General features: G+C 42.6%; 3 protein-coding genes and 2 long non-coding RNA genes across 7 annotated transcripts; 2 read left to right on the top strand and 3 right to left on the bottom strand.

Moving 5' to 3' along the window:
• Positions 1-9,150: 9,150 nt before the first annotated feature.
• On the bottom strand, positions 9,151-14,117 carry LOC106579153 (uncharacterized). The gene is made up of 2 exons (XR_014381665.1): positions 13,572-14,117; positions 9,151-13,317 (listed from the first exon to the last, which is right to left on the bottom strand). It is a non-coding gene; the product is annotated as an uncharacterized LOC106579153 (long non-coding RNA).
• Positions 14,118-14,414: 297 nt separating this feature from the next.
• On the top strand, positions 14,415-26,302 carry LOC145862317 (uncharacterized). Of its 2 annotated transcripts, XM_082965876.1 has the most exons (4): positions 14,415-14,622; positions 22,726-22,847; positions 23,051-23,149; positions 26,060-26,302. In XM_082965876.1, the coding sequence occupies exons 1-4, from the start codon at positions 14,556-14,558 to the stop codon at positions 26,300-26,302; spliced, it is 531 nt and encodes a 176-aa protein (XP_082822002.1). In that variant the 5' UTR covers positions 14,415-14,555. The 2 variants fall into 2 exon arrangements, with proteins under 2 accessions (XP_082822002.1, XP_082822003.1); XM_082965877.1 differs by lacking the exons at positions 14,415-14,622; positions 22,726-22,847; positions 23,051-23,149 and adding an exon at positions 24,212-24,391.
• A 2,298-nt stretch (positions 26,303-28,600) lies between these two features.
• LOC145862319 (uncharacterized) lies at positions 28,601-35,765 on the bottom strand. Its single transcript, XR_014381664.1, has 2 exons — positions 35,627-35,765; positions 28,601-35,397 (listed from the first exon to the last, which is right to left on the bottom strand). It is a non-coding gene; the product is annotated as an uncharacterized LOC145862319 (long non-coding RNA).
• Positions 29,533-33,122, top strand: LOC145862318 (uncharacterized). Of its 2 annotated transcripts, XM_082965878.1 has the most exons (3): positions 29,533-29,667; positions 29,871-29,969; positions 32,880-33,122. In XM_082965878.1, the coding sequence occupies exons 1-3, from the start codon at positions 29,533-29,535 to the stop codon at positions 33,120-33,122; spliced, it is 477 nt and encodes a 158-aa protein (XP_082822004.1). The 2 variants fall into 2 exon arrangements, with proteins under 2 accessions (XP_082822004.1, XP_082822005.1); XM_082965879.1 differs by lacking the exons at positions 29,533-29,667; positions 29,871-29,969 and adding an exon at positions 31,032-31,211.
• An 11,595-nt stretch (positions 35,766-47,360) lies between the features above and the next one.
• LOC106579349 (beclin-1-like) lies at positions 47,361-59,965 on the bottom strand. The gene is made up of 3 exons (XM_014159193.3): positions 59,954-59,965; positions 59,586-59,728; positions 47,361-47,706 (listed from the first exon to the last, which is right to left on the bottom strand). The coding sequence occupies exons 1-3, from the start codon at positions 59,963-59,965 to the stop codon at positions 47,538-47,540; spliced, it is 324 nt and encodes a 107-aa protein (XP_014014668.1). The 3' UTR covers positions 47,361-47,537.
• Between the last annotated feature and the right edge of the window lie 4,081 nt (positions 59,966-64,046).

Genomic DNA, 64,046 nt, shown 5'->3' with positions numbered 1-64,046 from the left:
ACTACTTCAGTGTCAGTTTCCTGGCCTCTCTCCTCCTGTTTGAGAATACCAACAGGTGTAGTTTCCCTGGGGAAAGGTCCCTGTCGGAGTTGCCATGGAAGCCAAGAAGGGGGGTGATGTGTGTGCTCAAACACACATCCATGTGGAGGTCTGGGAGAGAAAGTGTGTGCATGTGCCTGAACTCAATTTTGTACACTAGTTGTCTCACCCATACATTTCTAATGACTGGTCATTTTTGACCGGGAACACCACAGGTGTACTAAAGTTAAAACGTAATAACCTACATTTATTTTGTGTGGAGAAAGTCATGGAACCTTTTGAAGATCAGATTAAATGAACTACATTTTTCAGAGAACATGTAAATCGGTTCAACTCAACTGGAACAGGAGGGTTAACAGGATTTTTGAATTACTACCTCATCTCTGTACCCCAAACACACAGATAATTGTAAGGTCCTTCAGTTGAGCAGTGACTTTCAAACCACAAAGACCAGGGAGGTTTTCCAATGCCTTGCAAAGGGCACCTATTGGTAGGTGGTTAAATAAAAATACATTGAATCAGTTTAAGCATGGTGAATTGAATAATTACACTTGGATGGTTGTTACGCACGCCTCTTGGAGGGAACGCAACACCCTGCTACACTCAACTCCATGTGGAGTGAAAGAGGCATGTGACTAGGCGCGGGTAAGGATAACAGGCAGAATATATTACTGTTAACAGGGAATTGATTTCTACCGTCACACGGTCATTTGGGGAAAAGGGGCTGGACGGAACCAAAGAAAAGAAAGTAATAAGTTAGAGCCCCCTCTACCTACCTACCCACAACTTACCTAACTAGCACCAACTGGCACACTAACCAAAATATAGGGGATAGTCTTACCTAGTGTGCATAGACATAGTACATACTACGGGTATATGTACGCCCGCAGGCCTCTTACCTAAGCACTCCCAAGGTGCCTTCCCCTTCCCCCCTGGGAAGAAATTAAACAATAATTACAACCGAAAAGTTATTTTCACTTAATAAAAACACAGTCCTATGGCATACACAAACGTCAACAGGACCGGCTACAAAATACTTTACAAATTATACAGACCAACAATGAAACACAACATACCAAGAAGCTCGCTCTGAACAACACCCAACACAGGACATATCCAGACGCTCTCGCTGAGCAACACAGGACATATCCAGACGCTCTCGCTGAGCAACACAGGACATGCCAATAAGCTCCCAGTTCCTAAAAAAAAAAAAAAAAAAGGAACTCTGGCTTTTAAAGCTGCAGAAGGTGTCTGTAATTGCAGACAGCTGTATCTGGCGAGAAAGCGGGGTCAGAACTCCAATCATCAATGGGGCCGACCAATCAGCTGCTTAGGGGAATCCAGGAAGCCATTTCCTGAAAAACACATACAAACCCACAACAACACAGAAACTGGGGAACGTGACAATGGCGTATCAATATATCCAGTCACTACAAAGATACAGGCATCCTTCCTAACTGATTTGCTGGAGAGGAAGGAAACTGCTCAAGGATTTCACTGAGGTCAATGGTGACTTTAAAACAGTTTAACGGCTGTGATAGAAAACTGAGGATGAAAAGGAAGTCTGTACCGAATGAAAAATATTACAAAACATGTATCCTGTTTGCAATAAGCACTAAAGTAATACTGCAAAAAATGTGTCAAAGAAATATACTTTATGTCCTGAATATAAAGCATTATGTTTGGAGCAAATCCAACAAAGTACCACTCCATATTTTAAAGCCTGGTGGTGGCTGCATCATGTTATGGGTATGCCTGTCATCAGCAAGAATGTTTATGATGAATATAAATAGAATAGCGTTAAGCACAGGCAAAATCCTAGAGGAAAACCTGGTTCAGACACTGGTAGAAATACACCTTTCAGCAGGACAGTAACCTAAAACACAAGGCCAAACATACACTTGAGTTGCTTACGAAGACGACATTGAATGTTCCAAAGTGGCCTAGTTAGCTTTTCAAGACGATTTAAGTCAAAACTATGGCAAGACTTGAAAATGGCTTTATAGCAATGATCAACCACAACTTGACAGAGCTTGACGAATTTTTGTAAGAATAATGTGCAAATATTGTTCAGTTGTGGTGTGCAAAGCATTTAGAGACTTACTAGAAAGACTCACAGCTGTAAATCGCTGCCAAAGGTGATTTTAACATGTATTGACTTAGGAGGTTGAATGCTTAGGTAATCAATATAAACTCAGCAACAACAAAAAACGTCCTCTCACTGTCAACCGTGTTTATTTTCAGTAAACTTAACATGTGTAAATATTTGTATGAACATAAGATTCAACAACTGAGACATAAACTGAACAAGTTCCACAGACATGTGACTAACAGAAATGGAATAATGTGTCCCTGAACAAAGGGGGGTCAAAATCAAAAGTAACAGTCAGTATCTGGTGTGGCCACCAGCTGCATTAAGTACTGCAGTGCATCTCGTCCTCATGGACTGCACCAGATTTGCCAGTTCCTGCTGTGAGATGTTACCCCACTTTTCCACCAAGGCACCTGCAAGTTCCCGGACATTTCTGGGGGGAATGGCCCTAGCCCTCACCGTCCGATCCAACAGGTCCCAGACATGCTCAATGGGATTGAGATCCGGGCTCTTCGCTGGCCATGGCAGAACACTGACATTCCTGTCTTGCAGGAAATCACGCACAAAACGAGCAGTATGGCATGCTGGAGGGTCATGTCAGGATGAGCCTGCAGGAAGGGTACAGCATTAGGGAGGAGGTTGTCTTCCATGTAACGCACAGCGTTGAGATTGCCTGTAATGACAACAAGCTCAGTCCGATGATGCTGTGACACACTGCCCCAGACCTTATGACGGACCCTCCACCTCCAAATCAATCCCGCTCCAGAGTACAGGCCTCAGTGTAACGCTCATTCCTTCGACGATAAACGCGAATCCGACCATCACCCCTGGTGAGACAAAACCGCGACTCGTCAGTGAAGAGCACTTTTTACCAGTCCTGTCTGGTCCAGCGACGGGGGATTTGTGCCCATAGGCGATGTTGTTGCCAGTGATGTCTGGTGAGGACCTGCCTTACAATAGGCCTACAAGCCCTCAGTCCAGCCTCTCTCAGCCTATTGCGGACAGTCTGAGCACTGATGGAGGGATTGTGCCTTCCTGGTGTATCTCAGGCAGTTGTTGTCGCCATCCTGTACCTGTGTGATGTTCGGATGCACCAGGTGTGATGTTCGGATGTACCGATCCTGTGCAGGTGTTGTTACACGTGGTCTGCCACTGCGAGGACGATCAGCTGTCCGTCCTGTCTCCCTGTAGCGCTCTTAGGCGTCTCACAGTACGGACATTGCAATTTATTGCCCCGGCCACATCTGCAGTCCTCATGCCTCCTTGCAGCATGCCTACGGCATGTTCACGCAGATGAGCAGGGACCCTGGGCAACTTTTGGTTTTTCAGAGTCAGTAGAAAGGCCTCTTTAGTGTCCTAAGTTTTCATAACTGTGACCTTAATTGCATACTGTCTGTAAGCTGTTAGTGTCTTAACGACCATTCCACAGGTGCATGTTCATTAATTGTTTATGGTTCATTAAACAAGCATGGGAAACAGTGTTTAAACCCTTAACAATGAAGATCTGTGAAGTTATTTGAATTTTTACAAATTATCTTTGAAAGACAGGGTCCTGAAAAAGTACATTTTTTTCCTGAGTTTATATATATTGTACCAGGCTCAAGGAGGTGGGGTTTCCACGTCACCAAGTTCAATAACCAAACACACACACGAAGCACAACTAGAATACAAATGGGGAATTTATTAGGGAGATTTGCACACTGTGGGAAAGGGGGGAATTCAGCAACCAGTTCACAGTCCACAATCCGTTCTCGTTGTCCATTTCGTGTTCCAGGGGTAATCCTAAACCTCGGGTCCTCAGTCAAACCAGTTTGGTACAGGGGGGGTAATCAGACAGTCCATGTCACAACGTGTAATCACACAGATAATTCTCTCTCTTCTCACACTCTCCATAACACACGTTTCCTTCTGTCCGCTCCCTATTTGTGCAGTCCGCGTCCTCTTTTATCACAAAGCACTCCATGCCTTAATGATCCATAGGATTTCCTTGTTGGGGTAGGAAGTTCATGTAAGGCTCTGGGAAGGAGCAAGCAGGCTGCAAGATATCGCCCTTCAATCACCACTCCCCTCACTTCTTCCTGAAACAATATTGATTACCTATTTTATTTATTAAAAAAAAAAAAAAATTGTAAATATACTTTTACATAAGGCGTTCTGTGTGGGTCCATTATCATTGGCACGTTCATATGTGTAAAGAACCTGAAAAACCAAATCACACAGTAATATGGGCAATAAAAACTGCCACAAGCCTCCTTGTCTACATTTAAATCCACACCAAGATTTCAGTAGACACTCAGTGCACCCTGCGAGTAGGGAGACGAAAACAGACAAGACAAATGTTCCAATGCTGTTCAAACGCATTGTGAAATTAAACAATTTTTACCTTATCAGCACAGTAAAAAACTCTTAAAACATGCACAATGTACATTATTCTGTGGCTAGAGTGGAGTTGAACCACAAAGACACAAACCAATTGAAGAGAAATAGGCAGAAAATCAGATTCGTGACTCCCCAGTTTTGCTTCTGGAGCAAAGTAAGAAGCATGTGATACATAACAACCCATTCCAGTGCTGCATCTCAGTAGTTCAACATGTCCTTCTCTCCTTCCCTTCATGTGTACTGATCTTTAAGAATTGAACAGGTCAATTGGAAACAACAGCTTTCACCTATCCAGTGTCATAAGATATGTGCATATGAAGGAAAAGAGACAACCAAAAGCCACTTAGCCTCTATAAGGACACAATCCTGGGATTTGCTACAAAAATCATCAGATAGCTCCCTTCATAACACCTACTAGACTAGGTGGACTTGGATGTGTACAATTGAATAGTTTATCTTGTCCTTTCAAACGGTCAATATGGAAATCAAACAAGGAAACAAGACTTATTGGATTTGAACACACACCCTTCTAAAACATCATAGGGAAGCAAGGAGAGCATTGTAGAAGAAGAACTTTTGAGAGTCACACATTGTGACGAAAGGGTGGTATTAGAAGGGTCAAGGGGCACACCCAGGGTGTGTCCTCATCTATCGGTTGTAAATCTGAGACGACACCCACGCCAGGCCCCACTTGAGGTTGGTCAACATGAATTTGAGCGCCTTGGTCCACTGCTCCTCTGAGTTGAACTGGGTCTTGATGGAGTAGGAGCCGCCGCTGCCTCCTGTGTCCTCAATCTTGCCCTTCTCGACATCCAACCTGACCCATAACAGAAAAAGGTGCATTAAAACTCAAACCCCCAAGTGTTTATTTCTTGAGGGGTATGAAAGAAACTGGTGAGACATCTACAGCTGCTAACACCACATTTAAAAAAAAATAAGGCCAGGACGCTAAGACAAAATCATCTGCAGATTTCTCATGCTAGTGACTAGTTGGAGGCAAAGGATTAAGCTGTCAAAAGCTGACCAACTCCAGTTATTTCTGTAAGTACAATAGAGTACCACAATATGTGTCATAATACCCATAAAACATAGCGGTCAAACAAGGAAATGGTTCCAACTGTTTTTTCACCATCGGTTTTTCCCAGTAGGAAATTTTGGAAACACTTAAAATTAGGGATGTGTTTCATGTAGGCTTACCCTTGTGTGACGTTTCGATAACCGTGTAAATATCTGTAGGACAAGGTGACTTATCAATATATTTGCCGGGATTTAGCCCCCAAAAATGAAATGCTAATTAGCTGCTAATGTGGCTATCATAAAGAACTACAAATGCCATGATGATCTGGACGAGACTGCCGAGGCAAAGGTAAGAATCTCTGAATTAACTATGTTAGCTAAATTTAGTAATGAATAAATTGGCAAATTGGCTTTAAATTGACAATTCAGAGAGTTCAGTAATATGTTTCACCTCAAAGAAAAGTGGCATGTTTAAATATGAGATGAGGGCAAGCAGTTCAACACAGGTAGGTAACATTCACCATTTTGGGCAGTATATTATGATCTATTATGACATCACATCCACATAAGTGTGTGAGATTCTAGAAGTCTCATTATTTGTGAACCAATTATGATGTCACAACTGATCAATAAATTCCAAATGTTCTGTTTGAACATTCTGGTGTCTGATTGCTGAAAATAGAACACTAGTATCCAAGACAATCTAGCAGATTCCTCCTGAGATATAGTTAACACAGTAGATCACCATAAAATATAGAAAGTGCTACTAGACAAGAACTTAGTTGCAGAACCAGGTTAGAAAAATATAACTGTCAATCTCCTTGATGATGAGGAGATTCTTGCAGCCGCTACAGGAAGATAATGCTTTAACAGGGAACCTTGGAGCTGCCAGTAGCAACTCCATTCAGCCTGCCCTGCCATCTCAACCCAAGGCCACTGAGAAGCTTCCAGCGTTCAAACAAAACAGTTTAAACACCTCCAGAATCCCAGTACTGGAGTTGACTGAAGAAAGAAAGGGTGCTCTGCAGCGACTTGCCAGTTTGAAGGCTGTGGAAAAGAAACCACATCCTCCCTCCAGAATCCCAGTACTGCAGAAGAAGAGGTCCATCTGCAATGGGAAGAGTCAAGGACTGCATGTAGCTCCAACATCTCAGCAGTCAGGGAAGGCTACTGTTCCTCCCATCCGGAAGCCACTGCAACCCATCCGTACCAAGAGGGATCAAACCTGCGTGGTGAAAGACATCTACCGCCATAGTGCCAAGCCATTGAAGGCAGTCCATGGAGCCAATATGGTCGCCAAGATGCCACTGCCTCCAATTAGAGCCAGAGTCACTGTGCCAAACAATGATGCCAAGAAGAAGCCATTCCAGCCAGTCAGACCAGAGGGCAGCCCTCGTCCTGCTTACAGAAGGCAGGTTGTGAAGAAACACGTTCAGTTCAAGACTCAGACCCTAACTGTACAGGATCTACCGCCGTGCCCCGATGAGATGGTATGGGACGTCTTTAACTCAGAGGCTGAGCAGGTGATGGCATATATGAAGGCCAAGCTGATCAGTGTCACCCAAGAATTGAAACTGATTAAGAGTGGGGCCAAGATGGATGCTCAGGCATTGGAGGAGAAAAACGCAAAAGTGCGGTTGAGAAAAAAGGTGGAGAAGTTCATCCAGGAGATCTGCCTGATGAAGGTGGATTCTGACCTATGGGAGATGATAAGAGATAATGAAGAAGAGGAAGAAGAGGAAGAAAGGATTAAAGAGGTGAGGAGAAATGGAGAAGAAAGCAGTGTGGCAAGTAAGCCGAAGCAGACAGCCACGAGATACACTGTGAGCAAGCCAAAGGATGTCAAGAAGGGTTTGAACATGGAAGAGAAAAAGGAGGACAGACAGGTAAAGTAGCTTGACATTCCAAAGCCATGCTACCTGCTGATCTAGTGTAGTGTTGGTGATCACGTGTGTTTGTTCAAGAGGAGGCTGATGGGAGGAGTTATAGGAGGATAGGATCGTTGTAATGGCTGGAATGAAATGAATTGATCGGAATCAAACGTGGTTTCCATGTGATTGATGTGTGTGATACCGTTCCTTTTGTTCTATTCCAGCCATTACAATGAGCCCATTACAATGAGCTCCTCCCACCAGCCTCATCTGGTTTGTACATATTGTATATCTTGTCTTTGTTTCCCAGCTGCCCATTATTTGTCCCATCTGATAACATCCATTCATTCAGGTGGTGTTGAAACGTCGATTTGGGATGAGTGCAGCCAACTCCAAGCTGAAGCAGTGTGAGCACTGCGGCCGGTGCTTTGATCCTAGTCGCCTGGAGAAACACAGCGAGATCTGTGCCAAGCTCTCCTCCAAGAGCTCTAGACGAGGGGTCTATGACTCCACCAAGCACCGTCTCAAAGGCACTGTACTGGCTGGCTACGTGAAGCGATCCGTGGTGTGATGCACCAAGGGACCTGAGTCTGTCGCTCTTTTGTATTTTGGATTGAACAGACAGACATACAGTGACTGCTAAACCACCAGCTGCCCAAATGAGGACTTCTACCTTGGAATCTGTGAGGGTTCCAATAAGAGGCAGTACTACTAGGAGGCAGTATTGTATCCAGAAACGTCTAAACCAACAGTGTTCAGCAGTTCCTCAAATCTACAGAAACACCTGTATAAAACACCTCAATAAAATCAAATCCAAATACTCATCTAAATCATTCTGTCAGATGTGTTACTAGTGCAGGAAAGTAGAATAAATGACATATTAAGAAACAAGGGAACGTATTTGTCAAATCTGAATATGAAAAGGAGTGATTTTTTTATGATTTGGAAAAATGAATAAAGATATACTAATTAATTGAGTTGTATAACTTACCAAATTTACACAATTAACTGAAGTTGGTCAGCTTTTGACAGCTTAATCCTTGGTCTCTCGGCGTAATCCATAGATTATTACAATTATCATTTAATGATGTCTGCTGGACTAGTTGACTGACCTGTAGGACAGGCAGAATCCCGTGTCTCCCTTCTCCACCTCCTCCTTGAACTGCTGCACACAGTCCAGGAAGGCCACCATGGCATGGTCAAACTTGTTGTCCCAGAAGAAGCGCAGGCCCCCTGTACAGTACAGTGGTAGCTCCTACACACATAAGAAGAAAGGAAGAGTGGAATGTACCATATACAACATGGCCTATTCACTGGGGTTGGCTTGGGCCAGTCTGATGAGCATTGGAAAATAGTTCACTCTTTTTTTCACAGCTCAATAAAAAAGGTTTGTTTGTCTCCATATACACTGCAAAAATTTAAATCTAAGTAAAATTAATACATCTTAAATCAAGGCAATATATGCTTGTTTTTTTCTGACAAGATATTTCTTATCAGCCAGTTTTTATGTTGGAGCATTTCACCTGTTTCAAGCTTTTTTGTCCTTAATTATCTTAAGATAATATAACTTGTTACTGAGATTGTGTTACTGGTTCTGAGTAACTTAATGCCCGAAGCTAGAAATACCAGAATTATAAAGCTGTTTGATCAACACTGACAAGTACAAAACTGCTTTGTCAAAGTCAGAATTTCTTATTTCAAGCATCTTATCCTTTTCATCTCTTCACATATTAAGAACAGATAATGACAAAATGGAATTCACTGTTTTATTGTCAATCTTACACACAGCACAGCAATTATGTAGACAAAATACAGTACAGAACAAAGACAGTACACTTTTCATATCTGGGGAACACACCAAGTCATTTGAACTGTTGTCCAATTCTATTACTTCCCCAAGATGGTATTTTACTTGAACATAAGTTTGGCTCTTGTTGCTACTTGTGTAATGAGAGGTAAAATCAACCAGCTTTTCAGCATCCACTAACTCAGTGGCCTGTGCAAATTGTGGGACCTCAACTTGATAAGCCATGACATTTCTATCAAAGCGTCTAGTTTGAAATGGTTGATATTCCAAACAATATAGCCTAGAGTCAACAAGAAATATGTTTTTGACCAGTACAAATTCTAGCATATTACCATTCAGTACTTTTGCAAAGATCATGGACTTCTGAGTTATGTATTTATTACAAGCCATTTGACTGATACAGCATGGTTTACTTCATTGAAACCTAGGAAGTCCCTCAATTTCCCACGTAACTATTGTAGATCTTTAACCTCTGATACAGGTCCCATCTCCCTTTCATTTGAAAAAACTGGGTGCATTGAACTGTCAACATTTTGGCAACTTTCATATATTTGGTTCTGATTGATCAAAGACTTACAAATATTTTTTAAATCGAGCTTCGAAGCCCATTGTTTAAAGAATTAATGTTTAGACTCGAACCGCATACACATATGTCTAACCATTGGACCCAATGACTTTATCTGTGATGGCAAATGTATCATATAATGCTGTTTAGGTGTAACATTGCGGTCTGGAAAAAGCTCTTTCCAATGCTTCAAATGATTTTCAATGAGTAACTTTGTAAATGACATCGCCGAAGTCGAGGATCGGTAAGATGGTCAGTTTTACAAGGGTATGTTTGGCAGCATGAGTGAAAGATGCTTTGTTGCGAAATAGGAAGCCAATTCTAGATTTAACTTTGGATTGGAGATGTTTGATGTGAGTCTGGAAGGAGAGTTTACAGTCTAACCAGACACCTAGGTATTTGTAGTTGTCCTAAGTCAGAACCGTCCAGAGTAGTGATGCTGGATGGGCGGGCAGGTGCAGGCAGCAATCAGTTGAAGAGCATGCATTTAGTTCTACTTGTATTTAAGAGCAGTTGGAGGCCACAGAAGGAGAGTTGTATGGCATTGAAGCTTGACTGGAGGGTTGTTAACACTGTGTCCAAAGAAGGGCCAGAAGTATACAGAATGGTGTCGTCTGCGTAGAGGTGGATCAGAGACTCACCAGCAGCAAGAGCGAGATCATTGATATATACAGAGAAAAGAGTCGGCCCAAGAATTGAACCCTGTGGCACCCCCATAGAGCCTGCCAGAGGCCCGGACAACAGGCCCTCCGATTTGCACACTGAACTATATCAGAGTAGTTGGTGAACCAGGCGAGGCAACCATTTAAGAAACCAAGGCTGTTGAGTCTGCCGATGAAGATGTGATGACTGACAGAGTCGAAAGCCTTGGCCAGGTCAATGAATACAGCTGCACAGTATTGTTTCTTATCGATGGCGATTAAGATATCGTTTAGGACCTTGAGCGTGGCTGAGGTGCACCCATGACCAGCTCTGAAACCAGATTGCATAGTGGAGAAGGTGCGGTGGCATTCGAAATGGTCGGTAATCTGTTTGTTGACTTGGCTTTCGAAGACTTTAGAGAGGCAGGGTAGGATAGATAAAAGTCTGTAGCAGTTTGGGTCAAGAGTGTATCCCCCTTTGAAGAGGGGGATGACCGCAGCTGCTTTCCAATCTTTGGGAATCTAAGATGACACGAAAGAGAGGTTGAACAGGCTAGTAATAGGGGTTGCAACAATTTCGGCAGATCATTTTAGAAAGGGTCCAAATTGTCTAGCCCGGCTGATTTGTAGGGGTCCAGACTTTGCAGCTCTTTCAGAACATCAGCTGACTGGATTTGGGAGAAGGAGAAATGGGGAAGGCTTGGGCAAGTTGCTGTGGGGGGTGCAGGACTGTTGACCGGTGTAGGGGTAGCCAGGTGGAAAGCATGGCCAACCGTAGAAAAATGCTTATTGAAATTCTCAATTATAGTGGATTTATCGGTGGTGACAGAGTTTCCTATCCTCAGTGCAGTGGGCAGCTGGGAGGAGGTGCTCTTATTCTCCATGGACTTTACTGTGTCCCAGAGCTTTTTTGAGTTTGTGTTGCAGAAAGCAAATTTCTGCTTGAAAAAGCTAGCCTTGGCTTTTCTAACTGCCTGTGTATATTGGTTTCTAACTTCCCTGAAAAGTTGCATATCACGGGGGCTGTTCGATGCTAATGCAGAACACCACAGGATGTTTTGTGTTGGTTAAGGGCAGTCAGGTTTGGAGAGAACCAAGGGCTATATTTGTTCCTGGTTCTACATTTCTTGAATGGGGCATGCTTATTTAAGATGGTGAGGAAGGCATTTAAAAAAAATAACCAGGCATCCTCTACTGAAGGGATGAGGTCAATATCCTTCCAGGATACCCGGGCCAGGTCGATTAGAAAGGCCTGCTCGCTGAAGTGTTTCAGGAAGCGTTTGACAGTGATGAGTGGAGGTCGTCTGACCGCTGACCCATTACGGTTGCAGGCAATGAGGCAATGATCGCTGAGATCTTGGTTGAAAACAGCAGAGATGTATTTAGAGGGCAAGTTGGTTAGGATGATATCTATGAGGTTGCCCGTGTTTACAGCTTTGGGGTGGTACCTGGTAGGTTCATTGATAATTTGTGTGAGATTGAGGGCATCAAGCTTAGATTGTAGGATGGCTGGGGTGTTAAGCATGTCCAAGTTTAGGTCACCTAGCAGCACGAGCTCTGACGATAGATGGGGGGGCAATCAGTTCACATATGTATACATCCATGTCTTCCTTGATTCTATTCAATATTACATCTACACCAGATTGACAGAGGTCTGCTGATCTAGCCATGGCAAGTAGCCTGATAGCTGCCAGTTTAGACCTGTATTTTGGATTTATATTTCCTAGGGTGTAGTACACCATTAACAACTTGTTTTTTGATGCAAAGGATCCTAGTGGGTTACAGATCTCTATTTCATCCGTGTACAGAACAATCTGCAATGCATTTGGTTTCTCTGAAAATAAGGGATGTGATTTTAGAAGAGCACCATCAACAATGTCATGAAAACAACTTGCCCTGCACATCTGGGGTCCCTTTTCAACCATAGACAAAATCCTTGGGTGTGATAAGAACTGCTCTAGACTTTTGACTAATGGTACATAATAAAATAATTTGTCTTTGATGAAAATGTCTTTTGATCCTCCACATTTCATCCTGCATATGGTTCCAGCAATTAGAATTTCCTCTGCATCCAAACTGCTAAACTGCTTCTTAGTAACACTGTCCTGTCTAAATGTTGCAACGCCAGCAAAAGGGTCAATGAAATTGTCATATATATCCATTGCATCTTTTTCAAGTTGACCTGATGTGCTTCCTGAATGCTTCTTTAGCACTGCCTCCATCTGCTTCCTGAGGTTGTCCAATAGTGGTGATTGATACTGCTGTACCCCAGCAACAATGTCATTCACACCTTTCTGAAAATGAGATAGTGAGAGAGGTGGGGATGTCATCAATCATGGAGGTTGGAACACACCATCATGTATACCTATGATATTCAGATTTTCTTATGACATATTCATTAACATAAGGACATAAGGGCTCAACAATAGTAAGGAACACAACCTAGCACTGAGAATGAACTCAACCATCACTCAACCACTACAAAATGCTCTGCATAATGTAACAAACCAAATGCTCTGTTCAGAAAAAGCATCTTACCTGTGAGAGATGATGCTTGGCTCTGGTATTTATCACAAAAGCAGTGGCATGTGTTGTCAGATTTAAAAAAAAATGTTGACATTGAATGTAGTATCCTGAGGCTGGACATTACAAGTTCATGACAAGTATAATGTTTGTGACAGGAGAAGTGGTTGCGAAGACTGACTATGAATGCTATTAGTAAATCTAAGTACTTAAAAAAATATGGTAAATTTCAGTAGATTGCCACCAACCGAGTAACTTACTTGTTGCACTGTGACAGCTCCATGTTGGTCAATGCCCCTTTGCCCTTCATCCGAGTCAGATGGATGGAGTTGCTGATCAGTGATGCTGGAGTTAACTACAAGACTATCGGGTTGAATGTTGTCCTGTGTACCACACATCAAAGAAACAGATGATTTGAAATTGTATTTAGTGTCACCAATAGTCCTATTTAAGTGTTTTGTTCCTATTTATCATCGATTATTTTCACATTAACCCAGCTTTAGCCATAAGAGTCATAAATGGCTAAAATGATCGAATAGCCTAATGGACAGTATGACTTTGGCCCGTGTATCGTCTGTTCATTAAATCATTTTTTTAAATCCAGAGAACAAAAAAAAAATGCTAGATAGCTACTTACTTGTTCCGGTGGTGCTTGGCTTTCCTATGATGGCTGTTCATCTCGTCGGGTGCAATCAAGTAGGTGTTGAAGGTAGTTTCTCTTTACATGATGGAAGGAATTGTACACTCTATATTCCTCAGAGCATCCGTCAATACCACAGAGCAAACAGAAATCTGGGCTGCGACTGTAAAATCTATTGATATGACTCAATAACAGTTTTAATGAAAAAGTAATAAAAACGCAGCAGATGACGCACCGTCAAAGCATCTTGAACCGCAAACGCAAGTAAAACGTTCCCACTGCTTTCGATGAAAAGGGCTGAAAGAAGTGAAAATGATGTTCAGTATTTATAATAAAACCAAGTTATTTGACTGGAGTAGAGAACAACACCACTGGGACTTTTAACTATACATGTATCACTCCGCTTTACAGGTGTTCTAATAACCGTTCATTACATTAACGATTCGTTCTCTATCTTAAATTGTAACAAACTTCGCACCGCAAATATGAACATATTTCCACAAATAACATTTGAGTTAAATGATGAATGGTCGTCAGGAGAGGACGGTAACGTGTAGACCTACAGAAAGTAGCAGTAGCAAGCTAGTGTGGAGGAAAATGTATATGTGGTGCTTGGCAACAGTCCAGTCCCAGACCAGTTGGGGAACTATGTGTGTTGGCGGAGCCAAATAAATGATGAAATAAATAAACAAATCATAATCTATTGTTGCTTATTACTGTTAACTAAGAAATTGCGCTTGTAGAACTGTTGTATAAAAGCAATATCACACTCGAGGTCGTGCTGCTATACGGAATATTATTATCTTCTGCCTGCAGCCTCGTACCTATGACCGACTCACAGCCGTGCTGATATTCAGCACTCCCTCTCGTGTGATATTGCTTAACTGACGTACGTTCATCACATTATCTAGCTAAATAAGGGAGGCCTAAAAAACTAAAAAGTCAAATACGGTCCAAATCTTTGAGTCATCTAACAACACCATGAATGAAGATGGAATGGATGACACATATCCAGGCATGGACCATATATCAACCGCAGAATTAAAAGGTAATGTTCATATGTTTACACCCGTCTACCTTTCTCCTTAGCAAGCTAACGTTAGCTAACGTTCATTTGAATTGGAAAGTTGGCAAACCAAGTTAGCATGCTACTTTTAACAAGGTAACGTTGACTTTTAGCAGTTAATAACTGCACGAACGGCCATTCGTTGAAAAAACTTGAACTTTGGTTAGATGGAGAGTGCTTTATTGCCAGAAATAGTGTTAATGAGGTGTAAATGTGCCCTAATGACTGACACCATCGATTATTTAGCTTCGCCGTCTTTGGCGCCCTTTCTATTGACAATAGAAAATAAATAGAAATGGCGCCGAAGACGGCGAAGCTAAATTATCGATGGTGTCAGTCATTGTCTACAATCTTAACTAGGCAAGCAAAGATTAACTAATGTTAAGGCTGCATGTGTTCGAATCTGATATAGGAACAAAGAGTCAATTATATTTTATATTAATGTCAATATTTATTCAGCAGTTAATAAATGGCAAATGCAATTTCCGTATATACGGGTTCACTGTAACACCCCGCAGGGCAAACAGAGAACTGAAAATGACATCATAAGTTCTTCATTAAATACTCTGACAGAGATAGTTCCAGCTCACTGCTGGCCTGTCAGAGGGAGGATGAGCGTGGTTTAAACTTACTCATCCTATCGTTGGCTTGCAGGCTGGTCCCAGCCTCTAGACGCATCTTTGTTGCCAACCATAGTTGTCTTCTAGCTTATCTTCATGTGTGTACCCGAGAGTCAGACACCCAAGGACAGTGCCTGTTTTTATGCTACAGTTAGGACAGTTTCTGCTTCCATTCTACCAGCCCCTCCAGTACACCTGTCCTTGAGCGACCCCACAACCAGGCATTGTGTGTGTGTGTGTGTGTCACGAGTCTACTCAGCCTACACTCCTACTACCAGCAACCCTCCAGTTAGTCATGTCTATTATATGTTGCTCAATCTATGTTAATACAATATAAACCTCTTAGTGCATTACAGTCCGTTCATACTTAGGCCTACATCTACTGTAAATGGTAATACATCATATCTAATAAGTGAAATAAAATCCAACAATACTTATTAGCTTAAAGGTATAGGTTAAACTTTAACACCCCATTATGCAGGGCCAAATCTCACAATCCCCCTTTTGACACCAACTAGGTGTCATTTAACAAAATAATTGAAAAATAAAAACAGAATTAGTAGAAAACATAAAAATAATTAGTAAAAATGTCATACAATTTTGAGATTCCCCCTTTTGACACCTGCAAGGTGTCACAACCAAAACATTGTACATTTTCGATTTAATGATTAGATGATTAGTTAAAAACCCTCACATCCTTCCGGCTACACCTAACTTGTACTAGGTTGACTACCAGTCACCCAGGAACTTCAAACCCTCACATAAGGAAAGACAAATAGTACACAGGATATATTCAGAACATATTATTCAAAACATATAAAAAGAAGACCTTGCGGCAGGGGCTACACCTAACATGTGTGGGACAGACTCTTTGTCCCAGAACTTAAAACCTTCACATCCACCTGTCACTACATTCAACACATATAAGAACATTTTGGATATGCTTTATTCAACCACTTCCTCAACAGCAAACCAAGGATCCTTGCCCAGAGCTGGATTCAGTGTCCTCTGGGGTCACTTCCATCAAAGGCATCATTCCGGTTGCCCATCTGTTCCGTTATCAATCTCTCCAGAATCCTGGAAATGAGACCTCTCGCACAAGGGACCAAACAACAACCACACAACACAAACACACTCATACAGGTGAAAGCTGCCCATAATACAGTTCCTACAACACTTTTCCATTTCCCAAACATGGGCTGTGTTATAAGGAATGTACGTACAGCAATGAACCTAATCATTCTACCTACACCATCCTCCTTTGCCAGTAACATATCGAGAGTCAGTCTATTTTACCAGGTCATGAGGGAGGTGGCGGATAATTGGTCAGAGAACCTCTTTACTGCATCCCCAGTTTCATTCATGAATCTCTGTTGATTATAAAAGATGTCATTAATCCCATCCACATTTTTATTTATTGTCAACCACCAAAATAATGTAGTGCTAAAGCCTTCACATATTTGATTCATAGCTTTGTATTCATCTGGAACTTCCCTGAGGATGCCAATAGCATCCATCTAGACAAAGCTACTCCCATCCTGGTCAAAACTCCTCCTGTGCCTACTTTAGCCTCCTATAACTGGCCTCTGATGACTAACTCGAACTGGTTGGACCAATAACCCCGGGCGCAAGTTCCTAACCACCCTTTGTGGTAATTTCTGTCGTATGCGTCCTTTACTGGTACTAGCCCACCCTACATCAGTTATAGGTGCTATGAGGTTACACATTTTCTCCTGTGCTTTCAAACCTAAGTCAGTCACATTAACGATTACTTTCAGCCATTAAAATCATCTTAGTTCTCGGTGCCATTCTTGTATCTATAACACTGGTACTCATCAGGAGTTAAGGTGAACCGAGGTGGGTTGGTTGAGTACTTCTACCTGGCCACCCCCAGTCCCTGTACAGTTGTCTGCTTTCCCAGGAAATTGTTTAATGTTTACCTTAAATCCTACATCTTGATCTTCTTTGACTCCTTATTCTGTAAGTCACTCATCAATGTATTATATAGTTTATCTTCTACTTCTTCTCAATGACAACGGTATCGTATGATTAGTACCAGAAGGTGGTGGATCTGAATGTATCAGAAAGATTAGACTATGATGCAGCTTAGAGTCTCTACTCTTCCCAAAAACCGCCAACCCTCTCCTGCCCTTAGTCTCTCTTCTAGGTACCACCCCATACTCACACCTCTAGGAGCACACACAGTGATGAACGGTCGGGATAGGAAATCTTCGTTAAGGAGGTAACCCCCGGACCCTGTTGGTATCGGTTCTTCTCCTAACTCTGTGTGTGTTCAGCAGTGTTCATATGTGTACATACCTCCTTGCAGTGGGTAACGTGGACCCAAGTGACTCTCTCAGCTTTTCTAATGGCAAAGGCAGTGGTTTAACAGAACCTGGTATGGACCTTCCCCACGGGGCTGCTTCCCGTCTTTTCTCCTCAGGGACTGGATCCACACCCAGTCTCCTGATTGTACTAAGTGAATCACCTTCTCCTGTAATTCACCTGTTGGACACAAAATCTTGGACATATGGGTTTGGTTAACAAACAGTCTTCTCATGTGCTCTGCTAGTATTTCTTCAACTTCTATGTCTACCTGTTCTGGTATCTCTAACTCTGGCATTCTATAGGCTCTACCTGATTAGCTAAACTGTCATCCATCATTTAAAAAGATAGATCCCAGTAAACCAACTCTAGGGATAATATCTTAACCTAATATTCTCGCTACCATAATCATGTCCACCAAGTAAGTTGGGAACGCTTCTACCCATTTGCTATACTTATCTGTTATTGTTAAACACCCCTTCTTCCCCTCAATTCGGAATAGTTCAATAAGTCAATTTCCAAATGTTGGAATGGATATTCTACAACAAACAATTTGTTTAAGTAATTATCCTAACCTGTTCTATCGCCTCTAACGATTGCTCTACCATACTCCCCCTATTTATACATGGCTCAAGCCATGTATAAATATTGCTGCATATCTAAACAAATTATCCTTATGTCAGTCCTTCTCTTGTAGGATTGCCCCCTTTCATTTTCCACATGTCCAATTCTCCCTGGGGCCTTCATCCTCGGCTATTCTGTAACAATTCTCTGTCAAGTGTTTTATCTTCTTTAAGATTTATCTGTGCTGTTTTGTATGGTTTTAAATGTCTATGTGCTTGTCTGTGTAAATAGTAACTTTTCTCTCCTTTCTTATTTCACCGGTTCTAGTCAATGCTACTATTTCGGCCTACTGTGCAGAATAGTGTCTGGGCAATGGTTCAGTGTCTAACACCTGAAACCAACTAAGCTTTCATTGCCCTTTTAGTTAGGGTAACAATTACTTTCAACAAAATGATCATATCTCCTCCTAGCGAATTTACCAAACATAAACTTAAAATCAAAACTAAAATACATGCCTGCCAATGGAGCCGATAGTCTCTCCATGAATTAATATCCTAAAGCTAAGTGAACCAAATTCTCTTCCTATCTACTCCTGCTGGCCCCCCTCCTTTCTTCCTGCTACTCCCCAACCCTCAAGGTTTCAGCAGTGCAGGGGAGGATCTCTCTGTCTGCCCTTCTATCTGTCTCCAGCTTTTTCTCATAATATGGTTGTTTCCAAATATTGACTAAATGTCTCATTGTCTCCTTGGTTGCACTCCTGAACTTTAGAAAAATCAACCTGTCTAGATATTGCATATCTACTTAAATTTATCTCGATACCCTCAATAATCCTGGATCACCTACAGATGTCATGTATCCCTGTTCTGTTGACATAAGTCTACCATTATTAAACTTATTCACAACAAAATATAGTAATACTAGTATATCAATTCCACAGCCTTGTTGTGTTAAATCTCTTCCACTGCTTACAACCACAGCTGACTTCCTAAGGGAAAATAAACATCTGAACTACCATAAAGGAAAATGAATGTACCCTTATTGTTCTAGGAAAATAGACTTAAGAAAGCCTACCCTTATTCTAAGGCTTTGCCCTTTTAGTCTTCTCATTGGTTGAAATTATCAATTGTCTCTAAGAACTTTAACTCCATCATAATTATCAGTTCTACAAATTCCCTTAAAATCAATATCACCGATGACCTTAAATTCACCATCCAAATGGCTTTTCAATGTGGCTGATCAGACCACACAGGAAAAGTCACCAGAGGGGTTAAAAGTCCCACCCCCTTTTCAGAACCGTGTTTCTTACTATATTAGACAAATGAAGCTAGTACCTTTATCTACATTTTGTATCTCAATTTCCCAGAACATTCCCTATTAAAATAATTTCACGTGCTTAATCAAAACTCAGAAAACAAAACTTCAAAATGCCATGTGTGTATACCCCTTTAAGATATCCTGTCCCTAGGAACTTTTCCCCAAAGAGCTCCTTTTTCCATAAAATAACCACTTGGTCAGCATTTCCTCATACTACACCGATTCAGAAACCCAAAAGTTAACTACAAACAAAACCTAAAAATGCTTATACTTCCATTGTACTCCCCCCAATTATTAGTTTTAAACTTAATTGAACATGCGCTACCCTTGGATAAAATACTGTACTTCAATCTATGAAACCCCATATTTTAACATACTATTTGACTAATTTGACCCAAGATTGCTTAAAACCTTAAAACCCTTTCAGTTTGTCTGCAAACTGGCCCATTCTGTTTGCTAGGAATACCCTGCCATTATACACAACTGTGTTTAATGTGCACCATCCCTGTAAAAATTAAATTAACTCCACCTGTAATTCACTTTAATGACTTAATATTTTTCCATTCAATGTTCAATTCACTGGTGTTACTAAACAATCAATACCATGAATCAATAACCAGAATTTATCACAAAACTTTTACGATTCCATTATTCAGACCAGAACCGCTTCCAGCCACATACTCGTAGGAAAAAATATTACCTCTTTTCAAACAGCGTTCTGCCTTTCCTCTATCGCAAGATTAAAACCAATGTTACAACTGTATCTCTCGTTTGGCTTCACACTTATGAAATGTCTATGACCTTAAATGTACCATGTAAATTGCCAAATTTATAAAATACTTAATACAACTTAATACAACTCCCTTCAAACCTATCCGCTCATTATAATTCATTAGATTTCGGTAACTGTCTCTTCAATTTAAACTAAACAAGCTATCAAAACGTTCGGTTTATATCTTAAACAACCACTAACAACCGTATCTTTCCAGGCAAAACATACCAACAGTTGAATAACAATCAGCACCTAAAATTTGTATCCACTGATGCATAGGCTGAGAAGCGAACCCGAGTCTCTCACATTGCAGGCGAGACTTCTATCACTGAACCACCAATGCGATATTGAACTGATGGACAGTCCTCGCAAATAACCCTATTTATCAATGTCTGTAGTCGTACAATTAGGCACGTACTCCTGTGACCGTTGACTCTGCCTCTCTCTCTTTCTACTTTCTTACCATTAGTCCCAACTTTTCCACATCCAAACTTCCATCAAATTCATACTTCCTTCTCCAAATTGGACCGAAATAAATATTTATTTTATAACATTTAACTCCATGTATCGCTCATCTCCCGTTAATTCCTGCACCTCCTTTGAGGATTTACTACCCATGTTTGTTGAATTATCATTGTAGTTATTCTGCTCCTTTAATTGAGCCTTCTCCATTGCTTCTTTTAAGTTGCCTTTACGCGCTTCCCCCTCCTGCTTCCACTCGGAACAGGTTTTTGTCTGTTTTTCGTTTTAGCGTTTCCAATATTCTACCGGGCTCCCCGTCGACTGGGAGTCCGTTACTCAATTTGGGCCATATCTTGAGCTCTAGTAATTTGTTTTGTAATACTAAATTAATGGTCTAGTTTTTGTTGTTGTTGTAATAATCCCTTATGTGACTGTATACACTTTCACTCACTCATACAAGCTCTCATTTGCCCAGTGAACTTATCTTATGTCCAATACACATTGTTTCAAACATTAAACCCGGAATATTGCCGTTCAATTCGATCACGATTGAACTTATCTTATTTCCAATATTCCATCGCGCACAGAGGTTGTGCTGCCGTCTACCCTCACACACACATATTCATTTAACTGTTATTCTCCTTTTACAGTTATTGCATATCTCATACATACATAGAGTCAGTCTTTTAATAACAATTCAATCGCTCACACTTAATCATTCATTCTTATTGGCCAATTGAAAATGCATTCGCCATTGTTCCTTTATATTTTCTATATAATTTTCATATATAATAATATATAATAATTATATTGTAGGTTGGTTCTACAATTTTTAGCGACTTACACCAGACTGGTAATCTCACAAAATAAATTTGGATAATGCCAATATGCAGAATTTCAGTTATCACAATAGGTATCTGCTTACCTGTTATTTGAAGACTGGTCTTTTTGTGAGAGGACCCCGTCCGGCGACAGCCATGCCCAAAAGGCTGGTGTTTCCAGCGAAGTTCCTTCAGATCACGTCGGGGTCACCAAATTGTTAAGGCTGCATGTGTTCGAATCTGATATAGGAACAAAGAGTCAATTATATTTTATATTAATGTCAATATTTATTCAGCAGTTAATAAATGGCAAATGCAATTTCCGTATATACGGGTTCACTGTAACACCCCGCAGGGCAAACAGAGAACTGAAAATGACATCATAAGTTCTTCATTAAATACTCTGACAGAGATAGTTCCAGCTCACTGCTGGCCTGTCAGAGGGAGGATGAGCGTGGTTTAAACTTACTCATCCTATCGTTGGCGTGCAGGCTGGTCCCAGCCTCTAGACACATCTTTGTTGCCAACCATAGTTGTCTTCTAGCTTATCTTCATGTGTGTACCCGAGAGTCAGACACCCAAGGACAGTGCCTGTTTTTATGCTACAGTTAGGACAGTTTCTGCTTCCATTCTACCAGCCCCTCCCGTACACCTGTCCTTGAGCGACCCCACAACCAGGCATTGTGTGTGTGTGTGTGTGTCACGAGTCTACTCAGCCTACACTCCTACTACCAGCAACCCTCCAGTTAGTCATGTCTATTATATGTTGCTCAATCTATGTTAATACAATATAAACCTCTTAGTGCATTACAGTCCGTTCATACTTAGGCCTACATCTACTGTAAATGGTAATGCATCATATCTAATAAGTGAAATAAAACCCAACAATACTTATTAGCTTAAAGGTATAGGTTAAACTTTAACACCCCATTATGCAGGGCCAAATCTCACATTAAGGTTTTCAATATGGGAGACAATTTAGCGTTTTGGTTTAAAGTAATTGACTTCAACGTTAATGATATACTAGTAGTCTAATTTTGTTAGCCAACATTAGCTAGCTTGGTAAATCATTCCTGCATTAACTGGAAAGGGAAGACAGTATGCAAATGTATCATAACCTATATCAACCTGACACTTTGCGTCTATAAACTATGATTTTATTGCTAATTACTTAACTATTTACCATGTGGTTACATGTGTTTTTCAGCTGCTAATATAAGCACAGACATGCTGCCCAGCCTCTCTAAGGAGAATTTACGTGATCTCTTTCCCGGTCCAGAGCACTTCTTCAGGAGAACCATTTGGAGATTTACTCATGGTGAAAATGAGGTAATGTTAGATTTTGACATTTGGGAGACATTTAATCTAACCATGCAGACAGTGTTTCCTGTTATCAAAGTAGCATTTCCTGGCCATCATTACAATACAGGTATCTACAGATGTACTTGTTTTGGTGTTTGCTGTTAGGTTGTTGTTACAGTGGTGTTCTTTGCCTTTATAATTACTATTGAATAAATGTATGTCTTATACAGGGTGAAGAATCAGACCTGTGTAGACCAGGCACCTCCTCTGGGACCTGGAGAGATCCCCACTATCTAGATGCAGCACCCCAGAGGTTGAACAGTTGGGTGGTAAGTACACAAATTGAAATAGTGTATAGTGTTTCCGTATAAATGCAACTTCTACTACTACTCTAAATGAGGGACTAGAAACAAAGTGACTATTTAGTCTTCAGTGTTTCCTGTGGAATGAGAGGTTTGGGGGGGTAGTACCAGCGGAATCACTGGTCTTAATTTCAGTCTACATTTTTAAATGTTAATTGGTCGGGTTTGTGATGTTTTCTGGCATCAGAAACTACTGAGAGGCCTACAGAACCAGGCGAGACATTATAAAACTCTACAGGAGATGTACAAAATCGAGAATTCGGTCTGGTAGTAACCAGGCTAATGCTTCCTATGTCTCCAGCTAGATAGACAGTCTTACTCTGTCTGTCTGTCTGTGTCAGGTTATGGATTAACTCAGGCGTGGCAGGGTAGCCTAGTGGTTAGAGTGTTGGATTAGTAACTGAAAGGTTGCAAGTTCAAATCCCTGAGCTGATGAGGTACAAATCTGTCGTTCTGCCCTTGAACAAGGCAGTTAACCCACTGTTCCTAGGCTGTCATTGAAAATAATAATTTGTTCATAACTGACTTGCTGAGGGACCTTTTACAACAAGGCACCGTTTTATGGAGTTTTCAAAAAGGTCACGAAGCCACCGCTGCTGGACAACGGTAATTACTGGCTCTGTTGACAATGGAGAATTCCATGAACGGATTCATTTTTGTTTAAATAACTGACTGCAGTAAATCAAATGAAACTATTTTCATTTTTAACAGTGAAGCACTCAATCGCTATGATGAAGGCTTTACCAGATATATTCCCATCACCTGTGGCTCCACTGAAGAAGTTAGGACATGCAAGTGAGGCTATGCTTCACATCCTTGAGGTAAGAAATGTGTGCATGCATTAGAATTTTCATTACTTAACCATAACATACAAAGAGTGTGAATTGTCTTTGTGGTCATATTTGTTTTTCTCTTTGTGTTTGTGTCAGTCTGCAGAAGACCCCAACACCTTTCTTCAGGAGAGACTACTCTTCAGCCGTGTCGTGATTATCTGTGAAACCAACTGTGTACTTACTGGCCATTGGAACCATGCCTGTGGTCACCTTCCCAAAAGAGAACATCTATGCCAGCGTGACGTATCTCATGGCGTGTTATTACGCCTTTCATTTCACATATCCCAAGTGCATAGCCACACTCCTCTCTGTGCTGCAGACAGAAGTCCTCTCGGACGCCATCCACGACCGGGACGTGACTTCTTCATATAAAAAGGTTATGGCCGAGTGGAAAAAGTTCATTACTGACTAGGGTTGCACAATAATAATAAAAATAATTTCCGGTCCCGATAACAGAACTGTGTGTACTGGCCCATCCGAGAACCGATCCGATAACCTTTAAGAAGTTAAAATAAAATGTATCTAATTTCTTTTCACTTCTTTATTGAGGACTCAGTATATCCAGAGGCTGATATGGGCAGAACAAAAGATGCAAAAACAACAACGGTGTCACGTTCTGACCAGTAAAGGGGTTATTTGTTATTGTAGTTTGGTCAGGACGTGGCAGGGGGGGTATTTGTTTTATGTGGTTCGGGGTTTGTTAGTATATGTGTTTATGTAGAGGGGTGTTTGGTTAGAGTGTTCCGGGGTTTTTGGGTTATGTTCTTTATTTCATATTTCTATGTTCTGTCAATGTTGTGTATTTCTTTGTTGGCCTGGTATGGCTCTCAATCAGGAACAGCTGCACATCATTGTTGCTGATTGAGAATCATACTTAGGTAGCCTGTTTTCACCTGTCCCTTTGTGGGAAGTTGTTGCTGCATAGCTGTGTGTTTAGCCTGCAATCCTGTTCGTTCGAGTGGGTTCTTGTTTTGTTTGTTACGTGTTCAATAAAGTCACTATGAGCACTCAACCCGTTGCGCCTTGGTCCACTACGTACGACGACTGTTACAAACAGCCATTGGTGGTCAAGGGGAAAATGTAAGACCAATGGGAAGATACCAAACATAACAGTGCTTTAAACCTTCTTATAATAAACAACGAACACCCTGCCTGTTTATTAAGCAAGCCAATCTCATTTCTTGTAGTAGTACATTTATCTTAGTCAGGATTAATTATTTTAAGCACAATATGCTATTTTTCTGTAAATTCCTGGGCATATTGCCTTATTTCAAGACGATTGCAATAGCATTGGATTCTAAATTTAAACACATTTTCCTACATATTGAGAAGATAATTCTTAAATCTTTTCTTTGTATCCAGGCAAATGTACTTGTTTTTAGTGTAGCTGTACTGGTTTTAAGATATATTTACTAAACATACAGCCTTATTTCAAGATAATGACACTAGCATTTGCTAAATTTAAGAACATCTTCCTACATATTCAGAAAATTATTCTTAAATATTTTCTTTGTATCCAGACAAATTACTTGTTTTTAGTCGAAACGCACTAGGTTTAAGATATCTGTGCGTTCTTTGAGAATAGATATTTTTTACTTGTTTAAAACATCTTGGCAAGTAAAATTTTCCTGTTCTGTTAGCAGATAATTTTGCTTATTTTAAGTAATATTTCCTGCATTTTATTGCTTTTTTCCCCTTGTTTTTGAGAGCTGACTTTTTGCAGTGTATTTGTTGATTTGTTTAACCCTTTTGGGTTACTACATGATTCCAAATGTGTTATTTCATAGTTTTGATGTGTAGACTATTATTCTACAATGTAGAAAATTGTTTAAAAAAAGAAAAGCCCTTGAATGAGTAGTGTGTCCAAATGTTTATCTGGTTCTGTGTGTGTATCTACCCATCTATCTGTCTATTGGGGGATTGGAAATGATGCAGACAATTACATTGATGGAAGCCACAATCTATATGCAATATTAAAGCTGATCTACCCCCTAAAAAACAAATAAACATCTCACTTCGGTGCCTTTATCTCTCTCTCCGTCAGGCCTTCATCCGCCTTTACCTGGCCTACCACAAGGAGGAGCGCATCGACGTGCTGCAGCCGGCCCAAGACCCCTTCCTCATGCCCCCCTTCCGCAAGGCCCTGGCCACCGGACCTGGGCCGTTGGCGTCGGGCTCCACGCCCTCCACCTCCAGTGCATACAACGGCAGTGCCTCTGAGGTGCCCAACACCATCCCAGAGGCACCCTGTGGGGGCCACATTACTCAAACGCCCCCTTCTAGATAGGGGGATGGGGAAGGAAGATGGAGGGGGTAAAAACAGACTAAAGGATGGAGGAGTAATATCTGAAGTGCCCTCCCTATCCTCACCCCTCCTAAGACATGAAGGGGCAGTGTCAGTCTATGGCTTGTCTGTAAGACCCAATGGCTGTACATGTACACACACACACCTCTGCCACAATGAAGAGAAAGACCTTGCTGGGCCTGTCCAGTGGGCTGCATCACAGGGTCATAGGAAAATGGACTGAAGTCACAGTATGTTGTGTGTGTGCATACCTGTTTTCAGGAAAACCAAACAGCTCAAATCAATGTGTTTAGCAGATGTTATTGCAGGTGTAGCGAAATGCTTGTAAGCTAGAAGCATGGCAGCCCTATCTGTCGGCACCATTTTCTTACATATCCATTCCATTTGATGTTTTGAGAGAAAGGCTTTTTTATAAATTATTGCTTGAGTTGTATCATAAGTTGAACTCTATATATTTCCCAATAATATAATCAATTGCCCCCCTCCCTCTAAGGGAAGGGCACAAATGAAGGGGGAGTTTATATTTTTGATGACCAAAGTTGAAGGCATGCCTGGCTGATACAACACTGTTAGGTTTTACACACATCTAACTGTCAAGTGAAAGAAATAAGTCATTTTCACTAGGATCATCACTTTTGACTGATTTGATCAGATTTAAATATTTTCTTGGATATTGGACTGGGAGTTTACTTTGTTATTTGGATGGTAGTCCATATTTTTTTCATGAGGCTTTCCCCCAAAATGGAGAGGGAGAGACTTAATAGAAATGCATTTAATTTAAATTGCCAAATTTATAAAATACTTAATACAACTTAATACAACTCCCTTCAAACCTATCCGCTCATTATAATTCATTAGATTTCGGTAACTGTCTCTTCAATTTAAACTAAACAAGCTATCAAAACGTTCGGTTTATATCTTAAACAACCACTAACAACCGTATCTTTCCAGGCAAAACATACCAACAGTTGAATAACAATCAGCACCTAAAAGTTGTATCCACTGATGCATAGGCTGAGAAGCGAACCCGAGTCTCTCACATTGCAGGCGAGACTTCTATCACTGAACCACCAATGCGATATTGAACTGATGGACAGTCCTCGCAAATAACCCTATTTATCAATGTCTGTAGTCGTACAATTAGGCACGTACTCCTGTGACCGTTGACTCTGCCTCTCTCTCTTTCTACTTTCTTACCATTAGTCCCAACTTTTCCACATCCAAACTTCCATCAAATTCATACTTCCTTCTCCAAATTGGACCGAAATAAATATTTATTTTATAACATTTAACTCCATGTATCGCTCATCTCCCGTTAATTCCTGCACCTCCTTTGAGGATTTACTACCCATGTTTGTTGAATTATCATTGTAGTTATTCTGCTCCTTTAATTGAGCCTTCTCCATTGCTTCTTTTAAGTTGCCTTTACGCGCTTCCCCCTCCTGCTTCCACTCGGAACAGGTTTTTGTCTGTTTTTCGTTTTAGCGTTTCCAATATTCTACCGGGCTCCCCGTCGACTGGGAGTCCGTTACTCAATTTGGGCCATATCTTGAGCTCTAGTAATTTGTTTTGTAATACTAAATTAATGGTCTAGTTTTTGTTGTTGTTGTAATAATCCCTTATGTGACTGTATACACTTTCACTCACTCATACAAGCTCTCATTTGCCCAGTGAACTTATCTTATGTCCAATACACATTGTTTCAAACATTAAACCCGGAATATTGCCGTTCAATTCGATCACGATTGAACTTATCTTATTTCCAATATTCCATCGCGCACAGAGGTTGTGCTGCCGTCTACCCTCACACACACATATTCATTTAACTGTTATTCTCCTTTTACAGTTATTGCATATCTCATACATACATAGAGTCAGTCTTTTAATAACAATTCAATCGCTCACACTTAATCATTCATTCTTATTGGCCAATTGAAAATGCATTCGCCATTGTTCCTTTATATTTTCTATATAATTTTCATATATAATAATATATAATAATTATATTGTAGGTTGGTTCTACAATTTTTAGCGACTTACACCAGACTGGTAATCTCACAAAATAAATTTGGATAATGCCAATATGCAGAATTTCAGTTATCACAATAGGTATCTGCTTACCTGTTATTTGAAGACTGGTCTTTTTGTGAGAGGACCCCGTCCGGCGACAGCCATGCCCAAAAGGCTGGTGTTTCCAGCGAAGTTCCTTCAGATCACGTCGGGGTCACCAAATTGTTAAGGCTGCATGTGTTCGAATCTGATATAGGAACAAAGAGTCAATTATATTTTATATTAATGTCAATATTTATTCAGCAGTTAATAAATGGCAAATGCAATTTCCGTATATACGGGTTCACTGTAACACCCCGCAGGGCAAACAGAGAACTGAAAATGACATCATAAGTTCTTCATTAAATACTCTGACAGAGATAGTTCCAGCTCACTGCTGGCCTGTCAGAGGGAGGATGAGCGTGGTTTAAACTTACTCATCCTATCGTTGGCGTGCAGGCTGGTCCCAGCCTCTAGACACATCTTTGTTGCCAACCATAGTTGTCTTCTAGCTTATCTTCATGTGTGTACCCGAGAGTCAGACACCCAAGGACAGTGCCTGTTTTTATGCTACAGTTAGGACAGTTTCTGCTTCCATTCTACCAGCCCCTCCCGTACACCTGTCCTTGAGCGACCCCACAACCAGGCATTGTGTGTGTGTGTGTGTGTCACGAGTCTACTCAGCCTACACTCCTACTAGCCAGCAACCCTCCAGTTAGTCATGTCTATTATATGTTGCTCAATCTATGTTAATACAATATAAACCTCTTAGTGCATTACAGTCCGTTCATACTTAGGCCTACATCTACTGTAAATGGTAATGCATCATATCTAATAAGTGAAATAAAACCCAACAATACTTATTAGCTTAAAGGTATAGGTTAAACTTTAACACCCCATTATGCAGGGCCAAATCTCACAGTAAGGTTTTCAATATGGGAGACAATTTAGCGTTTTGGTTTAAAGTAATTGACTTCAACGTTAATGATATACTAGTAGTCTAATTTTGTTAGCCAACATTAGCTAGCTTGGTAAATCATTCCTGCATTAACTGGAAAGGGAAGACAGTATGCAAATGTATCATAACCTATATCAACCTGACACTTTGCGTCTATAAACTATGATTTTATTGCTAATTACTTAACTATTTACCATGTGGTTACATGTGTTTTTCAGCTGCTAATATAAGCACAGACATGCTGCCCAGCCTCTCTAAGGAGAATTTACGTGATCTCTTTCCCGGTCCAGAGCACTTCTTCAGGAGAACCATTTGGAGATTTACTCATGGTGAAAATGAGGTAATGTTAGATTTTGACATTTGGGAGACATTTAATCTAACCATGCAGACAGTGTTTCCTGTTATCAAAGTAGCATTTCCTGGCAATCATTACAATACAGGTATCTACAGATGTACTTGTTTTGGTGTTTGCTGTTAGGTTGTTGTTACAGTGGTGTTCTTTGCCTTTATAATTACTATTGAATAAATGTATGTCTTATACAGGGTGAAGAATCAGACCTGTGTAGACCAGGCACCTCCTCTGGGACCTGGAGAGATCCCCACTATCTAGATGCAGCACCCCAGAGGTTGAACAGTTGGGTGGTAAGTACACAAATTGAAATAGTGTATAGTGTTTCCGTATAAATGCAACTTCTACTACTACTCTAAATGAGGGACTAGAAACAAAGTGACTATTTAGTCTTCAGTGTTTCCTGTGGAATGAGAGGTTTGGGGGGGTAGTACCAGCGGAATCACTGGTCTTAATTTCAGTCTACATTTTTAAATGTTAATTGGTCGGGTTTGTGATGTTTTCTGGCATCAGAAACTACTGAGAGGCCTACAGAACCAGGCGAGACATTATAAAACTCTACAGGAGATGTACAAAATCGAGAATTCGGTCTGGTAGTAACCAGGCTAATGCTTCCTATGTCTCCAGCTAGATAGACAGTCTTACTCTGTCTGTCTGTCTGTGTCAGGTTATGGATTAACTCAGGCGTGGCAGGGTAGCCTAGTGGTTAGAGTGTTGGATTAGTAACTGAAAGGTTGCAAGTTCAAATCCCTGAGCTGATGAGGTACAAATCTGTCATTCTGCCCTTGAACAAGGCAGTTAACCTACTGTTCCTAGGCTGTCATTGAAAATAATAATTTGTTCATAACTGACTTGCTGAGGGACCTTTTACAACAAGGCACAGTTTTATGGAGTTTTCAAAAAGGTCACGAAGCCACCGCTGCTGGACAACGGTAATTACTGGCTCTGTTGACAATGGAGAATTCCATGAACGGATTCATTTTTGTTTAAATAACTGACTGCAGTAAATCAAATGAAACTATTTTCATTTTTAACAGTGAAGCACTCAATCGCTATGATGAAGGCTTTACCAGATATATTCCCATCACCTGTGGCTCCACTGAAGAAGTTAGGACATGCAAGTGAGGCTATGCTTCACATCCTTGAGGTAAGAAATGTGTGCATGCATTAGAATTTTCATTACTTAACCATAACATACAAAGAGTGTGAATTGTCTTTGTGGTCATATTTGTTTTTCTCTTTGTGTTTGTGTCAGTCTGCAGAAGACCCCAACACCTTTCTTCAGGAGAGACTACTCTTCAGCCGTGTCGTGATTATCTGTGAAACCAACTGTGTACTTACTGGCCATTGGAACCATGCCTGTGGTCACCTTCCCAAAAGAGAACATCTATGCCAGCGTGACGTATCTCATGGCGTGTTATTACGCCTTTCATTTCACATATCCCAAGTGCATAGCCACACTCCTCTCTGTGCTGCAGACAGAAGTCCTCTCGGACGCCATCCACGACCGGGACGTGACTTCTTCATATAAAAAGGTTATGGCCGAGTGGAAAAAGTTCATTACTGACTAGGGTTGCACAATAATAATAAAAATAATTTCCGGTCCCGATAACAGAACTGTGTGTACTGGCCCATCCGAGAACCGATCCGATAACCTTTAAGAAGTTAAAATAAAATGTATCTAATTTCTTTTCACTTCTTTATTGAGGACTCAGTATATCCAGAGGCTGATATGGGCAGAACAAAAGATGCAAAAACAACAACGGTGTCACGTTCTGACCAGTAAAGGGGTTATTTGTTATTGTAGTTTGGTCAGGACGTGGCAGGGGGGGTATTTGTTTTATGTGGTTCGGGGTTTGTTAGTATATGTGTTTATGTAGAGGGGTGTTTGGTTAGAGTGTTCCGGGGTTTTTGGGTTATGTTCTTTATTTCATATTTCTATGTTCTGTCAATGTTGTGTATTTCTTTGTTGGCCTGGTATGGCTCTCAATCAGGAACAGCTGCACATCATTGTTGCTGATTGAGAATCATACTTAGGTAGCCTGTTTTCACCTGTCCCTTTGTGGGAAGTTGTTGCTGCATAGCTGTGTGTTTAGCCTGCAATCCTGTTCGTTCGAGTGGGTTCTTGTTTTGTTTGTTACGTGTTCAATAAAGTCACTATGAGCACTCAACCCGTTGCGCCTTGGTCCACTACGTACGACGACTGTTACAAACAGCCATTGGTGGTCAAGGGGAAAATGTAAGACCAATGGGAAGATACCAAACATAACAGTGCTTTAAACCTTCTTATAATAAACAACGAACACCCTGCCTGTTTATTAAGCAAGCCAATCTCATTTCTTGTAGTAGTACATTTATCTTAGTCAGGATTAATTATTTTAAGCACAATATGCTATTTTTCTGTAAATTCCTGGGCATATTGCCTTATTTCAAGACGATTGCAATAGCATTGGATTCTAAATTTAAACACATTTTCCTACATATTGAGAAGATAATTCTTAAATCTTTTCTTTGTATCCAGGCAAATGTACTTGTTTTTAGTGTAGCTGTACTGGTTTTAAGATATATTTACTAAACATACAGCCTTATTTCAAGATAATGACACTAGCATTTGCTAAATTTAAGAACATCTTCCTACATATTCAGAAAATTATTCTTAAATATTTTCTTTGTATCCAGACAAATTACTTGTTTTTAGTCGAAACGCACTAGGTTTAAGATATCTGTGCGTTCTTTGAGAATAGATATTTTTTACTTGTTTAAAACATCTTGGCAAGTAAAATTTTCCTGTTCTGTTAGCAGATAATTTTGCTTATTTTAAGTAATATTTCCTGCATTTTATTGCTTTTTTCCCCTTGTTTTTGAGAGCTGACTTTTTGCAGTGTATTTGTTGATTTGTTTAACCCTTTTGGGTTACTACATGATTCCAAATGTGTTATTTCATAGTTTTGATGTGTAGACTATTATTCTACAATGTAGAAAATTGTTTAAAAAAAGAAAAGCCCTTGAATGAGTAGTGTGTCCAAATGTTTATCTGGTTCTGTGTGTGTATCTACCCATCTATCTGTCTATTGGGGGATTGGAAATGATGCAGACAATTACATTGATGGAAGCCACAATCTATATGCAATATTAAAGCTGATCTACCCCCTAAAAAACAAATAAACATCTCACTTCGGTGCCTTTATCTCTCTCTCCGTCAGGCCTTCATCCGCCTTTACCTGGCCTACCACAAGGAGGAGCGCATCGACGTGCTGCAGCCGGCCCAAGACCCCTTCCTCATGCCCCCCTTCCGCAAGGCCCTGGCCACCGGACCTGGGCCGTTGGCGTCGGGCTCCACGCCCTCCACCTCCAGTGCATACAACGGCAGTGCCTCTGAGGTGCCCAACACCATCCCAGAGGCACCCTGTGGGGGCCACATTACTCAAACGCCCCCTTCTAGATAGGGGGATGGGGAAGGAAGATGGAGGGGGTAAAAACAGACTAAAGGATGGAGGAGTAATATCTGAAGTGCCCTCCCTATCCTCACCCCTCCTAAGACATGAAGGGGCAGTGTCAGTCTATGGCTTGTCTGTAAGACCCAATGGCTGTACATGTACACACACACACCTCTGCCACAATGAAGAGAAAGACCTTGCTGGGCCTGTCCAGTGGGCTGCATCACAGGGTCATAGGAAAATGGACTGAAGTCACAGTATGTTGTGTGTGTGCATACCTGTTTTCAGGAAAACCAAACAGCTCAAATCAATGTGTTTAGCAGATGTTATTGCAGGTGTAGCGAAATGCTTGTAAGCTAGAAGCATGGCAGCCCTATCTGTCGGCACCATTTTCTTACATATCCATTCCATTTGATGTTTTGAGAGAAAGGCTTTTTTATAAATTATTGCTTGAGTTGTATCATAAGTTGAACTCTATATATTTCCCAATAATATAATCAATTGCCCCCCTCCCTCTAAGGGAAGGGCACAAATGAAGGGGGAGTTTATATTTTTGATGACCAAAGTTGAAGGCATGCCTGGCTGATACAACACTGTTAGGTTTTACACACATCTAACTGTCAAGTGAAAGAAATAAGTCATTTTCACTAGGATCATCACTTTTGACTGATTTGATCAGATTTAAATATTTTCTTGGATATTGGACTGGGAGTTTACTTTGTTATTTGGATGGTTGTCCATATTTTTTTCATGAGGCTTTCCCCCAAAATGGAGAGGGAGAGACTTAATAGAAATGCATTTAATTTAAATTGCCAAATTTATAAAATACTTAATACAACTTAATACAACTCCCTTCAAACCTATCCGCTCATTATAATTCATTAGATTTCGGTAACTGTCTCTTCAATTTAAACTAAACAAGCTATCAAAACGTTCGGTTTATATCTTAAACAACCACTAACAACCGTATCTTTCCAGGCAAAACATACCAACAGTTGAATAACAATCAGCACCTAAAAGTTGTATCCACTGATGCATAGGCTGAGAAGCGAACCCGAGTCTCTCACATTGCAGGCGAGACTTCTATCACTGAACCACCAATGCGATATTGAACTGATGGACAGTCCTCGCAAATAACCCTATTTATCAATGTCTGTAGTCGTACAATTAGGCACGTACTCCTGTGACCGTTGACTCTGCCTCTCTCTCTTTCTACTTTCTTACCATTAGTCCCAACTTTTCCACATCCAAACTTCCATCAAATTCATACTTCCTTCTCCAAATTGGACCGAAATAAATATTTATTTTATAACATTTAACTCCATGTATCGCTCATCTCCCGTTAATTCCTGCACCTCCTTTGAGGATTTACTACCCATGTTTGTTGAATTATCATTGTAGTTATTCTGCTCCTTTAATTGAGCCTTCTCCATTGCTTCTTTTAAGTTGCCTTTACGCGCTTCCCCCTCCTGCTTCCACTCGGAACAGGTTTTTGTCTGTTTTTCGTTTTAGCGTTTCCAATATTCTACCGGGCTCCCCGTCGACTGGGAGTCCGTTACTCAATTTGGGCCATATCTTGAGCTCTAGTAATTTGTTTTGTAATACTAAATTAATGGTCTAGTTTTTGTTGTTGTTGTAATAATCCCTTATGTGACTGTATACACTTTCACTCACTCATACAAGCTCTCATTTGCCCAGTGAACTTATCTTATGTCCAATACACATTGTTTCAAACATTAAACCCGGAATATTGCCGTTCAATTCGATCACGATTGAACTTATCTTATTTCCAATATTCCATTGCGCACAGAGGTTGTGCTGCCGTCTACCCTCACACACACATATTCATTTAACTGTTATTCTCCTTTTACAGTTATTGCATATCTCATACATACATAGAGTCAGTCTTTTAATAACAATTCAATCGCTCACACTTAATCATTCATTCTTATTGGCCAATTGAAAATGCATTCGCCATTGTTCCTTTATATTTTCTATATAATTTTCATATATAATAATATATAATAATTATATTGTAGGTTGGTTCTACAATTTTTAGCGACTTACACCAGACTGGTAATCTCACAAAATAAATTTGGATAATGCCAATATGCAGAATTTCAGTTATCACAATAGGTATCTGCTTACCTGTTATTTGAAGACTGGTCTTTTTGTGAGAGGACCCCGTCCGGCGACAGCCATGCCCAAAAGGCTGGTGTTTCCAGCGAAGTTCCTTCAGATCACGTCGGGGTCACCAAATTGTTAAGGCTGCATGTGTTCGAATCTGATATAGGAACAAAGAGTCAATTATATTTTATATTAATGTCAATATTTATTCAGCAGTTAATAAATGGCAAATGCAATTTCCGTATATACGGGTTCACTGTAACACCCCGCAGGGCAAACAGAGAACTGAAAATGACATCATAAGTTCTTCATTAAATACTCTGACAGAGATAGTTCCAGCTCACTGCTGGCCTGTCAGAGGGAGGATGAGCGTGGTTTAAACTTACTCATCCTATCGTTGGCGTGCAGGCTGGTCCCAGCCTCTAGACACATCTTTGTTGCCAACCATAGTTGTCTTCTAGCTTATCTTCATGTGTGTACCCGAGAGTCAGACACCCAAGGACAGTGCCTGTTTTTATGCTACAGTTAGGACAGTTTCTGCTTCCATTCTACCAGCCCCTCCCGTACACCTGTCCTTGAGCGACCCCACAACCAGGCATTGTGTGTGTGTGTGTGTGTCACGAGTCTACTCAGCCTACACTCCTACTAGCCAGCAACCCTCCAGTTAGTCATGTCTATTATATGTTGCTCAATCTATGTTAATACAATATAAACCTCTTAGTGCATTACAGTCCGTTCATACTTAGGCCTACATCTACTGTAAATGGTAATGCATCATATCTAATAAGTGAAATAAAACCCAACAATACTTATTAGCTTAAAGGTATAGGTTAAACTTTAACACCCCATTATGCAGGGCCAAATCTCACAGTAAGGTTTTCAATATGGGAGACAATTTAGCGTTTTGGTTTAAAGTAATTGACTTCAACGTTAATGATATACTAGTAGTCTAATTTTGTTAGCCAACATTAGCTAGCTTGGTAAATCATTCCTGCATTAACTGGAAAGGGAAGACAGTATGCAAATGTATCATAACCTATATCAACCTGACACTTTGCGTCTATAAACTATGATTTTATTGCTAATTACTTAACTATTTACCATGTGGTTACATGTGTTTTTCAGCTGCTAATATAAGCACAGACATGCTGCCCAGCCTCTCTAAGGAGAATTTACGTGATCTCTTTCCCGGTCCAGAGCACTTCTTCAGGAGAACCATTTGGAGATTTACTCATGGTGAAAATGAGGTAATGTTAGATTTTGACATTTGGGAGACATTTAATCTAACCATGCAGACAGTGTTTCCTGTTATCAAAGTAGCATTTCCTGGCCATCATTACAATACAGGTATCTACAGATGTACTTGTTTTGGTGTTTGCTGTTAGGTTGTTGTTACAGTGGTGTTCTTTGCCTTTATAATTACTATTGAATAAATGTATGTCTTATACAGGGTGAAGAATCAGACCTGTGTAGACCAGGCACCTCCTCTGGGACCTGGAGAGATCCCCACTATCTAGATGCAGCACCCCAGAGGTTGAACAGTTGGGTGGTAAGTACACAAATTGAAATAGTGTATAGTGTTTCCGTATAAATGCAACTTCTACTACTACTCTAAATGAGGGACTAGAAACAAAGTGACTATTTAGTCTTCAGTGTTTCCTGTGGAATGAGAGGTTTGGGGGGGTAGTACCAGCGGAATCACTGGTCTTAATTTCAGTCTACATTTTTAAATGTTAATTGGTCGGGTTTGTGATGTTTTCTGGCATCAGAAACTACTGAGAGGCCTACAGAACCAGGCGAGACATTATAAAACTCTACAGGAGATGTACAAAATCGAGAATTCGGTCTGGTAGTAACCAGGCTAATGCTTCCTATGTCTCCAGCTAGATAGACAGTCTTACTCTGTCTGTCTGTCTGTGTCAGGTTATGGATTAACTCAGGCGTGGCAGGGTAGCCTAGTGGTTAGAGTGTTGGATTAGTAACTGAAAGGTTGCAAGTTCAAATCCCTGAGCTGATGAGGTACAAATCTGTCGTTCTGCCCTTGAACAAGGCAGTTAACCTACTGTTCCTAGGCTGTCATTGAAAATAATAATTTGTTCATAACTGACTTGCTGAGGGACCTTTTACAACAAGGCACAGTTTTATGGAGTTTTCAAAAAGGTCACGAAGCCACCGCTGCTGGACAACGGTAATTACTGGCTCTGTTGACAATGGAGAATTCCATGAACGGATTCATTTTTGTTTAAATAACTGACTGCAGTAAATCAAATGAAACTATTTTCATTTTTAACAGTGAAGCACTCAATCGCTATGATGAAGGCTTTACCAGATATATTCCCATCACCTGTGGCTCCACTGAAGAAGTTAGGACATGCAAGTGAGGCTATGCTTCACATCCTTGAGGTAAGAAATGTGTGCATGCATTAGAATTTTCATTACTTAACCATAACATACAAAGAGTGTGAATTGTCTTTGTGGTCATATTTGTTTTTCTCTTTGTGTTTGTGTCAGTCTGCAGAAGACCCCAACACCTTTCTTCAGGAGAGACTACTCTTCAGCCGTGTCGTGATTATCTGTGAAACCAACTGCGTACTTACTGGCCATTGGAACCATGCCTGTGGTCACCTTCCCAAAAGAGAACATCTATGCCAGCGTGACGTATCTCATGGCGTGTTATTACGCCTTTCATTTCACATATCCCAAGTGCATAGCCACACTCCTCTCTGTGCTGCAGACAGAAGTCCTCTCGGACGCCATCCACGACCGGGACGTGACTTCTTCATATAAAAAGGTTATGGCCGAGTGGAAAAAGTTCATTACTGACTAGGGTTGCACAATAATAATAAAAATAATTTCCGGTCCCGATAACAGAACTGTGTGTACTGGCCCATCCGAGAACCGATCCGATAACCTTTAAGAAGTTAAAATAAAATGTATCTAATTTCTTTTCACTTCTTTATTGAGGACTCAGTATATCCAGAGGCTGATATGGGCAGAACAAAAGATGCAAAAACAACAACGGTGTCACGTTCTGACCAGTAAAGGGGTTATTTGTTATTGTAGTTTCCCCTGCCTGAGCAGTGTGGGTCAACGTTTATTGATGCGTCCAAGCTGAATCTGGTTGTGAAGTCCGATGTTAGTCCTCCACCTTTCTTTAGGGGTGATGGCTCAGATAAGTACTCTGTCCTGGAGTGGGAGGAGTTAATGGGAGTCTACTTAGAGAAGAGGGGTTACACTGGGTCTGAGAATGTTGGGGAGGTGATGTCTAGGCTCATGGGGAGGGCACGGGATGTGACCAAAGTCTGGATGCGTAACAACCCTGTTGTCACAGATGTTAAGGCGGTGTTCAGTGTTCTCAAGCAACACTTTGGGGATACTGTCTGCTCAGGTATGCCATTAGCTGATTTCTATTCAATCAAACCATATGCTAATGAGGGTCCAATAGATTTCTGGATTAGGCTTAACAAAGCTGCAGAGGCAGCCAAACAGTACCTTGTGAGTGAGGGCAGGACCCTACCCAATGAGTGCTCAGAGTTGGCAGTCATGTTTGTACGCAACTGTCCTGATAAAGAGTTGGCCCAAGTGTTCAAGAGCAAACCCCTTCGTGACTGGACAGCCAGTGAGGTACAGAATCAGTTGGATGAACTGTTAAGGGAACGTAAAGCATGTAGAACACAACTTTCACAGCAGGTGGCTGCCGTCTTTGACTCCCCCCAGGAGGGAGTGGGTCCTGTGAACAGACCTAAGTTGTCATCCTTTTCTCAATGTGGCCGTGAACCAGACCAGGCACCATCTATATCTGAGGGTGAGACATTAGAGAAAGTTTTGACTTTGTTAGAGAAGGCTCTGGTCAGCAATACTCAGTCTGTGAACAGAGGGCCAAGTAAACAGTTCCACAAACGTCAGCGTGAGTGCGCCGTCTGTGGAAGCACTAATCACTGGACCAAAGCTCACTGTCAGATGCACCAGCTGTGCTTCAAGTGCTTCTCTCCGGGCCACATGAGCTTTGACTGTAGTGAGGCTGGGCAGCGACAGAGCCCTGGATGTGGACAGACTGGCAGGTCTCAGGAAAACTAGAATGCCTCCATTCTGAGGAGGGCAATGTGGGGCAGTCTTATTTTTCCTCCACTGATGGTGATATCCAATCTGTTTATTCTTACTTTTGTGAGTCGGTACCCAAGAACAACACAGTCATTTTTCAGAACACAATGAGAATTACGCAGAATGACAGTTTGTTTTACACCTCCGTGCTAGTACAGGATAAAGTTGAGCTGAAGGGGATGTTAGATAGTGGGTCCATGGCTACTACTCTGCGCGCAGATATTGTACCTCGGTTGAGGGAGGCAGGAGTGGTAGAGGGGAACTTTCTAGCTCCTTCAGATATCATCCTGGTGGGTTGTGGTGGGAAGCAAACTAGCCCAGTGGGCATGTGTGATTTAAAAATTCAGCTTTATGGTTTCAGCTATGTAGTCCCAGTGCTTATTGTAGATGGGCAGGTTGATGAACTCATTGTGGGCACTAATGTGTTGAAGTCTTTGATTAGACAGTTCAAATCAAATGACAGCTACTGGCGGGTGGTGGGTACACCAAGTTCCTCTAGCCAGTGCGATGACAGCCACTTCCTGCGTCTTCTGTCAAATCTGGAGAGATGGAGAGGAGACTCTATCCCAGATAAAGTAGGCACCGTTAAGTTGAAGAGGGCAGTAACACTCCAACCCATGAGTGAGCATCTGGTGTGGGGCCGCCTACCCCCAAAGACAAAACTTTCTGTGGGCAGTACTGTTGTTGTCGAGCCCAGCACGTCTCGTTGTGTGAATCGACACATACTAGTGGGGAGAGTAGTTACGCCTCTGTGGGGGGATGGATGGCTACCTGTGAAGATAGTGAATCCAACAACATCACCAGTTACCCTGAGACGAAATGCTAAAGTGGCGGATGTGTATCCTTGCATTGCATTAGAGGATTTTGATGATGTCAAGCAGCAAGCAGCTTACCAGAACGTGGCTAAAGTTCAATGTGACAGCTCACACGGCAGTCTGACAGCTAAGAGTTCAGTTGGTGGCAGTGTAGTTCATGGCAACAGTACACTGAGCAATCTTGGACTTCAAGGCCTGTCTGTTGAGGAGTGTCCAGTTTCACAGTTCTGGAAGGATAAACTTGTCAATTTAATTGGGAAGTATGACACAGTGTTCTCTAGACATAGCCTAGATTGTGGTGAGGCAAAGGGGTTCTGCCATCGCATACGGCTGACTGATGACCGCCCATTTCGATTACCTTATCGTAGGCTTTCTCCAGCTCATTACCAAAAACTCAGGGAAACACTGGATGATATGGAGGAAAAGGAAATCGTCAGAAAATCCAGCAGTGAGTATGCCTCACCTTTGGTGCTGGTATGGAAAAAGAATGGGGACTTGCGCCTATGTACTGACTTTAGGTGGTTAAATGCACGCACTGTAAAGGACGCTCATCCCCTGCCTCATCAGGCTGATGTACTGGCCGCGCTGTGAGGTAATGCCTTCTTCAGCACAATGGACTTGACGTCAGGGTATTATAACGTGCCACTGCATGAAGAGGATAAGAAATACACTGCCTTTTCCTCTCCTTTAGGTCTGCACGAGTACAATCGGTTGCCTCAGGGCCTATGCAACAGCCCGGCTACGTTTATGAGAATGATGCTGACCATCTTTGGTGACCAAAACTTTCTAAGTCTCCTTTGTTATTTGGATGATCTGATGGTTTTTGCTAAGACTGAGGAAGAGAGTCTGCAGAGACTTGAGATGGTTTTTCAGCGGTTGCAGGAGCACAATCTTAAACTGTCTCCGTCTAAGTGCAAGTTTTTGAGGAGGTCTGTTAAGTTTTTGGGTCACATCATTTCTCAGGAGGGTGTAGCCACTGACCCTGCTAAAGTTCAAACTATTTTGAACGTGACTGAGAGCGAGATGATGGAAGCTGATGGTGTCACTCCGTCTCCTAGCAAAATCCGTTCTTTTCTTGGTATGGTAGTATACTATCAACACTACATTGAGAATTGTTCCATGGTTGCTAGGCCGTTGTTTCAGCTAACTACAGGTCAGAAGAAGCCTAGGAGAGGCAAGGGTAGGAGGAGGCCTGGTCCCTCTCGCAGGCTCACTGCTGCAGACTGGACTGCCGAATGTCAACTCGCTTTTGAAGCTTTGAAATCAGCACTAGTTGACCAGGCACTGTTGGCTCATCCAGATTTTTCTCAGCCATTTTTACTTTCTGTGGATGCATCTACTAGTGGTTTGGGAGCTGTACTATCCCAAGTGCAAGATGGGACGGCAATAGCCAGGCCAATAGCTTTTGCTAGTAAATCTCTTAATCATGCACAATCCAAGTATCCTGCTCACCGGCTGGAATTTCTAGCCATGAAATGGGCCATTCATGATAAATTCAGCCATTGGCTGCGAGGGCATAAGTTTACTGTGTGGACCGACAACAATCCACTCAAATATATTCTTACAAAGCCGAGACGTGATGCATGCGAGCAGAGATGGGTCGCAAAGCTGGCACCCTTTGACTTTGATATCCAGTACATACCAGGTCCCAAGAATGTCGTTGCTGATGCCTTGAGCAGAGAGCCATTTGTTCGCTCCACAGTTTTGCACCGACTGACAAAAATCCCATATGATGTCCTGCTGGAGGAAGCCAGAGGTCTTCGAGTGGGTGATGTTCAAGACATGTTCCACCTCTCCTGTGAACAGCCCGAGGCTGGCTGTGGAACGTCTATGGCTCCTGGGAGTGAGTTAAGTAGAGCTGGAGACGATGTCAGTGGGTTGGTTTCCTGTAAAGAGGTGTCTGCTGTCCTCCATGCTCACCGCCGATGGGATGATGGTGCCACGGTGAGGGCCATTTCACATGCGCAGCACCTTGAGAAGTTGATGTCCATGGGTCAGAGCCCTTTACCTGTCTTTACACACAAGGAGCTGTATGATAACCAGTCACTGGATCCTGTCATCAGCAGAGTCATGTTCTTTGTAGATAGAGGCCGGCGCCCATCTAGGAGAGAGCGAGTCCTTGAAGCTAATGAAACAGTTTATACTCTAAGACAGTGGGGAAAACTCACCACGCGGTTAGGAATTCTGTATCGTGTCTCAAAACACCCAGTGAGTAAGAAGAAAATATTCCAGTATGTTGTACCTGTGTCTTTGAGAGGCCTTGTGTTGAAGGGAGTTCATGATGATGCTGGTCATCAGGGTCAGCAGCGCACATTGTGGCTTACGAGACAGCGGTTTTACTGGGACTCTATGGAAAAGGATGTCAAGGAATACGTGGCCCACTGTAAGAGATGCGTGTTGAGTAAAGCACCTGAGCCTGAAGCAAGAGCTCCACTTGTCTCCATTGTGACAACGGCACCTTTGGAACTTGTGTGTATTGATTTCTGGACTGCAGAAGATTCAAACAACAAGTCTATTGATGTGTTAGTAGTGACTGTTCACTTTACTAAGCTGGCATGTGCGTATCCGTGTCCAAACCAGTCTGCTAAGACTGTGGCTCGTGTTCTCTGGAATAATTTCTTCTGCGTTTATGGGTTCGCTGATTGTATCCATTCTGACAGGGGTGCTAACTTTGAAAGTTCACTTATTGCAGAATTACTTCAGTTATCTGGTGTTGGAAAGTCCCAAACCACACCTTATCACCCCATGGGGAACGGTCAAGCAGAACGTCTAAATCGCACGCTGGGTGGGATGATTAGAGCTCTGCCAGCTAGGTCCAAGGCTAAATGGCCTCACATGTTGAACACATTGACATTCTCCTATAACTGCACTGTTCACGAGACTACTGGGTTTCCGCCCTTCTTCTTGATGTTTGGACGCACCCCTAGGCTGCCAGTAGATGTTATGTTTGAAAGTGTGCTGTTGGATGGGGACACGGTCGATGTGGATAAGTATGTCCAGTCTTTGGGTGAGGATCTGAGAGAAGCCATGACATTGGCTCAGCAGCATGCAAGTAAGCAACAAAAGAGACAAGCCGAGGTCTACAACAGACGGTCGAAGGGTCATTCGGTAGAGAAGGGAGACAGAGTTCTACTTGCTAACAAGGGAGAGAGGGGCAAGAAGAAACTGGCTGATCGCTGGGACAGTGCGGTGTACATAGTTGTTGCGAAGAACAGCTCATTGAACACATATCGTATACAGCACCCTACCACTGGACGCATCAAGACGGTGCATAGGAACCTGATTATGCCAGTCAACTTTCTGCCTTTGCCTTCTTGGGAGCAACCTGAGAGTCACGGATATCTATCGAGTGGTGACGTGTTCTCTGAGATGTCTGCAGCGTCCAGCAAAATGGATGGGAGTGACGCAAGGACTGTCCACTGGGTAGCAAGCCTTCCTGAGTCTTCTGGGAGGATATTCCAAGAGGATGGTGTAGTCCCAGTTGATGGAAGTGAAGTGGAACGGCCATATGACGTCCCCTTGAGTGAGGTGTGCTCAGTAGAAGTGGACCAGAGAGAGATCCCCAAAGCCTACATGAGTTCTGATGGCGAAACTCCATTCAGTGGGGATGGTGCTGTAACAGATGTTGTTAACTTGGTTGAAGATGCTTTGTCAGTGTGGTCTGTGGCAATCTACCAGGATTCTGATCAGTCGTCTGACACTACTAGTGTTGAGTCTGTAACTGAAAGTGTGCTGGCTCCGGATAGGCTGAGTTGTAGTATTCCCCAACCTGAGGTTAGACCTCTGAGCACGGTTAGTGCTGTCCGTGACATTCCTGCTAGGTTTTTGGGTGAGGGTGTTCGGACTAGACTAGGTAGATTTATTAAGCCAGTGAATAGGTTAATCCAAACTATGTTTACACAGGAAATGAAACCGTTCTTGGTTTCTCAGTGACGGTAGGATATTGCCTACCTTTTCATTTTTTTTTGTGCGTATATGGTAATATAACTGGGTCTTAGAGTGATTGGTGGGTTGGTCTAATATTTTTGACAATTCATGTAACTTTGTGTGTAGTTCATCAGCATAAAATGTATTTGGCATTTTTTTGTATACGGTTGAATAAGGGATTAGCTACCTCTTATTTTTCCTAATCCTTCGCGGGATAGCTTTCCAGCTGATCGACCATTTGTGGGTCTAGATTTAAGGGACTACACTGGGTTACTCCGTCGCTCTGTGGGTGTGAAAAATTTTTTCTTACATTTTTTTTTTTTTTTGCTTTCTTTGCTTTGTTACCTTCGAGGTAATGTGTTTTGTTTTGTGCCTATAATCTAGTGTAAAACAGTGGGGGTGAATGTAGTAGAGTGATGTTGTTCCCCTAGATTATGCACCAAGTTGCACGCAAGGACAGTTCAAGTAGGCCAGGTCAAGAGGGGATGTTAATAAGTTAATGTAACGGCTGTCTTCTGTGGAAATGGACCAAGGTGCAGCAGGTATGTGAATACTCATCTTTAATAAAAATAAAGGAGTAGAGCATCCACTTAACAATACAAACAAAATATAAGACAGGAACAGTTTGGCAGGCACACAACACGCAGTGCAAAAACAACTACCCACCAAACCAAGTGACAAACATACTCCTACATATATGACTCCCAATCAGGAACAACGATCCCCAGCTGTTCCTGATCAGGAGTCACAAGACCAACACAGAACAATCACACACACAAGACTGCCACGTCCTGACCCCAAAACTACAACAACAGCTCCATCTGCTGGTCAGGACGTGACAGTTAATAACAATAATAATAATTCAATGTGTTTTCTTTATTTAATTACAGCAGCATAGTTAATGTTATTTTTTGGTGTACAAACATTTTTTGATATCTATATTGTAAATACACCTAATTGTAAAAGTTTGTATATTTTGGTTTGGTCCATCGCGGGTTATCCGTACTTACAGACCCTTTTATCGTTCTCTTTTGGCCGGACCTTCAGCTAGCAAGGTATGTTGTCCTTGGCGCCGTAATTTGGCAATATAAAACTGTGGTAAAGTTACATAAAGTGCTGTTACGCAATTATATGTTTTGTTACAATGTGAACAATTATAAAGATTTATGTTAACTTTCACCAAGCTCGCTAATTAGGGTACCTATTGTAACTCGGGAGTATTTGGGACCGTGTTTGAGTGAGTTGCTATGTGCTCACGCAGGTGCCCGAGAGCTGTGACTGCACCGAGGGCTAACATATTGTGTGTTGTCTCTTCGTGTGCAGGTATGTCTTTTATTTTGTTCCGAATATGTTGTATATAATTTTTATTGTATTGTATAGTGTGCTGTTGGGCACTGAATGTATGTATGCAGTTCCCGCTCTTTTGGCCGGACCTTCAGCTAGCAAGGTGCCCGAGAGCTGTGACTGCACCGAGGGCTAACATAGTGTGTTGTCTCTTCGTGTGCAGGACCAATAAACATGATTCAACCATCATAATTCCAGTTGTGGCAGTGTCCTGATTAAAAGTACACAACGCAGAACGAACCACGCTACACAAGCATGATGTTCAGGAGTAAAAATGTGCTTAACAAGTCACAAATTGCATGGACTCATCTGATAAGTGTTTAACAGGATTTTTGAATTGCTATCTCATCTCTGTACCCGACACATACAGACAATTGTAAGGTCCCTCAGATGAGCAGTGAATTTAAAACACAGATTCAACTACAACGACCAGGGAAGTTTTACCATGCCTCGCAAAGAAGTGCACCTATTGGTAGGTGGGTAAAAAAACAAAAAGCAGACATTGAATATCCCTTTGAGCATGGTGAAGTTGATAATTACACTTTGAGGTGGTGTATCAATGTACACAGTCAGTACCAATATATAGGCGTCCTTCCTAACTCAGTTGCCGGAGAGGAAGGAAAACGCTTGAGGATTTCACCATGAGGTCAATGGTGACTTTAAAACAATTTAACAGCTGTGATAGAAAACTGAGGCTGGATCAACTACATTGCAGTTGTTCCACAATACTAACCTAAATGGCATAGTGGAAAGGAAGTTTGTACAGAATAAAAATATTCCAAAACATGCATCCTGTTTGCAATAAGGCACAAGTAATACTGCAAAAAAAATGTGGCAATGAAATTAACTTTATGTCCTGAATACAAAGCGTTATATTTGGAGCAAATCCAACAACAAATAACTCGCACGTACCACTCTTCAAATTTTCAAGCATGGTGATGACTACATGCCTGTCATCGGCAAGGATGTTTATGATGAAACATGTATTGACATGTATTGACATTTATTCACACAGGGGGTTGAATACTTACGTAATCAATCAATCTATCTGTCTATACAATTTGATGACCTTTTTTTATACAAATGTTAGAATTGGAAATATCATTTTACATAAGGCGTTCTGTGTGGGTCCATTATTGACATGTTCATATGTGTAATGAACCTGAAAAACCAGATCATACAGTGATATGGGCATTAAATACTGCCACAAGCCTCCTTGTCTACATTTAAATCCACACCAAGATGTCACTTGTAGTAAAAGGATTGCCTTGTTGAATTTGCCAATGAACAAAAGCACAGCATAATCCTGACGCCAAAGCTTTCGGTAGACACTTGGTGCACCCTGCGAGTGGGGAGACAGAACAGACAAGGCAAACGTTCCAATGCTGTTCCAACGCATGCTGAACTTAAAACATTTTACCTTGTCAGCACAGTAAAAGAAAAACTATTAAAACATAATAAATGTACATTATTCTGTGGCTAGAGTGTAGTTGAACCACAAAGACACAAACCAATTGAAGAAAAATAGGCAGAAAACTAGATTCGTGACTCCCCAGTTTTGCTTCTGGAGCAAAGTAAGAAGCATGTGATACATAACAACCCATTCCAGTGCTGCATCTCAGTAGTTCAACGTGTCCTCTCCATTCCCTTCATGTGTACTGATCTTTAAGAATTGAACAGGTCAATTGGAAACAACAGCTTTCACCTATCCAGTGTCATAAGATATGTGCATATGAAGGAAAAGACACAACCAGAAGCCACTTAGCTACTATTAGGACTCAATCCTGGAATGTTCTCCAAAATTCTCAGATAGCTCCCTTCATAACACATACGAGTCTAGGTGGACTTCAATGTGTATAATTTAACAGTTTTTATCTTGTCCTTTCAAACGGTCAATATGGAAATCAAACAAGGAAACAAGACTTATTGGATTTGAACTCACACCAGTGGTGAATCTCAAAAGTCCTTCCTCCAGTCTTCTCCCCACCCTCTCGAAACATCATAGGGAAGCAAGGAGAGCATTGTAGAAGAAGAACTTTTGAGAGTCACACATTGTGACGAAAGGGTGGTTTTAGAAGGGTCAATGGGCACACCCAGGGTGAGTCCTCATCTATCGGTTGTAAAACTGAGACGACACCCACGCCAGGCCCCACTTGAGGTTGGTCAACATGAACTTGAGTGCCTTGGTCCACTGCTCCTCTGAGTTGAACTGGGTCTTGATGGAGTAGGAGCCGCCGCTGCCTCCTGTGTCCTCAATCTTGCCCTTCTCGACATCCATCCTGACCCATAACAGAAAAAGGTTTGTTAAAACTCAAACCCCAAGTGTTTATTTCTTGAGGGGCATGAAAGAAACTGGTGAGACATCTACAGCTGCTAACACCCACATTTTTTTAATCTAAGGCCAGTATGCCAAGACAAACTAATCTGCAGATTTCTCATGCTAGTGACTAGTTGGAGGCAAATGATCATGCAGAGACAAAGGATTAAGCTGTCAAAAGCTGACCAACTCCAGTTATTTGTGTAAGTACAATAGAGTACCACAGTATGAGTCATAATACCCAATAAACATAGCGGTCAAACAAGGAAATGGTTCCAACCGTGCTTCCACCATTCATTTTTCACCATAGGAAATTTTAGAAACACTTAAAAGGGATGTGTTTCATGTAGGCTTACCCTTGTGTGACGTTTAGATAACCGTGTAAATATCTGTAGGACAAGGTGACTTATCAATATATTTGACTGTATTTAGCCCCCAAAAATGAACTGCTAATTAGCTGCTAATGTGGCTATCATAAAGAACTACAAACGCCATGATGATCTGGGCGAGACTGTCGAGGCAAAGGTAAGTTTCAGAGTTCCAAATTGAGCAGCAGCTGCTGAAAAAATGAGCTCCTACAAATATTGAAATTTACATGGTGTTTTAGAGTTTTTTAGAGTGAAGTACATTGGAAAAAAGCAAAAGAAAATTGCAAGACTGAATTGGAGACAAAACAAGCAACAAACAATGAAGATAGGTTTTTGAAAAAGTTACTATTTTTCATAAAATTGTACAGTTATCTTAGCTAGCTGAATTGTTTACCAGTTGCTAAGCAGTTGCTAGGGAATCTCCTGGAAGAAGTTAGCTAGTTAACAAAGAATAACAAAGAATATCTAGTTAACAGAAGAAAAGAAAGACAAAATAAGGAAAGAAAAATGACATCAAAGTGAAACAGTCCTCTAAAGACACAATAGTACAAGAAACAACGCTTCTATTGCATTTATATTCTATTTCTATAGCGTCTTCAAGGTTTCCAAGATGGCGTAGCAGTCAGATGTCCTTTGTCCTCGTCTTGTCCTGTGTGTATGTATTTTATGTATTTTTGTCTTTTTCTTCGCATATCTTTTTGTATATTTTTTCTAGAAACTCAACGTCAAAACACTCTCCTGCAACCCGCCTCACCAAATGTGGTGCTGATCTGTTTTTTTATTATTATTTTTTTTTCAAAAGTATACTGCTCAAAAAAATAAAGGGAACACTTAAACAACACAATGTAACTCCAAGTCAATCACACTTCTGTGAAATCAAACTGTCCACTTAGGAAGCAACACTGATTGACAATAAATTTCACATGCTGTTGTGCAAATGGAATAGACAACAGGTGGAAATTATAGGCAATTAGCAAGACACCCCCAATAAAGGAGTGGTTCTGCAGGTGGTAACCACATACCACTTCTCAGTTCCTATGCTTCCTGGCTGATGTTTTGGTCACTTTTGAATGCTGGCGGTGCTTTCACTCTAGTGGTAGCATGAGACGGAGTCTACAACCCACCTAAGTGGCTCAGGTAGTGCAGCTCATCCAGGATGGCACATCAATGCGAGCTGTGGCAAGAAGGTTTGCTGTGTCTGTCAGCGTAGTGTCCAGAGCATGGAGGCGCTACCAGGAGACAGGCCAGTACATCAGGAGACGTGGAGGAGGCCGTAGGAATGCAACAACCCAGCAGCAGGACCGCTACCTCCGCCTTTGTGCAAGGAGGAGCAGGAGGAGCACTGCCAGAGCCCTGCAAAATGATCTTCAGCAGGCCACAAATGTGCATGTGTCTGCTCAAACGGTCAGAAACAGACTCCATGAGGGTGGTATGAGGGCCCGACGTCCACAGGTGGGGGTTGTGCTTACAGCCCAACACCGTGCAGGACGTTTGGCATTTGCCAGAGAACACCAAGATTGGCAAATTTGCCACTGGCGCCCTGTGCTCGTCGCAGATGAAAGCAGGTTCACACTGAGGACATGTGACAGACGTGACAGTCTGGAGATGCCGTGGAGAACGTTCTGCTGCCTGCAACATCCTCCAGCATGACCGGTTTGGCGGTGGGTCAGTCATGGTGTGGGGTGGCATTTCTTTGGGGGGCCGCACAGCCCTCCATGTGCTTGCCAGAGGTAGCCTGACTGCCATTAGGTACCGAGATGAGATCCTCAGACCCCTTGTGAGACCATATGCTGGTGCGGTTGGCCCTGGGTTCCTCCTAATGCAAGACAATGCTAGGCCTCATGTGGCTGGAGTGTGTCAGCAGTTCCTGCAAGAGGAAGGCATTGATGCTATGGACTGGCCCGCCCGTTCCCCAGACCTGAATCCAATTGAGCACATCTGGGACATCATGTCTCGCTCCATCCACCAACGCCACGTTGCACCAAAGACTGTCCAGGAGTTGGCGGATGCTTTAGTCCAGGTCTGGGAGGAGATCCCTCAGGAGACCATCCGCCACCTCATCAGGAGCATGCCCAGGCGTTGTAGGGAGGTCATACAGGCACACGGAGGCCACACACACTACTGAGCCTCATTTTGACTTGTTTTAAGGACATTACATCAAAGTTGGATCAGCCAGTAGTGCGGTTTTCCACTTTAATTTTGAGTGTGACTCCAAATCCAGACCTCCATGGGTTGATAAATTGGATTTCCATTGATTATTTTTGTGTGATTTTGTTGTCAGCACATTCAAGTATGTAAAGAAAAAAGTATTTAATAAGATTATTTCATTCATTCAGATCTAGGATGTGTTATTTTAGTGATCCCTTTATTTTTTTGAGCAGTTTATTCACCTCGTAAAGCTATCGCCAGTTTTGTACAACGCGACTCAGACCAGAGCATACCGGACCTATTTCTACCGCAAGCTCTGGACATTTACACCTGGATCTTGCAGCTAACTAGCTGCTATCCGAGTGACTATTGGCTAACGTTGTTTCCGGAGCAAACACCAATTATCCTGGAGCTAACCAGCTGAATAGTTCCATTAGTCACTCCTGGGCTACAATCACCTATCCGGACCCGTTTTACTGCTGATACGGAGCCCCACCGGGCCGTCATGACTGGAATTCCGACGTTATCTGCCCGAGGGAGTTATTCAACTGGCCCCTCCATCGCAATGTAACCTGAACGCCCATCTGCAAACTATGGCCCGCTTATCGTTAGCTGTCTTGAGCATATTGGCTGCTATCTGAACAGGTCTATCGAACAATCTTCTTGGACCACTATATCTATAACTATTTTGATAATTGGATTGGTCCCCTCTACCACACGGAACCCACTAATCTACCGACGGAAACACACGGGGTGGCTAAAAACAGACCTCCATCTTCTGCTAGCTTGCTACCCATGGCTCGGCTAGCTGTCTGAATCACCGTCACCCCAACCAACCTCACTACTCACTGGACCCTTATGATCACACGGCTAAGCATGCCTCTCCTTAATGTCAATATGCCATGTCCATTGCTGTTCTGGTTAGTGTTTATTGGCTTATTTCACTGTAGAGCCTCTAGCCGTGCTCATTATACCTTATCCAACCCTTCAGTTCCGCCACCCACACATGCGATGACATCACCTGGTTTCAATGATGTTTCTAGAGACAATATCTCTTTCATCATCACTCAATGCCTAGGTTTACCTCCACTGTATTCACATCCTACCATACCTTTGTCTGTAGACTATACCTTGAATCTATTTTATCGCCCCCAAAAACCTGCTCCTTTTACTCTCTGTTCCGGACGTCCTAGACGTCCAATTCTCATGGCTTTTAGCCGTACCCTTATCCTACTCCTCCTCTGTTCCTCTGGCGATGTAGAGGTGAATCCAGGCCCTGCAGTGCCTAGCTCCACTCCTAATCCCCAGGTGCTCTCTTTTGATGACTTCTGTAATCGTAAAAGCCTTGGTTTCATGCATGTTAACATTACAAGCCTCCTCCCTAAGTTTGTTTTATTCACTGCTTTAGCACACTCTGCCAACCCGGATGTCTTAGCCGTGTCTGAATCCTGGCTTAGGAAGACCACCAATAACTCTGAAATCTCCATCCCTAACTACAACATTTTCAGACAAGATAGAACGGCCAAAGTGGGCGGTGTTGCAGTCTACTGCAGAGATAGTAGGACAGTACTCTGCAGGCTATCCAGGTCTGCACCCAAACAATTTGAGCTTCTACTTTAAAAATCCACCTCTCTAAAAACAAGTCTCTCACCGTTGCCGCCTGCTATAGACCACCCTCTGCCCCCAGCTGTGCTCTGGATACCATATGTGAACTGATTGCCCCACATCTATCTTCAGAGCTCATGCCGCTAGGTGACCTAAACTGTGACATACTTAACACCCCGGCCGTCCTACAATCTAAGCTTGATGCTGTTGGGTTTTATTTCACTTATTAGATGTGATGTATTACCATTTACAGTAGATGTAGGCCTAAGTATGAACGGACTGTAATGCACTAAGAGGTTTATATTGTATTAACTTCTCTAGGGCCGGCGGGACGAAATCGTCCCACCTACGTAACAGCCAGTGGAATCCTGTGGCGCGTTATTCAAATACCTTAGAAATGCTATTACTTCAATTTCTCAAACATATGACTATTTTACACCATTTTAAAGACAAGACTCTCGTTAATCTAACCACACTGTCCGATTTCAAAAAGGCTTTACAACAAAAGCAAAACATTAGATTATGTCAGCAGAGTACCCAGCCAGAAATAATCAGACACCCATTTTTCAAGCTAGCATATAATGTCACATAAACCCAGAAGACAGCTAAATGCAGCACTAACCTTTGATGATCTTCATCAGATGACACACCTAGGACATTATGTTATACAATACATGCATGTTTTCTTCAATCAAGTTCATATTTATATCAAAAACCAGCTTTTTACATTAGCATGTGACGTTCAGAACCCGCAAACTTCTGGTGAATTTACTAAATTACTCACGATAAACGTTCACAAAAAGCATAACAATTAATTTAAGAATTATAGATACAGAACTCCTCTATGCACTCGATATGTCCGATTTTAAAATAGCCTTTCGGTGAAAGCACATTTTGCAATATTCTAAGTAGATAGCCCGGCATCACAGGGCTAGCTATTTAGACACCCAGCAAGTTTAGCACTCACCAAAGTCAGATTTACTATAAGAAAAATGTTATTACCTTTGGTGTTCTTCGTCAGAATGCACTCCCAGGACTTCTACTTCAATAACAAATGTTGGTTTGGTCCCAAATAATCCATTGTTATATCCAAATAGCGGCGTTTTGTTCGTGCGTTCAAGACACTATCCGAAAGGGTAAAGAAGGGTGACGAGCATGGCGCATTTCGTGACCAAAAATGTCTAAATATTCCATTACCGTACTTCGAAGCATGTCAACCGCTGTTTAAAATCAATTTTTATGCCATTTTTCTCGTAAAAAAGCGATAATATTCCGACCGGGAATCTGCATTTAGTTTAACAGACGAAAGAAAATAAAGCATGGGGTCGACTCGGGCATGCGCCTAAGCCCATTGTCCTCTGATCGGCCACTTGCCAAAAGCGATAATGTGTTTCAGCCTGGGGCTGCCTCGATATCATTCAGCTTTTTCCCGGGCTCTGAGAGCCTATGGGAGCCGTAGGAAGTGTCACGTTACAGCAAAGATCCTCAGTCTTCAATGAAAAGAGCCAAGATGAACAACAACTTGTCAGACAGGCCACTTCCTGTTCAGAATCCTCTCAGGTTTTTGCCTGCCATATGAGTTCTGTTATACTCACAGACACCATTCAAACAGTTTTAGAAACTTTAGGGTGTTTTCTATCCAAAGCCAATAATTATATGCATATTCTAGTTACTGGGCAGGAGTAGTAACCAGATTAAATCGGGTACGTTTTTTATCCGGCCGTGTCAATACTGCCCCCTACCCCCAACAGGTTAACATAGATTGAGCAACATATAATAGACATGACTAACTGGAGGGTTGCTGGCTAGTAGGAGTGTAGGCTGAGTAGACTCGTGACACACACACACACAATGCCTGGTTGTGGGGCCGCTCAAGGACAGGTGTACGGGAGGGGCTGGTAGAATGGAAGATAGCTGTAGCACAAAAGCAGAAACTGTCCTAACTGTAGCATAAAAACAGGCACTGTCCTTGGGTGTCTGACTCTCGGGTACACACATGAAGATAAGCTAGAAGACAACTATGCTTGGCAACAAAGATGCGTCGAGAGGCTGGGACCAGCCTGCATGCCAACGATAGGATGAGTAAGTTTAAACCATGCTCATCCTCCCTCTGACAGGCCAGCAGTGAGCGGGAACTATCTCTGTCAAAGTATTTAATGAAAAGCAAAGGATGTCACTCAGTTCTCTGTTTGCCCTGCGAGGTGTTACAGTGAACCCGTATTTACGAAGATTGCATTTACCATTTATTCGCTTGACTAATTATATTGAATAAAAAAACTGAGAATATATTCAGTGACTTAGTGTTAAATTCTGTTCTGATACCAGATTGAATTGATGCAGCCCTAACAATGCCCTCAATCTCACACAAATTATCAATAAACCTACCAGGTACAACCCCAAGGCCATAAACACGGGCACCCTCATAGATATCATCCTAACCAACTTGCCCTCTAAATACACCTCTGCTGTTTTCAACCAAGATCTCAGCGATCACTGCCTCATTGCCTGCATCCGTAATGGGTCAGCGGTCAAACGACCTCCACTCATCACTATCAAACGCTCCCTGAAACACTTCAGCGAGCAGGCCTTTCTAATCGACCTGGCCCGGGTATCCTGGAAGGATATCGACCTCATCCCGTCAGTAGAGGATGCCTGGTTATTTTAAAAAAATGCTTTCCTCATCATCTTACATAAGCATGCCCCATTCAAGAAATTTAGAACCAGGAACAGATATTGCCCTTGGTTCTCTCCAGACCTGACTGCCCTTAACCAACACAAAAACATCCTGTGGCGTTCTGCATTAGCATCAAACAGCCCCCGTGAAATGCAACTTTTTAGGGAAGTTAGAAACCAATTTACACAGGCAGTTAGAAAAGCCAAGGCTAGCTTTTTCAAGCAGAAATTTGCTTCCTGCACCACAAACTCAAAAAAGTTCTGGGACATTGTAAAGTCCATGGAGAATAAGAGCACCTCCTCCCAGCTGCCCACTGCACTGAGGACAGGAAACTCTGTCACCACCGATAAATCCACTATAATTGAGAATTTCAATAAGCATTTTTCTACGGTTGGCCATGCTTTCCACCTGGCCACCCCTACACCGGTCAACAGTCCTGCACCCCACACAGCAACTCTCCCAAGCCTTCCCCATTTCTCCTTCTCCCAAATCCAGTCAGCTGATGTTCTGAAAGAGCTGCAAAATCTGGACCCCCACAAATCAGCCGGGCTAGACAATCTGGACCCTTTCTTTCTAAAATGATCTGCCGAAATTGTTGCAACCCCTATTACTAGCCTGTTCAACCTCTCTTTCGTGTCGTCTGAGATTCCCAAAGATTGGAAAGCAGCTGCGGTCATCCCCCTCTTCAAAGGGGGGCACACTCTTGACCCAAACTGCTACAGACCTATATCTATTCTACCCTGTCTTTCTAAGGTCTTCGAAAGCCAAGTTAACAAACAGATCACCGACCATTTCGAATCCCACCGTACATTTTCCGCTATGCAATCTGGTTTCAGAGCTGGTCATGGGTGCACCTCAGCCACGCTCAAGGTCCTAAACGATATCTTAACCGCCATCGATAAGAAACAGTACTGTGCAACCGTATTCATTGACCTGGCCAAGGCTTTCGACTCTGTCAGTCATCACATCCTCATCGGCAGACTCAACAGCCTTGGTTTCTCAAACGATTGCCTCGACTGGTTCACCAACTACTTCTCCGACAGAGTTCAGTGTGTCAAATCTGAGGGCCTGTTGTCCGGGCCTCTGGCAGTCTCTATGGGGGTGCCACAGGGTTCAATTCTTGGGCCGACTCTCTTCTCTGTATATATCAATGATGTCGCTCTTGCTGCTGGTGAGTCTCTGATCCACCTCTACGCAGACGACACCATTCTGTATACTTCTGGCCCTTCTTTGGACACAGTGTTAACAACCCTCCAGACGAGCTTCAATGCCATACAACTCTCCTTCCGTGGCCTACAACTGCTCTTAAATACAAGTAAAACTAAATGCATGCTCTTCAACCAATCGCTGCCTGCACCTGCCCGTCCATCCAGCATCACTACTCTGGACGGTTCTGACTTAGAATATGTGGACAACTACAAATACCTAGGTGTCTGGTTAGACTGTAAACTCTCCTTCCAGACTCACATAAAACATCTCCAATCCAAAGTTAAATCTAGAATTGGCTTCCTATTTCGCAACAAAGCATCCTTCACTCATGCTGCCAAACATACCCTCGTAAAACTGACCATCTTACCGATCCTCGACTTTGGCGATGTCATTTAGAAAATAGCCTCCAACACCCTACTCAACAAATTGGATTCAGTCTATCACAGTGCCATGCGTTTTGTCACCAAAGCCCCATATACTACCCACCACTGCAACCTGTACGCTCTCATTGGCTGGCCCTCACTTCATACTCGTCGCCAAACCCACTGGCTCCAGGTCATCTACAAGACCCTGCTAGGTAAAGTCCCGCCTTATCTCTGCTCGCTGGGCACCATAGCTGCACCCACCCGTAGCATGCGTTCCAGAAGGTATATCTCAATTGTCAACCCCAAAGCCAATTCCTCCTTCGGCCCCCTCTCCTTCCAGTTCTCTGCTGCCAATGACTGGAACGAACTACAAAAATCTCTGAAACTGGAAACAAATCTCCCTCACTAGCTTTAAGCACCAGCTGTCAGAGCAGCTCCCAGATCACTGCACCTGTACATAGCCCATTTATAAATAGCCCAAACAACTACCTCTTCCCCTACTGTATTTATATATTTATTTATTTTTGCTCCCCAGTATTTCTACTTTGCACACTCATCTACTGTCAAATCTACCATTCCAGTGTTTTAATTGCTATATTGTATTTACTTTGCCACCATGGCCTATATATTGCCTTTACCTCCCTTATCTCACCTCATTTGCTCACATTGTATATAGACTTATTTTTCTACTGTATTATTGACTGTATGTTTGTTTAACTCCATGTGTAACTCTATGTTGTTATATGTGTCGAACTGCTTTGCTTTATCTTGGCCAGGTCACAGTTGTAAATGAGAACTTGTTCTCAACTTGCCTACCTGGTTAAATAAAGGTGAAATAAAAATAATCTCTGAATTAACTATGTTAGCTAAATTTTGTAATAAATAAATTGTCAAAATGTCTTTAAATTGACAATTCAGAGAGTTCAGTAATATGTTTCACCTCAAAGAAAAGTGGCATGTTTAAATATGAGATGAGGGCAAGCAGTTCAACACAGGTAGGTCACATTCACCATTTTGGGCAGTATATTATGGTCTATTAAGTATGTGAGATTATGTATGTGAGATTCTAGAAATCTCATTATTTGTGAACCAATTATGATGTCAGAAATGATCAATAAATTCCAAATGTTCTGTTTGAACATTCTGGTGTCTGACTGCTGAAAATAGAACACTAGTATCCAAGACAATCTAACAGATTCCTCCTGAGATATAGTTAACACAGTAGATCACCATAAAATATAGAAAGTGCTACTAGACTACAACTTAGTTGCAGAACGAGGTTGGAAGAAGGCCACTGTTAATCTCCTTGATGATGAGGAGATTCTTGCAGCCGCTAATGGAAGATAATGCTTTAACAGGGAACCTTGGAGCTGCCAGTAGCAACTCCGTTCAGCCTGCCCTGCCATCTCAACCCAAGGCCACTGAGAAGCTTCCAGCGCTCAAACAAAACAGTTTAAACACCTCTAGAATCCCAGTACTGGAGTTGACTGAAGAAAGAAAGGGTGCTCTGCAGCGACTTGCCAATTTGAAGGCTGTGGAAAAGAAACCACATCCTCCCTCCAGAATCCCAGTACTGCAGAAGAAGAGGTCCATCTGCAATGGGAAGAGTCAAGGACTGCATGTAGCTCCAACATCTCAGCAGTCAGGGAAGGCTACTGTTCCTCCCATCCGGAAGCCACTGCAACCCATCCGTACCAAGAGGGATCAAACCTACGTGGTGAAAGACATCTACCTCCATAGTACCAAGCCAATGAAGGCAGTCCATGGAGCCAATATGGTCGCCAAGATGCCACTGCCTCCCATTAGAGCTAGAGTCACTGTGCCAAACAATGATGCCAAGAAGGAGCCATTCCAGCCAGTCAGACCAGAGGGCAGCCCTTGTCCTGCTGCTTCAAAGTACAGAAGGCAGGTTGTGAAGAAACACTTTCAGTTCAAGACTCAGACCCTAACTGTACAGGATCTACCACCGTGCCCCGATGAGATGGTATGGGACGTCTTTAACTCAGAGGCTGAGCAGGTGATGGCATATATGAAGGCCACGCTGATCAGTGTCACCCAAGAATTGAAACTGATTAAGAGTGGGGCCAAGATGGATGTTCAGGCTTTGGAGGAGAAAAAGGCAAAAGAACGGTTGAGAAAAAAGGTGGAGAAGTTCATCCAGGAGATCTGCCTGATGAAGGTGGATTCTGACCTATGGGAGATGATAAGAGATAATGAAGAAGAGGAAGAAAGGATTAAAGAGGTGAGGAGAAATGGAGAAGAAAGCAGCGTGGCGAGTAAGCCAAAGCAGACAGCCACAAGATACACTGTGAGCAAGCCAAAGGATGTCAAGAAGGGTTTGAACATGGAAGAGAAAAAGGAGGACAGACAGGTAAAGTAGCTTGACATTCCAAAGCCATGCTACCTGCTGATCTAGTGTAGTGTTGGTGATCACGTGTGTTTGTATCAGAGGAGGCTGATGGGAGGAGTTATAGGAGGATAGGATCGTTGTAATGGCTGGAATGAAATGAATTGATCAGAATCAAACGTGGTTTCCATGTGATTGATGTGTGCGATATCGTTGCTTTTGTTCTATTCCAGCCATTACAATGAGCCCATTACAATGAGCTCCTCCCACCAGCCTCATCTGGTTTGTACATATTGTATATCTTGTCTTTGTTTCCCAGCTGCCCATTATTTGTCCCATCTGATAACATCCATTCATTCAGGTGGTGTTGAAACGTCGATTTGGGATGAGTGCAGCCAACTCCAAGCTGAAGCAGTGTGAGCACTGCGGCCGGTGCTTTGATCCTAGTCGCCTGGAGAAACACAGCGAGATCTGTGCCAAGCTCTCCTCCAAGAGCTCTAGACGAGGGGTCTATGACTCCACCATGCACCGTCTCAAAGGCACTATACTGGCTGGCTACGTGAAGCGATCCGTGGTGTGATGCACCAAGGGACCTGAGTCTGTCGCTCTTTTGTAATTTGGATTGAACAGACAGACATACAGTGACTGCTAAACCACCAGCTGCCCAAATGAGGACTTCTACCTTGGAATCTGTGAGGGTTCCAATAAGAGGCAGTACTACTAGGAGGCAGTATTGTATCCAGAAACGTCTAAACCAACAGTGTTCAGCAGTTCCTCAAATCTACAGAAACACCTGTATAAAACACCTCAATAAAATCAAATCCAAATACTCATCTAAATCATTCTGTCAGATGTGTTACTAGTGCAGGAAAATAGAATAAATGAAATATTAAGAAACAAGGGAACGTATTTGTCAAATCTGAATATGAAAAGGAGTGACATTTTTTTTTATGAATTGGAAAAATCAATAAAGATAAACTAATTAATTTAGTTGTTTAATTTACCAAATTTACACAAATAACTGAAGTTGGTCAGCTTTTGACAGTTTAATCCTTGGTCTCTCGGCATAATCCATAGATGATTACAATTATAAATTGATGATGTCTGCTGGACGAGTTGACTGACCTGTAGGACAGGCAGAATCCCGTGTCTCCCTTCTCCACCTCCTCCTTGAACTGCTGCACACAGTCCAGGAAGGCCACCATGGCATGGTCAAACTTGTTGTCCCAGAAGAAGCGCAGGCCCCCTGTACAGTACAGTGGTAGCTCCTACACACACAAGAAGAAAGAGACAGTGGAATGTACCATATACAACATGGCTTATTCACTGGGGTTGGCTTGGGCCAGTCTAATGAGCATTGGAAAATAGTTCTTTTTTTCACAGCTCATTAGGAAATGTTTGTTGTTTGTCTCCATATAGTAGCCAGCGGTAAGTATGCTCATGTACTGTACCTTTTAGTTCGAGACCTCTCTTGTTGGTAACAACCATCACACCTCCTCATCCATGCTTCACGGTGGGAACCACACATGCGGAGATCATCCGTTCACCTACCCTGCGTCTCACAATGACACGGCGGTTGGAACCAGATCTCAAATGTGGACTCATCAGACCAAAGGCCAAATTTCCACTGATCTGATGTCCATCTCTCATGTTTCTTGGCCCAAGCAAGTCTCATCTTCTTATTGGTGTCCTTTAGTAGTGGTTTCTTTGTGTAACGGTTGTCGTAGGAAGTAGACCAAGGTGCAGCGGGAAAATGTATACTCATCTTCTTATTTATTATAAAAGAAGGAAAAACCAAAAGAAACACGTATACAAAAAGCAAACGACACTAAACAGTCCCGTCAGGTGCTACATACACTAAACAGGAAATAACTACCCACAATTGCCATTACCAAAACACCCCTATATATAGGACCTTCAATCAGAGGCAACGAGGAACAGCTGCCTCCAATTGAAGGCCAAATCAATAATCATAGAACTAGAAAGACTAGACTAGAACATAGAAATATACTAACATAGAACATTAACCAAAACCCCGGAACACTCTAAACAAACACCCCTCTACAAAACACATAGCCCAACAAACCCCGAACCACGTCCTGACCAAACTACAATAACAAATAACCCCTTTACTGGTCAGAACGTGACATTCCCCCCCCCCACAAAGGTGCAGACCCCGGGTGCACCTAAACAAAAAAAACACAAAAAATAACCCCCCCCCAAAAAAATATATAATAATCACACACTAAAGGGAGGGAAGGGAGGGTGGCCACCGTCATCGACGGTTGTTGTGCTACACTCCCCCCTCCCCAACCCACCTACTATGGAAGTGGCTCAGGCTCCGGCCTTACTCCCCAACCTAACCTGTCCACCCCCGCTAAATATTTATTAATTGTTACCCTTCCTGAAGTCTCTGGGCATTGGCGCATCGCTGAAGACCTCAGGCTGATGTGCGTCGCAGGAGACCTCAGGCTGATGTGCAACTCTGGCTGCGCCGATTCCGGACTGTGGGGCGACTCTCGCTGCGCCGATTCCGGACTGTGGGGCGACTCTCGCTGCGCCGATTCCGGACTGTGGGGCGACTCTCGCTGCGCCGATTCCGGACTGTGGGGCGACTCTCTCGGCTCCGGACTGTGGGCCGTCTCTCTCGGCTCCGGACTGTGGGCCGTCTCTCTCGGCTCCGGACTGTGGGCCGTCTCTCTCGGCTCCGGACTGTGGGCCGTCTCTCTACGGGGCACTGTCGCCGGAAGCTCTGGACGGGGCACTGTCGCCGGAAGCTCTGGACGGGGACTGCGCACTGAAGGCCTGATGCGTGGGGCTGGCTTAGGACACGCCAGATTAAGGACACGCACCACAGGGCTAGTGCGAGGAGCAGGAGCAGGACGAGCTGGACTGGGCTGACGCACTGGAGGCCTGGTGCGTGGGGCTGGTAGTGGAGGTACCAGACTGGTGACACGCACCCCAAGGCTAGTGCGAGGAGCGGGAACAGGACGTACTAGACTGGGCTGACGCACTGGAGGCCTGGTGCGTGGTGCTGGCTTTGGACACGCCAGAGTGGAGACACGCACCTCAGGGCTAGTACGAGGAGCAGGAACTGGATACACCGGGCCATGGGTAAACACTGGAGGTCTGGAGCGCACCTCCTGCACAACCCGTCCTGGCTGGATAGTAATAGCAGCCCTGCACGAGCGGAGTGCTGGCACAGGGCGAACTGGGCTGTGCAGAGGCCTGATGGTTGCCGTGTGTAGAGCAGGCGTAGGGTAGCCTGGGCCTAGGAGGCGCATCGGTGGCCAGATGCGCTGCGCAGGCATCCTCCTTCCAGGCTGGATGCCCACTCTAACACGGCACTTGCGAGGGGCTTGGATCACTCGCACCGGACTGTGCGTGCGCATGGGCGAGATCGTGCGCACTTCCGCATACTCCGGTGCTCTCCACTCCATACTCTCCCCATAATAAGCACGGGGAGTTGGCTTAGGGCTCACCCTTGGCCCAGCCAAACTACCCGTGTGCCCCCCCCAAAAAATTATTGGGGGTGCCTCTCGTGCTTCCCAATCGGCGCGTATAAAGCTTCATACCGGCGCCGCTCCGCCTTGGCTGCCTCTATCTCCTCCGGTGGGCGACGGTATTCACCAGCCTGGTGCCATGGTCCAGCCCCGTCCAGAATCTCCTCCCATGTCCACGATTCCCTGTAGTCCACATAATTCCTCTCCAGCTCCTTACCCCGCTGCTTGGTCCGTTTGTGGTGGGTAGTTCTGTAACGGTTGTCGTAGGAAGTAGACCAAGGTGCAGCGGGAAAATGTATACTCATCTTCTTATTTATTATAAAAGAAGGAAAAACCAAAAGAAACACGTATACAAAAAACAAACGACACTAAACAGTCCCGTCAGGTGCTACCTACACTAAACAGGAAATAACTACCCACAATTCCCATTACCAAAACACCCCTATACATAGGACCTTCAATCAGAGGCAACGAGGAACAGCTGCCTCCAATTGAAGGCCAAATCAATAAACATAGAACTAGAAAGACTAGACTAGAACATAGAAATATACTAACATAGAACATTAACCAAAAGCCCGGAACACTCTAAACAAACACCCCTCTACAAAACACATAGCCCAACAAACCCCGAACCACATAAAACAAACACCCCCTGCCACGTCCTGACAAAACTACAATAACAAATAACCCCTTTACTAGTCAGAACGTGACACTTTGCAGCAATTCGACCATGAAGGCCTGACAGTCTCCTCTGAACAGTTGATGTTAAGACACATCTGTTACTTGAACTCTATGAAGCATTTATTTGGAAATGATGGACTGTTTTTCTTTCCTTATTTGAACCGTTCTTGCCATAATAGTTATTTTTCAGTCAGTTAAGGACAAATTGTTATTTACAATGACAGCCTACTGGGGAACAGTGAGTTAACTGCCTTATTCAGCAACAGAACAAGAGATTTTTATCTTGTCAGCTCAGTGATTCAATCCAGCAACCTTTCAGTTACTAGCCCACAGCTCTAACCACTAGGCTACCTGCCACCCCGCTTGGTCTTTTACCAAATAGAGAAAACTTCTGTATACCACCCCTACCTTGTCACAACACAACTGATTGGCTCAAACACATTAAGAAGGAAAGAAATTCCACAAATGAACTTTTAACAAGGCACACCTGTTAATTAAATGCATTCCAGGTGAATACCTCATGAAGCTGGTTAAATGAATGTCAAGAGTGTGCAAAGCTGTCATCAAGGCAAAGGGTGGCTGCTTTGAAGAATCGAAAATATATGTTGATTTGTTTAACACTTTTTGGGTTACTACATGATTCCAAATGTGTTATTTCATAGTTTTGATGTCTAGACTATTATTCTACAATGTAGAAAATAGTAAAAATAAAGAAAAGCCCTTGAATGAGTAGCGTGTCCAATTGTTTAACTGGTACTGTGTGTGTGTGTGTGTGTGTATCTGCCATCTATCTATCTATCTATCTATCTATTGGGGGATTGGAAATGATGCAGACAATTACATTGATGACAGCCACAATCTATATGCAATATTAAAGCTGATCTACCCCCTAAAAAACAAATAAACATCTCACTTCCGTGCCTTTATCTCTCTCTCCGTCAGGCCTTCATCCACCGCTACCTGGCCTACCACAAGGAGGAGCGCATCGACGTGCTGCAGCTGGCCCAAGACCCCTTCCTCATGCCCCCCTTCCGCAAGGCCCTGGCCACCGGTCCTGGGCCGTTGGCGTCGGGCTCCACGCCCTCCACCTCCAGCGCAGACAACGGCAGTGCCTCGAACTGAGGCGCCAAACGCCACTCCAGGGGGCCCCTGTGGGGGCCACATTACTCAAACGCCCTCCCTTCTGGATAGGGGGATGGGGGAAGGAAGATGGAGGGGGTAAAAACAGACTAAAGGATGGAGGAGTAATATCTGAAGTGCCCTCCCTATCCTCACCCCTCCTAAGACATGAAGGGGCAGTGCCAGTCTATGGCTTGTCTGTAAGACCCAATGGCTGCCCACGTACATGTACACACACACACCCCTGCCACAAAGAAGAGAAAGACCTTGCTTGGCCTGTCCA

This window comes from Salmo salar, chromosome 19 (assembly GCF_965601325.2).
Source record: "Salmo salar chromosome 19, fSalSal1, whole genome shotgun sequence".
Taxonomy (NCBI): Eukaryota; Metazoa; Chordata; class Actinopteri; order Salmoniformes; family Salmonidae; genus Salmo; species Salmo salar.
The sequence above is the reverse complement of the archived record's forward strand: the minus strand, read 5'-3'. Positions and strand labels throughout refer to the sequence as shown.

What these genes read in the sequence shown, in the direction of transcription:
- LOC145862317 (XM_082965876.1), top strand. Translation starts at nt 14,556, where the DNA reads ATGAATGAAGATGGAATGGATGACACATATCCAGGCATGGACCATATA. An exon ending in ATCAACCGCAGAATTAAAAG is followed by an intron (nt 14,623 to 22,725) that starts GTAATGTTCATA and finishes TGTGTTTTTCAG; the next exon opens with CTGCTAATATAAGCACAGAC. An exon ending in AGAGGTTGAACAGTTGGGTG is followed by an intron (nt 23,150 to 26,059) that starts GTAAGTACACAA and finishes TCTCTCCGTCAG; the next exon opens with GCCTTCATCCGCCTTTACCT.
- LOC106579349 (XM_014159193.3), bottom strand. An exon ending in GGATTCTGCCTGTCCTACAG is followed by an intron (nt 47,707 to 59,585) that starts GTCAGTCAACTC and finishes GTTATGGGTCAG; the next exon opens with GATGGATGTCGAGAAGGGCA.
- LOC145862318 (XM_082965878.1), top strand. Translation starts at nt 29,533, where the DNA reads ATGTGTTTTTCAGCTGCTAATATAAGCACAGACATGCTGCCCAGCCTC. An exon ending in TTACTCATGGTGAAAATGAG is followed by an intron (nt 29,668 to 29,870) that starts GTAATGTTAGAT and finishes TGTCTTATACAG; the next exon opens with GGTGAAGAATCAGACCTGTG. An exon ending in AGAGGTTGAACAGTTGGGTG is followed by an intron (nt 29,970 to 32,879) that starts GTAAGTACACAA and finishes TCTCTCCGTCAG; the next exon opens with GCCTTCATCCGCCTTTACCT.